The sequence below is a fragment of the Lactuca virosa genome, chromosome 1, assembly GCF_052849685.1.
Source record: "Lactuca virosa cultivar CGN04683 chromosome 1, Lactuca_virosa_CGN04683_v6, whole genome shotgun sequence".
NCBI lineage: Eukaryota > Viridiplantae > Streptophyta > Magnoliopsida > Asterales > Asteraceae > Lactuca > Lactuca virosa.
In genome coordinates, this window is record NC_136426.1 from 266394887 (window position 1) to 266466975 (window position 72089).

General features: G+C 35.9%; 1 long non-coding RNA gene across 2 annotated transcripts; it reads right to left on the reverse strand.

The window, feature by feature from the left end:
* Positions 1–29929: 29929 nt before the first annotated feature.
* Positions 29930–31462, reverse strand: LOC145109299 (uncharacterized). Of its 2 annotated transcripts, none has more exons than XR_013708908.1 (4): positions 31286–31462; positions 30921–31034; positions 30247–30603; positions 29930–30176 (listed from the first exon to the last, which is right to left on the reverse strand). It is a non-coding gene; the product is annotated as an uncharacterized LOC145109299 (long non-coding RNA). The 2 variants fall into 2 exon arrangements; XR_013708897.1 differs by having other exon boundaries at positions 30247–30587; positions 31286–31453.
* Positions 31463–72089: the final 40627 nt, after the last annotated feature.

Here is a 72089-nt window from a genome sequence, read left to right on the forward strand (position 1 = left end):
CTTAAGTGTATTCACGGCCCAATTTGACATAAAAGAATGGATTTATGGCGTATTAGGGTTAATTGGATTAGTTATGGCCCAATAAGGTCCATTAGGGTTAAATCAATTATTCTAAGTCCAAATGGTCCAAAATGTTATAGGTTTATGAATTGGGTCCATTTAGAATCCAAATAGGGTTTCCAAGCCCAATATAGTTGAATTGAATGCTTATTGGTCCATTAGGCCCAATAAGGAAATCCTAGTCCATAAAGAACTTGAACTTGGATCTCAAGAGTTTTCAACCCTTAATTGAACATAGAACATGTATTTAAATGGGCATTGATTGATATTCACTTAGAGTACATGCTTTACAATGGTTGAATGATTTCATAAGAATAGAATTTTCCTAGCTAAAATGCTAGGCTCAGAGTGTAAACCCTAATTGTCTTGTGTTTCACTATTTAAGGAACATGATGGCCTCATTTCTAGCCTCCAACTCCCCTCAAACCCTAAATCTCGTTTCCATAGCTTGAGTGAGCATTTGTGGCTTATTGAGTGTTCTTGTGGAGTTCTTTTGTGAAGAATGAGCCTTAAAGGAAGAAGAGTTGGTGTTCAAGCTTTTGGATCTGAGTTTCTCTATGGTGGTGCATCATCCAGAGGTATCAAGCTCGAAGCTTTCTCATTGTTTGATTAGTTCATGTTTTGGTCCATTTTTAGGGTTTTATGTCCCAAGCTTGAAGCTTTATGTGTTTGATGAAGTCCAGAGCATAATACATGTCCTTTTAGGTGTTTTTAGACGTTTGGATTCATAAAAATGATATCTTGGTCGTCAAGATCTCTCCATTCATGAGATATGTGGACCTTTGTGAGTAAAGGAATAGAGTTTATGAGTTTTAGACTTGTGCAGCCATGCTAAGGCTTAAAGTCACCAACTTTATGGAATAATGGACCTTAATCAGCTCAAATCTGTAGTAGTAGCAATTGTCTTAACGGATTAAGACCAAAAAAGTGAAAAGAGGAAGTCTGGGACGTACGTCGTACGTACCCCAGTTACGCACAGCGTAGCGCTGAGTGTCACAACTGGCATTTTTGCTAGGAAATTCGATTCTCGTGAAAACATCATCTATTTTAAAACTTGTACTCTAAGTGTATATCATATCCTATGCTCAATCAAAATCATTCATTTGAAATCAAAACACACTCAAGAGGTTCAATACCTAATACAATACACCTCATATGTTCTACTAAGGGCTGAAAACCCTAAAAATCCTGGTTCAAGATTATTATGGACTAGGATTCTCTTATTGAGCCTAATGGACCAATAAACTTTCAACTTGACTATTTGGGCTCTAATTGGACCCAAAATCATGAAACTAGATTATTTTGGGCCATGTGGGCCTAAAATAATTCATTTTATTTCTAATAGGCCTTGTTGGGCCATAAATGATCCCAATTGCCCTAATAGGCCGTAAAGCCCTAATTGGGCTTCATAGATTCAAACAAGTCAAGAGAAGGCCCAAATTTCTTCATAGCCCAATTATTGGCCCAAACAAAAAAAAATAAGAGGATTAAACTTGCATGTGTCACCTCAATATTCCATGGTGGTCATCCATGCACAATAACCACCATATAACAACACAAGTTTCATGTATCTAGACAAAATCCCTAATCTCTTCTCTCCACTCTCTCTACTTACGGCCTAAAGCCACTCCCCCACCATCATACTTCTTCATTTTCAACACATTATACTCTCTAAATTTTCCAAAGAAAGCCTCTCAACTTCCTCTCTAAAAATCGTGTGTACATGTGTGTATGTCCAAGAATCCTTCCACAAGATCACATCTAGGTAAGTTGTTATCACATCCAAAAAAATGATTTGTTTCCATTTCATGAAAGGATTCTCACCCATAAACACTTTATTTCACGTTCTAACTTCCTAGAAACATTCAAGTTTCGAAAACTCTCCCTAAGAAGCACTCAAGATCCGAAATCAACACCATCTACTCTCTTCCTTCACCAAAAACCGAAACAAAAAAGCAAGGTGAGTTCATACCCGCTATTTTCGATTTTTACTTCGTTTTGGGGGAGAATACAAGTTGATTTATGTAGATCTATGTGTATATGCATGAATATGTGTGTTTTCATGACTTATTTGTTAATTATGTGCTATATACTTCATAAATCTAAAAATATGTTAAGAATGTTAAGTTTATCATTTAGATCTACATGAAAACCTTGAGAAAAGTATGTGTTATCACATATAATACATGTAAACTAGTACATCTGGGATTTATACACTTAAAATAGCAAAAATGAGTGTTGTGTTCAAACATCTATAAACTAAACTCAAAATTCAGCCCTTGACAAAAAAGTTTTGGTCCAATCTCGAACTATTTTGACCACCTAAATGATAATATGTTTCAAAACTGTTTTACATGCAAACAGCTCAATTTTATACCTTTAAAATGACTACTCTCACGTTTTCATACAATTTTTGTACAATTGTTGGCGAATTTTACAAAACTGCCTATCAGATTTGAAATAATTTTGGACCAGCCTGTGAAGGTGAGCAATTTCACACTTGTTACAGGCCATTAAAAATTATGAGAAAAATTGTGAACAAAGTAGACAAAATTTCCAAACTTCCAGAATTTAATGATCCAAATTTCGACTTACGATTATTTTTCTACAAATTTTCCAACAACTAGGTCAGAAAGGCCAAAAACCAGAAAAATGTGTGTTTTCACAAAAATCAAGCCAAAAATGATATTTTTGACAAAAATGGGTTTAAAATGTTATTTTTACCACAAACTAGTCATAAACACAAGTTTTGAACAAAATGGGGACTAAAGTGTTATTTTTACAAAATTGGGCCTTAATTGTAAATTTCTAGGTTATTGGGCCAAGAACGCCATTTTTACAAAAAAAAGTGGGCCTTTTATGCTATTTTAGTGAATACTTGAACCAAAACCAACAATAAACTAACAATCGGATTAATTTTTGATTATTTCTAGGTTATTGAGCCTTAGTGGCCCATTTATATGTTGGATAGGTTTTGTATACTATTTGCGTGCTATTTGGGCCTATAAATACCTTACATGTGAAATGGGCCTTAGTTGTCCTTTTACATACATTTTGGGCCCATGTTATATGAATCTCATTCCTATTAGGTCTTTAAATGACTCACATGTTTAGCGATGCCCTAGTGGCTCACTTACATGGTTCGTTGGTCCTGGAATGAGTTTTATACGTTTATCTTCGCGTAAATTCAATTAAGGATCTAGTGAGTTTTTGTCGGTTGACACCTATTAAGTGTTCGATCGTAGCCTGTAGTTATAATCAGAGCCTCTTTGAGGGAGAGCGGGGTTTTGTGTATAGATCTATACGGGGATGACACCTCACACCTGAGCTGTTCGCTACAGTTAGACTACATCAGTCTAGGGTGACTATATCATTATTCTATTTTTCAGTCGGCGTTCACAAACGCCAAGACAGGTGAAATTGTCATTATTTAGTATGGTTATGACGACTCACTTAGAGGAATTAACGTTATGAAGTTTGCGGAAGACTATTTTCTTTTATGTTGGATTACTAGGAAACTTACTCACACTGGTACCCCACCTCGGTGTTGGTATGGCAGCATTATCTATTTTCTTTTATGATTGGATTACTCGGTAACTTACTCACACTGGTACCCCACCTCGATGTTGGTACGGCAGCATTAACTATTCTTCTTTTACGGGCAACATCGGGTTGTCCAGGGACATTCTATATACATTCTCTTCAATCACTTTTGACATTATATTAAACAATAACACACATGCATTAATACAAGATCGGACATAAACATACCAAACTATTTTAAGAAAATACATGATTTTCTTGTGATTACAAAGTTATACAAATCATTTTTTTTCAAATATACTTATGAACTCACCAACATTATGTATGTTGAAGTTTTCAAAATAACTTGTATTCTCAGGGACTCGTTAAGTAGAAGAATCAACAAAAATAGGGGATTTTGTTTTGTGCACTGTCAAACATCATACATTGAATGTTTTGGTCATGTTATTTAAAAGATTGTACTTTATGTAAACAATGGCAGTTGTATTATATTATGCATGGTAATGATGATGTTATGTTTCATTTATATTCACTGTAATGATATTTCAAGATGAAGTCACGCACAAGCCCCCGGACGTTTTCGTCGTCTGGTTCGGGGGTGTGACACATTGGTATCAGAGCATTGTTTATAGTGAACTGGCATATCTGACCATACAAGATATGCAACTATAAATACAATGGGACTAAACTACTCTGAACATAATAATTAAAATACATACTTATGTGTGCATTTTAGAGTAATAACTCAACAAAAACAGTAAAAGTCTTTGGAGGATTTGAACATCGCTATTAAACTCGGGCTGTTATGTAGTCGTATTGGGGGTGAATGTAGCATGATCAACTACATTCATTCAAAATACGACCAACATGTGGTCGGGAGTAATTGTGATGGACAATGAATCAAAAACTTACCATTTAATTATCCAAAGAGCTTATAGAACCAAACCTAAACAAAATTAAAATACTATAGGAGTATTTGGTGTGCTATTTGTTTCTAGTATTTATACCCCCTTCGTGCAATACACTATAGACGGGCATCATTAGCCAGGAAACCCCTATCTCCCTAGTCAGGGAAAAGCAGGGTGGCTCGACCCAGAGGAAGACCCAGAAGGAGACTCAAAGGAAGAACCAGAGGAGAAACATGAAGTAGAACTTACATATTAACCCGCCGAGCCAGTAGTGAACCTCAAAGAGGAGGAGCTCGAGGTAAATGACGATGATGCCTCGGATGCAGAATCCGAAGTCATCAATCCTCCATACATGGCCAGAGTACTGACTTATCGTATGGGCCCCGGTGGCCCCACGCCTCATAGGCACTCGATATTGGAGCTAGATTCGCCAGCAGGGGATACGACCGCCCTACGGCATGACCCGAGATCTTTTCGATCTTAGTCATGGAGGACCAGCTGATCAGGCTTTCCAGTCATGGTCCGACGCACCCGAGACATTAGCAACCTAGCTCAGGACACCCCAAATCAAACGGACCAAATGCGGACTGCTGTAGAGGGAGATGAGAGACAAACACAGGAAGCAATTGGAGACTTCCAAGCAAGTTAGTCAGTTTGGGAGGCAAGACTACGAGACACCGACCGACAAGTTGCTCATCTCCTGGGTGCATCTACTTCATCAGCACCACCACCAGACACTTTCCGCCACAATTAGGATCAACCTTTTCTTTTTCCCCCTACTAACCGATATGACTCTCTTTCGTGTACTAAGATGGTACTTACCAATGAAACAATTGTGTGTTATCTTTATTTCATGTTATTGCATAAATTCAATTATATGCACAACCGAACCCTCGAAACCGCTAGATACTTAAGGATCTCGAAACCAAAAACAACCAATATACTCTAAGAATAGACGTAACGATCATGCCAATTTTGCGATTACCTACTACCGTAAATACATCATAGGGATGTAGATGGAAACAACGAGAATCATACGACAAGACGCGAAATTTATAGAGTACAACCAGGAATGATGATCATTACTTACGATCTGGCTTAACATCATGCATCAGGAAAAATGTCATCCCACAGAAATAACAAGCACGCCCGCGAGACACCGCTCCTGCAGATGGACTCTGCTACATTCCAAGCTGCTGTAACAGCGGCAGTAACCGCTGCTATGGCACAACTCAATGCAAACAACACCAATGGAGGTGGAAATAGCATCTACAACTCCAGCCGAAGGAACGAGCACGGGAACCAACAAGTGACAGCTTATCAAGGCACTCCAAACCCCAAGCTTAAGAGCAGGAAGCGAAAGTCTGGAAGTAAGAGAAAGGGATAGCCCACTCAAGGGTTCTCAAAGAAGCAACATGTTGTTGCTGTCCATGCGACCATGACCCCTACTACATCAACACCAGCGAGATCATATGTTGGAAGCCTTCCAAAATGCAACTAGTGCAATTTCCATCATAAGGGAGCCTGCCGGGAGCCGTATTGTAAGAAATGCAACCGAAAGAGTCACACACCAAATATTGTAGAACTTATCCACGACAGAATCGTCAGCCAAACAAAAACAACAACAATCGCAACAACCTTAACAACAACACCAATGATGAGACCAGTTACACCTGCTATGGGTGTGGAGGAACCGGTCACTTCAGGCGCAATTGCCCCAAGGCTAACAATCAAGGAGCAGAAGGATCAGGAAGGGTCCTGACCTTGGGTCAAGGCGAAGCAGTCCAAGACCCGACAGTTGTTACTGGTACGTTCCCACTTAACAACTCTTTTCCGTGTATCTTACTCGATAGTGGAGCTGAGCGAAGCTTCGTTAGTAACAAATTCGAGCACTTACTAAAATAACAACCCCAGAAGCTAAACGAAGCCTTCACGGTGGAGATGGCTAATGGGAAAAACCGAATCAACCTAGGATATTTATGTAGGATACACCTTAACACTAAACAACCATTCATTTCAAATAAATTTAATGCCAGTAAATATTAGGAGTTTTGATGTGATAATCGGCATAGTTGGGTTAAGCCCCCACCATGCTGATACTATGTGTCGCGAGAAGGCCGTTTGCCTTCACCTCCCCAATCACGAAACTCTAATAATCTATGGTGATAAACCAGGCGCCAATCATCGTCTTATCTCGTGCATTAAGGCACAGAAGTGCCTGCACAAGAAGAACTACGTTTTCCTCGCTCACTTTGTGGACAAGACCAAGGAAGAAGTAAGCATACAAGGTATTCCAGTAGCATGCGATTTTCTGGATGTATTTCCCGAAGAACTTACGAGAATACCCCAGAGAGACAGGTCGAAATTCGGAATCGACCTCATACCGGGAGCCACATCATTTGCAAATTCACCCTACAGGTTAACTTCCGCCGAAATTCAGAAGTTATCCAGTCAAACTAAGAGAACGGTTGAGAAAAGGATTCATCAGACCAAGCTTCTCACCCTAGGGAGCTCAGGTCTTGTTCGTCAAGAAGACGGATCCTTCAGAATGAGTATTGATTTTAGGGAATTGAATAAGCTCCCTATCAAAAACCGATACCCACTCCCTCGGATTGACAACCTATTTGGCCAGCTCCAAGGAGCTAGTTACTTCTCTAAAATAGATCTAAGAACCGGTTATCATCAGCTTCAAGTCCGAGAAGAGGACATTCCAAAAACTGTTGTTCGAACTCGATTCGGCCATTTCAAATTTGTTGTGATATCCTTCGGTCTAACGAATGCTCCCACGGTATTCATGGACCCTACGAACCGAGTTTTCCCAACCATTCCTAGTCAGCCTTTTCATTAATTTCATCAATAACATACTCGTCTGCTCACGAAGCAAGAACAAAACATTGTCAACACCTACGACCGACCTTGGGAAGCATCAAAGTCGGAGAATATTGCGGAGGAAGCACTGCGTGGATCGAGATAACGGAATTACTTAAAGATTTTGACAGTCACTTCGGAAGGCTATGGGAATACAACTAGTCATGAGCATTGCTTACCACCCTCAAACCAATAGCCCAAGCGAACGGACCATTTAACCACTCGAAGTCATGCTCCAAGTCTGGGTGTTTGAATTCAGCAAGCCATGGGATACCCAATTTCCCTTGATTGAATATCCATACAATAACGGCTATCGCACGAGCATCAAGGTTACCCCTTTCGAGGCTCTTTATGGTCATAAATGCAGATCACTCGCCAGTACTCTCACGGGAGCAGAAACCATTCGTAAAACGACAGAGAAGATAATCCAAAATCAGAACTCGACTTCAAGCATCACGAGACAGACAAAAGAGTTATGTTGACAAACGACGAAAACCTCTGGAATTCCAAGTCGAAGGATGGGTACTATTGAAAGTCTTTCCCTAGAAAGGAATGATTCGCTTTAGGAAACGGAAAACTGAACCCGCGATACATCGGACCGTTCGAGATTCTTGCCCGAGATTGGTCCAATGGCTTATAGGCTGCAACTACCTGCCGAACTCAGCAACGTACACCCCGTGTTCAGCGTCTCGAATCTGAAAAAGTGCCTATCGGGCAAAACTCTTATCATTCCTTTAAAAGAGATCGAAATAAACTAGGATCTCCTGCTCGTCGAAGAACCAGTCGAGATAGTGGATAGGGAAGTGAAGCGTACAAAGCATAGTCGTATTCCAATTGTGAAGGTTTGATGGAACGCAAAGCGTGGACCGGAACTCACATGGGAACGCGAAGACCAGATGAAGCAGAAGTACCCTCACCTACTCTCTCATTCATGATCCTACCTTTCGAAAGAATTTCGGGACGAAATTCCTTCTAACGGGGGGATGATGTCACAACTAACATTTTTGCTAGGAAATTCTATTCTCGTGAAAACATCATCTATTTTAAAACTTGTACTCTAAGTGTATATCATATCCTATGCTCAATCAAAATAATTCATTTGAAATCAAAACACACTCAAGAGGTTCAAGACCTAATACAATACACCTCATATGTTCAACTAAGGGCTGAAAACCCTAAAAATCCTGGTTCAAGATTATTATGGACTAGGATTCTCTTATTGGGCCTAATGGACCAATAAACTTTCAATTTGACTATTTGGGCTCTAATTGGACCCAAAATCATGAAACTAGATTATTTTGGGCCATGTGGGCCTAAAATAATTCATTTTATCTCTAATAGGCCTTGGTGGGAAATAAATCATCCCAATTGCCCTAATGGGCCGTAAAGCCTTCTAAATGGGCTTCATAGATTCGAACAAGTCAAGAGAAGGCCCAAATTTCTTCAATCCCTTCTTCATAGCCCAATTATTAGCCCAAACAAAAAAAAAGAAAATAAGAGGATTAAACTTGCATGTGCCACCTCAATATTGCATGGTGGTCATCCATGCACAATAACCACCATATAACAACACAAGTTTCATGTATCTAGACAAAATCCCTAATCTCTTCTCTCCCCGCTCTCTACTTACGGCCTAAAGCCACTCCCCACCATCATACGTCTTCATTTTCAACACATTATACTCTCTAAATTTTCCAAAGAAAGCCTCTCAACTTCCTCTCTAAAAATCGTGTGTACATGTGTGTATGTCCAAGAATCCTTCCACAAGATCACCTCTGGGATTCTCACCCATAAACACTTTATTTCATGCAAGGATTCTCACCCATAAACACTTTATTTCATGCTCTAACTTCCTAGAAACATTCAAGTTTCGAAAACTCTCCCTAAGAAGCACTCAAGATCCGAAATCAACACCATCTACTCTCTTCCTTCACCAAAAACCGAAACAGCAAAGCATGGTGAGTTAGTACCCCCTATTTTCGATTTTTACTTGGTTTTGGGGGAGAATACAAGTTGCTTTATGTAGATCTATGTGTATATGCATGAATATGTGTGTTTTCATGAATTATTTGTTGATTATGTGCTATATACTTCATAAATCTAAAAATATGTTAAGAATATTAAGTTTATCACTTGGATCTACATGAAAACCTTGAGAAAAGTATGTGTTATCACATATAATACATGTAAACTAGTAGATCTGGGATTTATACACTTAAAATAGCAAAAATGAGTGTTGTCTTCAAAGATCTATAAACTAAACTCAAAATTCAGCCCTTGACAGAAACGTTTTGGTCCAATCTCGAACTGTTTTGACCACCTAAATGATAATATTTTTCAAAACAGTTTTACATGCAAACAGCTCAAGTTTATACCTTTAATATGACTACTCTCACGTTTTCATACAAATTTTCTACAATTTTTGGCAAATTTTACAAAACTGCCTATCAGATTTGAAATAATTTCGGACCAGCCTGTGAAGGTAAGCAATTTCACACCTGTTACAGGCCATTAAAAATTATGAGAAACATTGTGAACAAAGTAGACAAATTTTCCAAACTTCCAGAATTTACTGATCCAAATTTCGACTTACGATTATTTTTCTACAAATTTTCCAACAACTAGGCCAGAAAGGCCAAAAACCAGAAAAAATTGTGTTTTCACAAAAATCAAGCCAAAAATGATATTTTTGACAAAAATGGGTTTAAAATGTTATTTTTTCCACAAACTAGTCATAAACACAAGTTTTGAACAAAATGGGGACTAAAGTGTTATTTTTACAAAATTGGGTCTTAATTGTAAATTTCTAGGTTATTGGGCCAAGAACGTCATTTTTACAAAAAGTGGGTCTTTTATGCTATTTTAGTGAATACTTGAACCAAAACCAACAATAAACTAACAAACAGATTAACTTTTGATCATTTCTAGGTTATTGGGCCTTAGTGGCCCATTTATATGTTTGATAGGTTTTGCATACTATTTGCGTGCTATTTAGGCCTATAAATACCTTACATGTGAAATGGGCCTTAGTTGTCCTTTTACATATATTTTCGGCCCATGTTATATGAATCTCATTCCTATTAGGCCTTTAAATGACTCACATGTTTAGTGATGCCCTAGTGGCTTACTTACATGGTTCGTTGGGCCTGGAATGAGTTTTATACGTTTATCTTCGCGTAAATTCGATTAAGGATCTAGTGAGTTTTTATTGGTTGACACCTATTAAGTGTTCGATCGTAGCCTGTAGTTATAATCAGAGTCTCTTTGAGGGAGAGCGGGGTTTTGTGTATAGATCTATACGGGGATGACACCTCACACCTGAGCTGTTCGCTACAGTTAGACTACATCAGTCTAGGGTGACTATAACCTAAGACAGGTGAAATTGTCATTATTTAGTATGGTTATGATGGCTCACTTAGAGGAATTAACGTTATGAAGTTTGCGGAAGTCTATTTTCTTTTATGTTGGATTACTAGGAAACTTACTCACACTGGTACCCCACCTCGGTGTTGGTACAGCAGCATTATCTATTTTCTTTTACGATTGGATTACTCGGTAACTTACTCACACTGGTACTCCACCTCGGTGTTGGTACAGCAGCATTAACTATTCTTCTTTTACGGGCAACATCGGGTTGTTCGGGGACACTCTATATACATTCTTTTCAATCACTTTTGACATTCTATTAAACAATAACACACATGCATTAATACAAGATCAGACATAAACATATCAAACTTTTTTAAGAAAATACAGGATTTTCTTGTGATTACAAAGTTATACAAATCATTTTTTTTCAAATATACTTATGAACTCACCAACATTATACATGTTGACGTTTTCAAAATAACTTGTATTCTCAGGGACTCGTTAAGCAGAAGAATCAACAAGAATAGGGGATTTTGTTTTGTGTACTGTCAAACATCATACATTGAATGTTTTGGTCATGTTATTTAAAAGATTGTACTTGATGTAAACAATGGCAGTTGTATTATATTATACATGGTAATGATGATGTTATGTTTCATTTATATTCACTGTAATGATATTTCAAGATGAAGTCACGCACAAGCCCCCGGACGTTTCCGCCGTCTGGTTCGGGGGTGTGACACTGAGTCCACCCCGATACCTGCATGGCCAGTTGTACGCCCAGCGTACGCGCTGGGTGTTGACTTCCGTTGACTTTTAGGGTTTTGTTCAAGTTGTGGACTTTGTAGGCCATGGACGGGTAAAATGGTCTTTTGCAGCAAGAGGAAAAGACGGGAGACAAAACAAATTTTACGTTTATGTTTTATGTTTTTTTAGGATGATGATTGAGGCATATAAATATGAGAATGGAAGAGAGATTCTAGGAGTTTTTATAGATAGAATAATTTTTAATTACCTTAATATCCCTTTATTATTTATAATTTAAACCAAATGAATTAAATCCTCGTTAATAAATAAAAATGATTTTGCCATTTGTCGTCTTCTAATGCTTTATGATACATGGTTTTTTTCTTATTATTTTCATTTTTTTTCACATGTTATTTTATGGTTTTTCCATTTTATTAAATTTTACATAATATTTAAATGTAATAATAAATATATATTAATTTCATTAATGAACTTTTCTTATAATTTCAAAATTACTAAATTAAAGTCTCATTATTTTTCTTTGTTTATTTATGTAAATTATTTGTTTAAATTAAAAAAAAACTTTTTAATTTTAATAATTGAATATTTTTTTCACTTTTCTTATAAATTCAAACTTTTGAAATATTTAGAATTTCATATTTTATTTTTCTTTGAAATAATTTCATGTAATACATGGATCACACACTTAGTTTATTAATAAGTATGAAATTGTAATTTAATTATAATATTAGATTTACAATAATAAATGTTTAAAAGTATTATGGTGTTCTCAACATTTATAGTGTTCTCTCTCTCTCTCTCTCTCTCTCTCTATATATATATATATATATATATATATATATATATATATATATATATATATATATATATATATATATATATATATATATATATATAGGCTTAGGTTATTTTGTTTCTACTAACTATTGTGTGTCAGAATGTACAGATCTAAACCACCGGATGGAATAGAATCAAAGGTCATGATCTGAGAGTGTATGATATTATAATAGGGTAACATGCACCATATAATCACACAATTTTCAACATAAGGGTATTTTGGTCAACTTACCTATATTAAAAACGGAAATTTCCATAATTTAAGGGATAATTAATTCCTTTATTTTTAAAAATCTGAATATTTTAAATTAATTCAAATTTGAAAATCCGATGTTATTCTGTCAAAATGACAGAATGCCAACCATAAACTAGTAAATATATTTTCGGTTTTATTCTTGTAGAATACATTTCCAATGCAGTTATATTTGGTAATTGACCTGATTTAAGAATAAGATATTATTCATATACATCCAACTTGGGTCTATGATTTTATTCTTAATATACATCCGAAATTATACATATTCTAACAGAATATCATCAAAAATGAATAAAATTCTTAAAAAATAGCATTCTTGAATATACAATTATTGAACAAATACACTTGATCATCTTCAATGGTCCATATAATCAAGTTGATCTTCACATATATACTTCTTGTTGAACTCGATTCCAAATATTTCTCTTGTATGATCAATATTGAATTCCTTCTCCATGCAATTTTGAAAGAATAAGATACATTACTCGTTAGTATTACCAGTTAAACAAATATACTTGTTGTTAACAAACATTCTCAAAGACATTTTAACAGAATGCATTTATATAAATAAATTCTAACATAATACATTACAGAATACACTTAAATCATAGTCTTTTGTTCTATATGCATAAACATTCTAAAGCATTTATAAATATATTCTGTCAGAATTACTAGCAACACATGTTTTATGTAATATTTATATTCTCATAGAATGAATATGTGTTTGCATTCTGATATGAAAAAAAATAAAGAATAAAATTCGAATTCATTCTTAGAGAACAATCATTGTAAAAGAATAAAATTAAAGCTTCCCTACCTTTTTTGGTTGTCTAGGTCTGATCAATTTGTAGGATTACATGTGAAGAATATTTCCCTTCTTCATTCTGAAAGAATAGTAGCCTTCTTCAAACTAAAGCCCTCTTTATTCTAAAAGAATATCGCCCTCATTCTGAAAGAATTTACAGGTTAACATTCATTTGGTAAAGCAAACAAGTTATATTACTGTAGGTGAAAATCAAAAATTATAAAGTTTGAAACCATTTAAAGTTAAAGTTTGTAAACCTTTAAGTATTACTCAATTAACTAAAATATTAAAAAAAGAAAAAAAAAAGAAGAGAGCATGGAAGGGATTTGCTGCCATATCAGCCAAGCTGATGATGATATTCACATGCAAACAAACAATAAATCATCACAAATCAAGGAATGTGAATGGAATGGAATGGAATGGAGTCAGTCATTACCTTGAAGGTGCAGTAACATAATAAGCAAGACAACCAACTGGAACAGATTGACCAGAGTATTCAGACTCCTTCCATTTTCCCAACATATTAATCAAGAAATTCCCACTGTACTTTCTGTGCAACAACTGAAAAGGAACAACAACAACAATATAAGTAATTATTCAATTCAACAGGTAAAGAAATAAAGAGTAGATAAAAGTTTAATACCTGAGAGATGAAATAAAGGTTGGAAAAAAGTGCAGACTGCAGAATAATAGGCATGTTGGAAGTGTAAAACAGCTTAATGGGGGTAAGACCCTTGTTGCCCACGAGCATTCTTAGATCTCACAGGTAAAACAACACGGAACCCTTGAAAGTATATAACAATCAAGAAAATCAACACAGTAGCAAGCAGATTAGTCACATTAGGCAGATTTTGCCTATAAAAAGCTTCACATAATGCTCGAACTTTATCAGATCTAGTGATTAGAAGATGAAAAAATGCAATCACTACTCCTTCAAATTCAACACCATGTCCACTGTTAATTGTTGTAGGGCTGAATGCTTTCCAGATAATGCTTTCACAGATATTGGTAGCTATGAACAATGAAATCCCAGACCCTAAATCGTATCCCTTTTGAAGAGGTTCATCCAAACAAATCACAATAATCCCAGCAAAACATAACTGAATGATTATAAGAATGGCATTTCCAACACCAAGTTGACCAACACTTCCATACATTCTTGGTAGAACACAGGAATCGAAACATGCATATTGCTTAAGCAACGATCTACACGAAGTAAGCATAAAGATATCTTATAAAGAGGTGATCTAGAAGAAGAATGAAAGAGATGCTGTTGGCAGCCACGACGGTAACCGATTCGCACAGAGGGAGGACCCAGGTAGAATGCATCGATACCCGTTTATGAAACCCGGATTCAAAACACGAATCTTGATTCTTTGTTGGTGGTTGGTATGACTACTGATCTTATTGATATTGTTGTTGTTGAAGATTGAACAGATAAAAATGATTGAGACCACACGCTTAGAAGAAGTAGAAGCGGAACCCTAGATTGCAGGGGGGGATTCGATTTGGAAGAGACAATTGTGGAAGAGATAAGAAGAAAAAATATGGTATTACCTTCCTTTGAAGGTGTCCTCTTCGATGTTGTTTTTAATCGATCTACAGGGGTGGTGGGAAGTGGTGAAATCGATTTAGGGCTTATCTTTGCTTCTTGCGTGATATAAGGAATTGTTGTTGATCTACCATAATTAACTATGCAAAGATTACTATAAAACCCTTAAATGATTTATTTTTTCCTAATTTCTTATTGGTGCATTCATGCACACAATAGTTGCTAGAAACATTTGAACCTACCTATATATATATATATATATATATATATATATATATATATATATATATATATATATATATATATAATAGAATGTTTGATTTTGTATTACATAAACAATCTTGTTTAATTTTTGTTTATCTATGTAATATCACTACTAGAAAAAGGATAATGTAATACGGTTGAAATTATGAATATAGTACGTACATAGAGGGTGTATTAGTAGAGGGGTGTATTAGATTACATGCCTAATAGAGTATGGCTATTTAACCATACTTTATATGTATCCTATCTACTTTCTAGGGCCATCACATACAATCATCTAATACGCCATATATATATACATCTAATACAACAATACACAATCGTACTTGATGTCTCACATCCCCCATTCCTTCCTTTCCACCATTCATGCCCACCCATTCTACCATTCATGCCCATTCTGGCTTTGCATTCCATTCCTTCCTTTCCACCATTCATGCCTATTCTGGCTTTGCATTCCATCCATACCAAAATAATAACAATGAGAGATAGAGAGAGAGAGATGTGTCACATGCCCCACTTTCTGCTTCATCCCCATCATCTCTTTAGATGCTTCAAGTTTTTCGTTCTAGGAAAATTTTCTGCCACCAAAAAATAGTTAAAATTGCAGTATATTTCTGAGGGCTAAATGCTAAAAATAGCAACATACTTTCATTTCTTTTCATTACAACATTGTGCTTTTAACTTTTTATCTTATTAAGGCATGTTACTATATATTATCTTTCAAAGATCTACCTAAATATAGAACTATACTTGGATTTTTTTTCTTATTAGGGAAATACTTTCTACCAGATAATGCACGCAAGATCATTGTGAACACTTCATGAATAAGTTCATGTTGATTTCAAGGATAAATTTGAAAATTTAGCATACTTAATACCATCATGAAGCTTAAGTATGAAGTACATTTTACCTTATATGATGATTCTAATTTGTCTTTGTATTTTGTAGAATACAAGTCTTCATTCATCATTAAAGTACTCTCGACCATATAATCAGTTTCAAACTGATACAACAAAAATAAAGAGAGCATCATATGTGGGACCCGGATTGTGAGGGGGTAATGTGAAAAGTAGTGAAGAAATGGTACATGCATTACAATATATCGGTACATTGTTGGACCTTTACAGATAGGAGGGTCCAGAGCGACAACCACAAACGTGTGAGGTTGGTTAGACTGCATCAGAAAAGAGGGTAATATAGTCATTTTATTTTGTAAGTGAGTAAAACCAATGACAAAAATATATCAGGACTTAAAACAACTCTTTGCCATGTGTAAAGGAGAACAAACAAAAACCTTAGTCAAGACAAAAACATGGACTAGGCTGTTGTATTGAATTTTGAAATCAGTGGCTTGTCCTTTAAGCCTTAAAAAGGAAAGGTTAAGTTCAACATTGTATCGACCCCTGTAATACAAAGATACTCTCATTATAGTGCTTGATAAACAAGATAAAAAAACCAATTATGACACTTGACACATGGAATAGAGGCAATACCTTGGTGTAAGAATCGTAATGATTTCAGTGACAACAACTTCTTCACATCCAGTCCCATCATCTGCCATGGACATTATTTTATCTCGGAAAATCTTATAAAATGTAACAAAGAATTTATAAAATATATAAAATGGAACTCCAAATGTAGCAATTAACAAACTAACAAAACCAACTAAAATCACATTGTTAATGAGGCATCCATTGCATTAATGAGGAAGCCAAAATATAAATTGAATCAACTATGTCATCTTGTTGTCATTCATGTCTGTAATCCAAAGTAATAACTGGTGTCAATGATTTCTATTGGAATGTTCTTTTGAAAGAAAAAGAAAAAGAAAGCATCAAGATTCACCAAAATATGAACAAATTGCAAATACTGTTTCAAGTTGACATGGAATTACCAACCTCAAGAGCCCATCCAATGTAGGTAACAGTGTTAACATGTTTGTTCATATCAAGATCAGATCACTTCGCACTAGTACAAAAATGACCTACAGTCACACTTTTCAAAAAACGGCCTGTCACACATTTTATTAAAAATATGGCGAAAGGTCACTAAAAAAATTTAGACACTATTTTTGATACATTTAAATTAGTTTGTGTGGCCATTGTATAGATAATCAAAACTTTAACCACATCTAATTATACAAAATGTGACAATTATTAGCCACACTTGAACATTGTGGGCATATGTCATTATCAACCACATTTACAGATTAACATTATGATACTTTTTTTATAAGAGACAATAGATAAATATATGGTGACATGAGGAAATTGTATATGTTTCTATATCATGGTGCCTATTTAGACACATGAAATCCAATGTAGCTAACAGGTGATACATATGGCCACATTAAATATCTGTGTGTCCATGTGGTGGCGTTTATTAGTGACTTAGCAAAAGCAAGAAAACAAGTTACTTTAAGTGGTTTATGGTTATGTGCCTTTTATTATGTGGGTCAAAAGAATTAATTATTATTTAAAAATTATAATGTGCATGTACATCCAATACGCACACATATACATTTTCAACTAATATATTGATATTTTTATTTTGAAGAAATAGATATTAAGATTAAATTTTATATTAAGTTTAGGATAATTCTAAATTTCTTATATATATTCGAAATTTAAAAATTTTCAAAACTTAAAAAATGAAGTAAATCAAAAAATTCAAAATTCAATATTTCGTGAATATTGAAAACCTCGTCCCATCTGCTCACGTTCCTAATTCCTATTACTCGAACACGTTTTCAACAGCTAGGGTTCATGTTTTTGGGGTTCATGCTTTCGTCATTCTCTCATGAGGTCTTTGATTCTTCTCTGCTCTCCACCACTGCTCCGACATATCGTCCATTAGCCCTTATCGTCGCCGATCCCAAATAGAAAGCTTATTTTTCGGTGATTGTATTAGACGAGAATGTGTAGGAACACAAACTTATGTCTTCCGAGACGGTTCACCCTACAGAAGATCTAAATACTAGTAACGATCCATTTTATCTCCTCTATTCCGATAATTGGAACAAATTTAAATCCTCATTGATGAGAATTATGGTTGATGGAGTATAGTTATGTTGATCCCACTTTCAGTCAAGAACAAGATTGAATTAATTGATGGTACTTTGCCTAAACAGTGTCCAGATGTCGCTACCGCCTATCAAGTAAGTATGATATTAGATTATGTTTTTTTGGAATGGTTTTTATCAGTAGTTCATTATTTATTTAGGATTTTAATTTTACCCATAATGAAGTCTAACTTGGGTGTAGTGTTGGTTTTTGATTCCGATTTTATGGAGTTGTTGTTGAAGATTCACCACATACAAAACTACAACCGGTAAATGCACATTGTGGATCTCATTTTACCCAGGACTGGGCCATTTTGCCCCTGGATGCTATTCTGTCTTATTGGGACTTTAAATATGCTGTCAGACCTAAGTTTAATTAGTTGTAGATCTTCATCATTGTTAAAGTGTTTGTTTAGAGGCTTGATTAGTTAAGGCTTCTTATATTATTTGTTGATAAGTTATGTAATGGTCAGTCTTTTTGTAGCAGTGTATGTCTAAATTTAAAGAATAGTCTTCATAAAACAAAAATATATTGTTGTAAGTATTTAGCGGTGACTTATTAATATATTTTGTGCTTTGTCACATAAATCATCAACAATAATAATATGTTGATAATATTATGGTGATGTGCATTTTATTATGTGTGTCAAAAAGTGATGAATTGGCATTGAAAAAAAAAACAAATATTGTGAGTTTAACAAACATTTGGTTATGGTTACAATTATTATGTATATCTATAAGTAAATCTAGTTATAGAAGAAGTATAATGCATAGTCAGTATAATTATAGTTTGGTCATTGAATGTGTGACTATAATTATGTAATGGTCATTCTTTTTATACTAGTGTATGTCTAAATTTAAAGAATAATCTTAACCAAAATACCCTTTGTTGACTAGTCCACCATTTGACTTATATAAAGCCATTGACTCCCACCCAAACCGCATAATTATTAGACTTTGGGACAACTTTTGAAAAAAAAATGTCATGATTTTCGTTTGAAGATTGTTGGAATTACCTACACCAAATGAGTTTTGGTTATAAATCAGTTTGACTTTTAAGACCTATTTTGGTCATATAACAGTTGGAGTGATGTAAACATGTACAAAACAAATAGTTAAAGTTGCATCTGAATGGCTCTGTTAAGTTGACCAAAATACCCTCTAAAAGGGGACATAAATTTTTAGTACAGTCTGTACCAATTTCTACATCTAGAACCCCAAAAAAGTAAAAGACCATATTGCCCTTTTGTAGTAAATTTGTCCAAGTTTTCTGATTATATTCCATTTTAGAGCTGAAAATCCAAACCAAATCAGTTTCCCATAAAGAATACCAACAATAGCATTCAACTTTGAAATGCCCCTTTTTGACTTCTGGTCACACAATTCAAAGGAAACAATGAAAATTTGAATGACTAAGTAGATAACTTGTATTAAATATGAATTTGCAGCAATGTGCTGGAATCACTAAAAGTATGATATTATTTATTTCCTTTATTAGAGCATCCTATTTTCATTTAAAGTCAAACATATACAATCATATACACACTCAAAGACACATAGAAACAATGGCCTCATCTCCTCCCTTCTCTCGGACCATCTCCGTTTCTGTTGCCTGGACGCACACACAAAGGGAAGGTTCATGGGCAAGAAATCATAACACTAATATCTTAGTACACACACATATCTTTGTGTATGTGTGTGTATATATATATATATATATATATATATATATATATATATATATATATATATATATACACACACACACATTGTATACCTTTATCATGTGGTTCAAGGCGAATATGGCGTGGATTGAATATACAAGCAACAAGTTTAGTATTCATATTCCTAGTACTTTTTCTTTTTTCTTGTTCTACCATATTCTTTTTTCACAAGTTTTGTAGGCACATGATCCTGCTTCAACTGCAAATCGAGAAAACATACATTGGATCTGAAATCTTATAACCAGGGAACAAACCATATTATTTAAAATATAAAATTTCTTACAAGTACCATTAGGTTTGTTTTCGGATTTGGACACTTTTGGTTCCAGGTGGATATTAGGTTACAGTTTGAGAATGGAAGAAATAAAAATAGCATGACTGGATTCATACCAAATGTTAACTGGCATCACGATTTAAATGAAACTTTGAAGAAATTAGGTAACTATAAGAGATTAAGATTTAAGAGGCTGAGTGATAGAGTGAGACAGAGATGAGACAATGAGGTCTGGAGTTCCAACTTTGCATTTTGATAGAGAGTGAAAGTCAATCAAGTTATAATTCGAGATAGAAACATAATGTAATTTGATAATTCCTATTTTCTAACCGTAAGTGGAAATTGAAACTAAGAGATAGGAGAATCTTTAACTAGTAAGAGTTACCTTTGTAATTTGGGGATTCCAATTGATTGGTTTGGGCTTAGTTATTAGGGTTTAACGATATCGGCATGACATCATAATTCAAAGAAGCGCCTCTCAGACTATTAGGGGGAACCAAAAGGTTTTGACATCTAGGAATAGTGAAGCTCCAACGATGAACCAACAAAGGACGTAGGCCAACGGTGCGCAGAAAGCTTTGAGGGTGTGGCGATAACGAACAAGGGATAGGGCTCTGACTCACATGTTTGAGAGTGATGTTTTACTTTGGCGTGGGAATAGGAGAGTAAAAGACAATTCATGGGCCAACTTAGTTAAATAGGAGCAAAACCCAAATATTTTACTTGGAAGTTGGAGGGTACCCAAAAATTTATATTTGGAGCCTATATTTTGTAATTTAGGCAAACCAAAAAATTTTGTATATGTAGGATAAAATTGGGAAGGAAAAAAGTAAGTTTTTCTTTGATACATTTAGTTAAGACTAATTATAGAAAAAACACTATATTTTTTCAAAAGTTTGGTTTAACAATTAATTTTTAATAAGTTTTGGAAAAGCCACCAATTTTTGGTAAAATGTTTCTACGCGGCCACTATTACCTATTAGAGCCAGTTTTAATAAAAAAACACTATATTTTTCCGAAAGTTTGTTTAACTACAACTTTATGGGTGTTTTTAGCACAAGTTCCTATCAACTTAATCGATGTATTTCAATCGAACGGGCCCATATCAACCCCGAGTTCTTGGCCATTGTCACAACTAGCATTTTAGCTATGAAATTCTATTCTCATGTAATCATTCAACTATTTTAAAGCATGCACTCTAAGTAAATATCAGTCGATGCTCATTCAAATACATCTATCATGTTTAACAAAGAGTTTGAAACTCTAAATATTCCGGATTAAGTCTATTATGGTCTAGGACATTCTTATTGCGCCTAATGGACCAATAAGTATCCAAGTTGACTATTTTGGCCCTAGAAAACCCTAAACGGGCTCTAAATGGACCCACATTCATAAAACTCAACATTTTGGACCATTTGGGCCTAGAATGATTCATTCTAACCCTTAATGGGCCTTATTGGACCATAATTGAAGCAATTAACCCTCATGGACCATAAAACTCATTCTTTTATGCCATTTGGGCCGTGAACTACCCTAAAGGCCCAATGCGCCGAAAATTTTTCTCTATGGGCCTCATGATTTCGAACAAGCCAAGAGATTGAGCCCAATGCTATTTTCTTTCACTTCATTTGGCCCATTTTCAGCCCATGTGTGTGTAAAAAAAAGAGAAAATGGATAATTAATTAAACCATGCCACCTCATTTTTGTTTAGAGGATAACTAGGCATTTATTCATCATGTAACCAAGCACTCTCATGTTTCCATGCACTCCTCTCTCCTCTCTCTTATTCTCTCGGCCGTGAGCAAGGAACACACACATAAACAATACCAAAACTCTCTCTAAATACACATTCAAGAAACACCTCTCCCCTTTCATCATGAAATTCGAGAATTAGAAGCATTCTAAGGAGGTTTTTCATCCAAAAATCACTCCAAGTTACATTCAAGTGGTAAGATCTCATAAATCTAAGTAACATATTTTCTTTCTACATTCATTCACTCCTCTTACCACCTTAAATTCGTGATGATGCTCCCTAGAACTCATCAAAATTCGAAGGTCCCTTCAAGGAGCTAACTAGAGCCAAAAATCACACCATCTTCTTCCATTGTTTCATCAAAACCGATCCATCACCCCAAGGTTAGTTCATACCCCCTTGTTTTCAGTTTTTACATGATTTTTGGGGGAGAATACAAGTAAAATGTGTAGATCTATGTGTTTTATGCATGTCATGTGTGATTTCTTGAATTATGTTGTGAATATGTGTTAGAACTTGACAAATCTCGAAATCCTTGACAAGAATGAGTAAAATTCATAAACTAAGACATTTTATACATCATACTACAAAGATAAAAGTATATTGCATGTCTAAAGGTGTAAAAACAAAACAAAACTTGTGTAGTAAGATCATTTTGTCAAATAAACAAAAGATTGGGCCATTTATGTCATTTTCGGTTTTATGAGGATCAAAAAGAATGTATTTGTATAAAACTGAATTTTGTGATAATCACACTTTTTAAAGGACCAAAGATGTAAATTTTAGCCTTTTGGGCTTAGAAGTTTGGGCCTTACGGTTTTGGGCCCAATTTGCGAAAAAATGAGACTTTTAGGATTAAAAGTGTTATTTGATCAAAAGTTGAGGCAAAAATGTAAATAAACCGAAATCAGGGTTAAAAATAACATTTATTTCTAAATTGGGCTAAAACTGCAAAGTTTTTGGAATTTGGGCCAAAAATGTAAAATTCACGAAAAATGGGTCAAGAATGTAATTTTCTGCAAAAATGGGCTGAAAATGCCAATACATGTATTTTTGGGTCAAATCTGTCAATTATTAAACATTTGGGACGAAAATATAGAACTTTTATAAATTAATGGGCTAAAATGTTATTTTTAACTAAAATAGTCCAAAAATGACATTTTTGTGAAATAAGCCTTTAAATGTCTCAAATTAGTTTTTAAGAGGTTTAAAGCGCAAGTTTTATTGAAAATAAGTTCAAATTATAGAATTATGACATAACAAACTATATTATAACGAACAAACGGAATACAACAATGGTGCGATTATTGGGCCTAGTATTTGCTATACATGATTATTGGGCCTTCATGATCCAATTACATGTTTATTGGGCCCAATGTATTCATCACATGTCTATTGGGCCTAAGTGACCCAATTACATGCTAAATGGGCCTAATTTAGCATTTACATGTTATTGGGCCTTCGTGGCCCATTTACATGCTAATTTAGCCTGGAAATAACTTACACGACTAATGGGCCATAGTTGCCTTTTCTTCATGTTTGTTGGGCCTTGTCTTACCATTTCAACATTATCTAATGATCGAACTTCTAAATACATTTAACATTATACAAATTCATGTGAATACTAATGGGATTTAGTGAGACGTATCGGTTGACACCACTGAGTGTATGGCCGTAACTTTAGTTATAATCAGAGTCTCCTGGAGGGAGAGTGAGAGTTTGTGTATAGATCTATACGGGGGTGACTCCCCCACACTTGTGTTGTTCGCTACAGTTAGACTAGGCCAGTCTAAGGTGACAAAACCTTGAACGAAAATCCAACATTTGGAAAAATGCCAAGACAGGCAAATCAGTCACTATCATGTATGGTTATAACGACTCATATAGAGATCCATTTTCTTTAAGACATTACGGGAAATTAAAAACTCGTAAGTCATATTGATACAAAACATTTCTATAGTGCAAGGACCGTGACATTTTTATAAATCAGAAAATATCGGATTTTCTGGGGAAATACTATTATTCAAATACTACTTACATACAACAGAAAGAATACAAAGAAATTCGAACTGCATTTCTATATGTTACTACTATGAAATACAGACATGCATTTATACTCGATTTTCAGATCATTTTTCAGACGTTTTACAGAAAATATCGGATTTTCTGGGTTTACAAAAGATACAAAGACTTTTATTCAAACATGCTTATGAGCTCACCAACATTATATATGTTGACCGTTTTCAAAATAACTTGTATTCTCAGGTAATCGTTAAGCTGAAGAATCGTCGACAGTATTTTGGGATTTCTTTTATGCATATGTCAATTATCGTACAATTTATGTCTTCGGATTATGTAATGTAAAACAATGTACTTGATGTGAACAATGCCAGTTGTTGTATGTAATGTTGGTGACGATTGTGTTATGTTTCATGTATATTCATTGTGATGATATTTCAGTTTATAGTCACACGAGCCCCCGGACGTTTCCGCCGTCTGGTTCGGGGGTGTGACAGCCATGCCATGGTCGCTACTAGACAAAACAAACGCAAATGTAACGCGTAACCACGTCACGAAAGCGTAACCATTGTGTTGTGTTTCCTCTGGCAGAATACAACTCCAAAAAGGGCTTAATCCCTACAGATCATGCCTTGGCTCTTCAGATCTGAATCATTCCAATTAGAGGTGGCAATGGGTCGACCTGGGTTGGGTTCGGGTTCAACCCATTTAATAATTGGGTTGAAAATTCGAACCCATCTCAACCTGTTTATTTAAATGGGTTGATATTTCCAACCCAACCCAATCTTTTAGATAAATGGGTTGTCACCGGGTTGACCTGTTTATGTAGTTCCTGACCCAACTTATTAAATAAATGGGTTAAACTTGGGTTAACCCATTTAAAATCAATTAAATAAATTATATAATTAAATATTATACCAATTAAATTATAAAACGTAAATAAAACCTCATAATTATGACAAAAGCACAATCCTAATTCATAAATACAAATAAATTGTTCAAATAACATTAAAAATGTTTAGTTTCATTGTGATTTTGGAGAGTAACCAATATTATCGGTGCTAAAAAATGATGAAAATTAGGATTACATTTTATTAAACATAGATAATAATAATGCAACATTATAATTTACAATTTTAATACTTTCATTAATACATGATAATATTTAAATAATATTAAATTAAATATATATATTAAAGTTAAATGGGTTGACGGGTTGAAAATAGGTTGATAATTTTTACCCAACGCAACCTATTTAATTAAATGAGTTAGACGGGTTGACCCAATTTAAGTTAAATGGGTTGAATATCTCAACCCAACCCGCTAATTTTGGGTTGGGTTCGGGTTGGGTTGGTGGGTTGGGTCGATTTTTGCCAGCTCTAATTCCAATGACCCAATGGATAAAGTTTCTAAATTTATCCACCCTAAGGGCTTAATAACTCTAAATCTCAAACCCTAAATCCATTAAGTTCATAAAAGGTCATAACTTGTACATGGACTCAAAAGAACCCATGCATGGCTCAATTTCCCCCACAATAAATGTCAAGAAGCATAAAACAACACAAAAAGCTATGAACTTCAAAAAAAAAAACTCCAAGAAAAATAAGGGCTTGGGAAAAAATGATCAAAAGTTTATCCAAAACTTAGATCCTTAAGATAAAGACATAAAGATGAAAGCTTTATATTTCGAAATAAGAAACATTCTTTGGATGTTACCTTATGAGTTATTAGTTATGATTTAGAGCTTAGTGCATATGACTTACATATCAAGGATTATGCTTACGACTTAGGCTTATGGGTTAGGGATTATAGATTATGACTTATGGCTTAGGGCGTATGCCTTAGAGTTTAAAGCTTAGGGCATAAGGCTTAGGGCTAAGGGCTTAAGGCTTAGAGATAAGTGCTTATGTCTTATGGCTTATGTTATATGTCTTATGTCTTATGAATTATAACTTACGGCTTATGGTTAATGGTTATGGATTAAGGATTAGGCGGATGATTTATAACTTATAGCTTAATTCTTAAGGCTTACGACTTAGGGCTTAAGGCTCATTCCTAGAAGCCCACACCGATTCCCACCATAGCCCACTTCCACATCACCAACCTCCACACCTCACACCCACCCACCCACATACCCAACTCTACCCCCACCCATACCCATAACACCCACCTTGCCTCGTATCTATAACTACACTCCCATGCTCACATACCCTCACCCTATATAATCTACACCACCCCCACCTACTAACATACATACCCTTATACATACACCCATACCTACCTGCCTATTCCCACAAGCCCATACCTTCACCGAACCAACCCTACCTTTAACAAACCTACACTTCCACATCATACACCCATACACCCTATAACTTATGGCTTAGGTCTTACGGATTAGGGTTCATGGTCTATAACTTATCACTTATGGTCGTTGACTTAGGTCTTAATGCTTATGACGTAGGCCCTAAACACTAAACATTTAAACCATACAGCCTAAGCCCTAAAACATATATATATATATATATATATATATATATATATATATATATATATATATATATATACCATACAAATTAATTATTATTTAAAAATTATAATGTGCATGTACATCCAATACGCACACATATACATTTTCAACTAATATATTGATATTTTTATTTTGAAGAAATAGATTATTAAGATTAAATTTTATATTAAGTTTAGGATAATTCTTAATTTCTTATATATATTCGAAATTTAAAAATTTTCAAAACTTAAAAAATGAAGTAAATCAAAAAATTCAAAACTGAATATTTCGTGAATATTGAAAACCTCGTCCCATCCGCTCATGTTCCTAATTCCTATTACCCGAACACGTTTTCAACAGCTAGGGTTCATGTTTTTGGGGTTCATGATTTCGTCGTTCTCTCATGAGGTCTTTGATTCTTCTCCGCTCTCCACCACGGCTCTGCCATATTGTCCATTAGCCCTTATCATCGCTGATCCCAAATAGAAAGCTTATTTGTCGGTGATTGTATTAGACGAGAATGTGTAGGAACACAAACTTATGTCTTCCGAGACGGTTCACCCTACAAAAGATCTAAATACTGGTAACGATCCATTTTATCTCCTTTATTCCGATAATTGGAACAAATTTAAATCCTCACTGATGAGAATTATGGTTGATGGAGTATAGTTATGTTGATCCCACTTTCAGTCAAGAACAATATTGAATTAACTGATGGTACTTTGCCTAAACAGTGTCCAGATGTCACTACCGCCTATCAAGTAAGTATGATATTAGATTATGTTTTTTTGGAATGGTTTTTATCAGTAGTTCATTATTTATTTAGGATTTTAATTTTACCCATAACTTGGGTGTAGTGTTGGTTTTTTATTCCAATTTTCTAGAGTTGTTGTTGAAGATTCACCACATACAAAACTACAACCGGTAAATGCACATTGTGGATTTCATTTTACCCAGGACTAGGCCATTTTGCCCCTGGATGATATTCTGTCTTATTGGGACTTTAAATATGCTGTCAAGCCTAAGTTTAATTAGTTGTGGATCTTCATCATTGTTAAAGTGTTTGTTTAGAGGCTTGATTAGTTAAGGCTTCTTATATTATTTGTTGACAACTTTGAATTCCCACAACTTAAGTCACCCTTCTCTTATACTTTGTTTTAACAGATCAAATCATAATTGCAGGAGATCATTCAACTTTATCTACAGGAATTATAAGTAAGTTGCTCTTCTCCTCATGAGCGGTAAAGAAAGTATCTTTTTAGATTTTGATCTCCAATATTTATCAAGTTGATTTAATTTTTGGCAGTATTATATAATTGATGTATTTGCATTTTTGTAGAAGTGTTTGTGAGTAAAAGGTGGCTATTTTATGTTTCGTGTATGAGATTGAAGGTATGGTTTGTCCAAAAATTTCAAGGTTATTCTTGCATTCGACAATCGATCTCTAGAAAATTTTAAGAATGTCTCCAAGAACAATGAGTATGTTGTGAATGGCTTAATGCAAGAAATATCAACTAACTTTGATTTATTTATGTATTAATTATTACATTATTTGCTATGTTTTATATAGGTTGTGTATATTTTTTCCTACAAAGTAGGGGCATTATATAGCCTCTTTGCCGAGGGCATGGTAGACCTACAGACTGGCCCTGCTCGTTCTGATATTTGACATCTTCTCCCAAATTAGCCTTTATCATGAACATAATGTCCGATGATTTATCTACTGCACTCTGGTAACGATATAATGAATGTCGATGTTTCAAGTATTTTAATTCAACAATTTTCATATTTATATTTGTAGGAAAGATAATTCTTTCATGAAGTTCCTCAACAAGGTGACTGCTATAAAGTGTCCATTGATGAAATGGTAAAAAAAAAGATTCATTTATACCCATGAAATTAAAGAAATAAAAACATTTGAGTAGGCATATAAAATTTTTGTCTCATTGCTAAAATAACTTGTGAAACATTCAAAGGTTTGTTTATTTCTGTTAACTTGCATGTGCATTACACTTTTTTTTTCTTTCATAAACTATTCTATTAAGTTTTTTATTTACTCAAGTTTGTTTCAATGTTGTTGGTATAGGTACCAAATATGAAATCACCTCAAGACAATGAACTTTAAAACTCAAAGAAGCGCAAAACAACTTTTATATTGAGTGATAGCCTTGTCAAGAAGACAAGGAACAATACCAACAAAATGAAAGTGTAGTTATATCTATTTTTTGGTGTATGATTGTTATTGCTTTCTTTACAACTTTTTATTAGTATAAGTTTTTTTTTTTGATATTTTAATTAGGAATCTTATGTATGGATTTGCATTTCAATTATTAATAATATCGATTTCTTTTTCTCGTTTCATCTATATTGTGTGTGTTGACAGAACACTAATGGCTACAGTTTAAATTACTTTCTATGATTGTAATACAAACAATAGTCACAATCAACAATGTTTTCGTGTCTAAATGATAAAATATGATATACTAATAACCACTTTTTATTGTAATAATTGGAATCTTGGTCATACTTGCAACGACTTTGTTTCTATAAATCAGTTACAATTATTTTGTAATTGATTCTTTATGTCAAAATGATATAAAATAATCATAGTTACAATGTTTTATATGTCTGAATGATAACATCGGTCATGAAAAATAATACAAATATGATCGTAAACTAATATTAAATCCGTAATTTTAATAAAATGTGTCTTTATAATACTTATGATCTTGTTTCACTTAATTGTGTGTCTCTATACAATATGCAATAGTCACCAAAATTGCTTCTTTTTGTGACTAATTATTATCAAATCGCCACTTATGAAATGAATTACATGTGACCATTTAACGAACATGGTCATGTGCACCGTAATTACATGTCTACAAAAGATATCCAATAGTCTTAATAAACTTTAAACTATGTGACTATTTATTAGTAAAATGCCATACTGAAACAACATGCATGTCGCAAGTTGGTGATATATAGTCACTACAATTACTAAATAAATGTGTCTAATGAAAGTTTAACGCCACAATATTGGATAAAATGATTGATTTTAGCAACAAAATTCCCTACCCAATAGCCATACTTTTATAATACGGCCATACTTTTTCATATCATATGGACACTACATTTTAAAGTGACCATAAGACCTATACGATAGCGCCACCTTCCGTCACACTTTTAGTGAAAAAATAAAATGTCACTGTAAGCATATGGTCACACTTTTATGGTGTGTCCATAGGTCATTTTTGTACTAGTGTCGGTTGTATATATATATATATATATATATATATATATATATATATATATTCACCACAAGAATAGAGCTTATAACTTACCACTAGTCCTAGTCTTGAATATTCAGCAGGATCTTTAAGTTTTGTTATTTTCTTCAGACTATTACTGTTCTCTACAAGAAATGCTAATATGGAGTGGAAGCAAAACTCAAAACTGTAACAACATTATTATAGTTGTTAACTGAAATAATATAAAAAATGAAGGCGGCTATACGTGAGTGTCCTGGGGCAAAAAACTAAGTACTCTTCTTTGACATCATCAATGACTTTTTGCATTCTTCTAGTATCCTCATTCATCATCACCCATTTCCTGCAGACTTAATCATTTAGCTAAAAGAACGAAGGAGGTAGAGAAGAAAATAAATTTAAAAAACATACACCTTGTAGCCCTTCCAATGATCTCACCATTGGAATAATCTTTGAGAATCCAATCACTCCTAATCCCTATTCTTCCATAGTTCCATCACCTTGAACCCAAGTCTCAATTTCAATCACATCATGCCATACAACGTAAAGAAAACTTCAAATGAAAAGAAAGTGATAATAATAAGGTGAAAGTTAAGATGAAAGAGTTTGGTGATAGATTTACCAAGCAGGGTATCTGTATACTTCAATATGCTTTCGTAACGAAACCCATATGAGATGCAGTTTCGTCATAGTAGTTGTGGTGGCAAATCCATTAGTAGAAAACCCAACTCTGAGCATGATTACCTCCAATCTCCTAAAAAGTAATAGAACTTTGCAGGAAAGGCTAACTTTAAACTAAACATGTACAAAGAAGAGGGAAACAACAGTGTCTACATATCATATTAATAGTCATGTTTAGAGAGCAAGTTTGCATGGATGCTAAAACATAATCACCTTTAAATGTAAAGATGGACAACAATGGAAGGATTTGAGAATAATAAACTACTAAACAATCATATATTTGCAAAATTAACTTGAAAAATCATCAAGGTTTGTTGATTGCACTAGAAATGGTCACCTCAACCTAATTGAATCAGAAAACAAAAAGGGAAATAAAAAGAACATGAACAATCGTCAGAAAAATTACCTCTTTAGAAGATATTGTTCTTTTATAATTGATATACTCCATCGCTTAATTTGAATTTTAAAGGCTTCTTAAATCCATGCGGTTGATCATGATTGAATAGGTAAGGATCAAATTCTGAATTTAGGTAAAATAATATGAATTATCTCAATCAGGCATTACAACAAACACTTTATGTGCAATTTTCAAACCACAATTTTTTTTTTTGACAAAATAGGAGAGAAATGAAAGAATATAGTCATATCGGAGAACGATTCACAATACAGATTTGGAAAGGAGATGAAATAGTAGAAAATCTCAAAAAAAAAAAAAAAAATCGATAGAGGAACAAATTGAAAAGGAGATGAAATATCCAGGAACATTCGTACATTCTTGACAAAACTAGCAAGTGAATCGGAGGAGTCGTCCTTGGACCGAAGATGATGATAGTGGCGTGGTCATGGTGAGGAGATGATGAGTGAACGCTGAGAGAAGTGTTGAAGTCGTGAAAATGAAAACATGAGTGTTCTGGTGGTAAAATAAATAAATAAATAAAAAGTAGAGCACACTTGGCGCTCATTTATTTCATAAAAAGGCAGGCGGACAAAAAAAATATAAAATCATATTAGAGTACGGTCACAATACAAAACCGTACTCTATCATGTGTATCGTATTTGCGGTTTTTTATTAGAAAATGCATTTATTTGGAATTCTGAAATTTGAAGCAAGTATGTCGAGCTTTTTTTATGCATAAAGCATCATTGTTTTGAAGCTATGATTTTGAGGCAACACACAAAAAACCATTATATTTTTATGAGACAATTTACGTAAATGTTCTCAAATGTATTTAAAGCTTATCAAGATCAATTAATCACCATATTTTCAATTATAAAATCTCCACTTTCTTGCTTCAATCTATATCTTCGTTTGATGTGACTCCATTCAAGATTATCATATTGTTTAAGTTTCTTAGTTTTATTGTTAGTTAGATCCATTCTCCTCTTGGAAAGAATTTAAGAGTACTAGATAGGCCAACTTTGTACAAGGTTTCTAAGAGCATTTAAAAGTCTTAAACTATTGGTTTTAGTAGATCAACCATGGGTGGTGTAACCGGTGGAGACGAATAGGGCTATCGATCGATGTGGATTAAGCTTTCAGTACCGTTGAATCCAGTAAATACTTGTGTTCAATCATCTATATCTCATATACTTTTACTATTTTGCATTTTACATATTTTTAGGTCTTTTTTAATTGTTGCTTGAAAGTATTTTTTTTTATTCTTGAACCAATGTTGTATTTTTATTTTATAAATTAAAGTATTTGAATTTATCCTTATAAATTTTGTTTGGAGGGTTCAAAACTTTTTGAAATTGTTTAAAATTGACATTAGCATCTTACCTTCCTTAGATAAACTTATAGTTGCTATATGATTGTTAAAGAAACGTACTTACTTGAAGTTCCATTGCATCTTCAATTCCCTCGATGATTGTTTCCATTGTAGGGCGTTCCCCTAAGGTTAAGCTTATACATCGCCATGCAAGTTCTTTAAAAGCAAAAAAAGAACTGTCATTAATTTGATCTTTTATATCGTGATCAATTAATTTCTCGAGACCCTTCATATAGTAGCGTCGGACCAGCCTTATAAGGGGTTTTGGTCCATAAGCTAGCATTCCAGTCAACATTTCATATAACACGACACCAAATGAATACACGTCAGACTATTGAGGGCATTGGTTTCTCGATAAAGGGGATCCAGATAAAAATTGGTACCCGCAACTTTTGTATAGTATTGGGTATCTTTCTGGTTTTTGTTGCCTCCTTTTGACAAACCAAAATCACAAATTTTGGCTTCAAGATTTTCATCTAATAATATATTTCTGCTTTTCAAGTCTCGGTGTATTACCATGTTGTCCTTCCCTAAACCCGAGTGAAGGTAGTCAAGTCCTTTTGCTGCCCCTAACAAATGTGAAGGTGTTGTGACCATGTCAGGCGACTCTTCTTACTCGGGTCTTTGAGATGATGATCAAGGCTCCCATTGACTGCGTATTCAGAAACGATAATCATTTGATCGTCTTCATCACAGTAACCCACGAAAGGGATGATGTTTTGATGGTGAAAGCAAGAAAGCAACTTAACCTCATTACTAAACTCCAACTTTCCTTGGTGACCTTTTGGATCAAGGCATTGATGGCAACTATGCAATTTCCCCAACATTCGGAGATTCGTGCTTTGTAGACTTTACCATATCCACCATCTCCAATAGGAGTTTGTTGACTAAAGTCTTCTATGGCCAAGTTGATCTCCTTTAGTGAAATTCGATAACTTTCAAGGTTTTGACGTTGTGGGCTTTGTGTGGCTATGGTAGATGCTACTTTGTGTTGATTCTGTGAATTTAAACAAATCAAATTATATTAGAGGCGCCATGTGAGTTGTGTCACCATGCATGGGTCCTTCAAAGTTAAACTACTATTTTAATGTCTGCTAAATATATAGAAAAAAGATTACAAAAATCATTGTTTATTATATAAAAACTTTGAAGTCAACTGAGAAAATGGATTTCCATAATTTTAGTTGTTGTTTATGAAACTGGATTCCCTTGAAATAATAAAATGATAAAACTTACTTGTATATCTTGTGCTTCCTCAATCCTCTTTATGATCCTCTTCATTGTAGGGCTATCCTCTAACTTTAAACTAATGCACCGAAACACAATCCTCATAAATATACGGAAACACAGACTATTAACTTGATCGTATATAAAAGGATCAATTAAGACGTCGAGTCCATCATCATAATGGCATCGAACCAAATTTACAAGAGTCATTTTTGGCCCATCATCAGTACCAATGCTCCTTCGATTATTAGCTTTCATCCCACTCACCATTTCTAAGAGTACGACACCAAATGAATACACGTCAGATTTTGTATTGGTGAGGTCACTTTCATAGTAAATAGGATCTATGTAGTATGAGGTACGTTCAACACGGTCATAGGCATCTGGCTGATTTTGGTTTACTAATATTGACAAAGCAAAATCACTAAATTTTGCTTTGTAATCATCGTCTAAAAGTATATTTGAACACTTTATGTCTCTATGAATTACTCTATTGTCCTCCTCAAGACCTGAATGAAGTTACTCGAGTCCTCTTGCTGCCCCTATGCAGATCTTCAGACGTTGTGCCCATGTTAGGTGATGCCTCTAATCGGGTTTGGGCCCATGGAGATGTTGATCAACGCTTCCATTCATAGCATAATCATAAACTATAATATTTTCTTTATCTTCATCACAATAACCAATGAAACCAATGATGTTTTTCATGGTGGAAATTGGAAACCATCCTAAGCTCATTGTGGAACTCGTCCTCTGCACGCTCACTTTTCTTATTAAGGTTTGACCAGAGTTATCCTCTGTAGACCTCACCAGATCCATCACCTCCAATATATCTTTCCTCCCTAAAGTTTTGAGTGGCCAAAAGAATCTCCTCCAGTGGAATTGTAAAGCTTTCAAGAGTTTGATGTTGGTGGCATAATGATTTTAGAAGCTCCGGGATTCTGAAATATAGACAGAATTGAGTTCGCTTAAATATATTAGTTACAACAATTGACATAAAACCGCATGGTCATGACAAAACTGTAAAATTGTTGCATGACCAAATAAACTATTTTGTTACTTGTTGAGGCTTGTGTGATGTAAGTTTTCTTTCACTGAAAGTCTATAGAATATGTAGCAGGATTAAGGTAAGGGTGTATGTTAGCTTTGTTCTAAAAAGACCAACAAAGAAAATTGGATAAGACAGAGGCATCATAAATAAATTGAAATTAAAGGCCTTATAAAGATATGGTAAAAAGAACGCTTATTTTGCCTTCTGAATTATCTATTTTACAAGGGCAAGGTTCATGCACCATGTTGACTGTTAGATGAGATCAAAAGACAATCGTTCTTTTGGAATAAAAAAATAGGGGGTAAGAAATACAACTGAATTGGGCTAACTGGTGTGTGTTTTCATTCGCGGTCCACTAAAGATGGGGTGCTTGGGTGGGGGTGGTTAAAACTGGGGAATTAGAATCTTTTTGGTGTTGTTGGTGTTATGTTTTCTTGCAGATGTGTTGTAGTTTGGTGTGTGTTTTCCTTTGGTTGGGTAGACACAATTTAGGAACTATCTGGTTGAAAACATGTTATTTTGGGCTTCGGGGTGGGAGGGTGGCAACTTGGTGGTGTGAGTGTGTTTGTTCTCTGCTTATACTGTGTAACATCCTATTTACTAAATAAATAAATGGATAAAATTAATAAACGAATAATAGCCCTAAATTCATAATAAGTTACCAGTGTTATTCATAAGGAGCTAAATGACATAATTTCTGGAAATTGGGATCTTTATTGTAATATTTGGACTTGAATTCTAATAAATTGTGGGAAGCAAGGGCTAAAGAGTAAAATGGGGATGTAGATGGTAATGATTAAAGAAGGAAGGGATGATTATGTCATAATTGAGATTTTGGGGGTTAAAAAGTAATTTCCGGATTGGTTTTGCAAAGGATTCTGAAAGTTGAGGGTTGTTTGGTAAACTACGGATCTAAGTTGAAAGGAATTCAGGGGGGGAAGGGCTCGAAGTGTAATTATGGCTAAAGGTTTGAATGTGGACGAGATTTATAACCCGTCATTCAGGTAACCTTAAACGTACTTCAACATCAGTCGCCACCATCCTTATACCTCCCTTCACCTCCAGCCGCCACCCTCATTTCTACGATTTCCGGCGCCGCCACCACTGCTGTTGAGGTCGTAAACCACCGAAGCCAACCACCGTGACCATCCTACTGCTGGGAACGTAGCAAGCAGCCGGGAGACCCACGGGAGACCGAAGGCGGAGCAAGGAGCGTCAATGTTTGGGCCATGAATGACCGGGGATGCTGTCGTCGCTGCGCCACAACGGTTGAAGACGAAACCACCGCTAACGCCGACGGTTAGCGCTTCCGTCGCCTGTTGTTCCGCCGTTGTCGTCCTCCGATCGATGCTACCGCCAGGTGGGTGGTTGCGTCCATTTTTTTTGCATGTGTAGTCGAGTGCTGCTGTCGTTAATCGTGTATATATGTGTTCTTCTGTTGGCCGGAAAGCATGGAAAACCACCATGGTGGTTGTCGCCACCTTTTTCTTTTCTGTCGTCACCAGCCACCGTGAGGGGTGGCTATGTGTTTTTATGTGTATGAGAGTGTATTTTATGGGTCTTTATAGGTATGATGTTGTATATGCGATTTTTGGTCGGAAAACTCACCACCACCACCACCGTGAGGTGGTAGCTGTCCCCTTCTGCCGCCACCAGTCGCCGTCTTGGGTGGCGGTGTGTATTTGTATGTGATTGGGTTGCTTTTTGGGATGCTTAGACATGATTTGGACTAGAACCATAACCACCACCACGAGGTAGTGGCAGTGAGTGGTGCCCAACCTAATGAAACGCTAGTTGACCTAATGAAACCCTAATTGATCTTAAAGCCTAACCATTTGACTAATTGGCACGCGATTGGGTTGGAAACCCTAATTAGGATTTAGAAAACCCTAATTTTGGATATGTTAGTTTTGGAGTGTCGGGACCCGCATTTTGTACCATTGGAATTGAATTACGAATTACGCCCGACCACACAGCATGATTGACCTAGTAGAATGATGGACTTAATGGATTAGGCCCGTAATGGGTTAAGTGTTTTAATTAACCATAATCAACATTTTATGTGAAAACCCTAATTATGTTTAGGCTTCAACTTGGGACTTCTGTTGGGCTTTGGTGATTGAGCTATTTATGGCCCATCCAAGAACAAGTATATGGACTAGAATATTTGGATGGTCTTCAGGGTAAGACCCATGTGAGGGGTTTGGGCCCAATTTTGGAAAATTGGGCCATAATTGGGCCTTGGTTCATTATTTGGCTTTTTGGGACTTTAGAGTGTGAATTTGGGCCTTGGTCTTGGACCAAGCTAGGATAGGGGTAAAATGGTCCTTTAACCCCAAGTGTGGATTTATGGTTATGCATTTAAACCCAAATGGTTATTTGGGTTTTGTTTTGATGTTGACAGTTCGGGGGTCTATCAGTCAGCAGCCAGAGATTTGTCAGCGGGACTTCAGCAGTGCGAGGTGAGTTTCCTCCTGTATGAACGGGTCGAAGGCACCAATGTCGGCCCATATATGTACGTTAGTATGTTCCGGACTAAGGTCTGATGACAGGGAGTACCCGATGTAGGTTTATATGTTCCATATTTCGATCCGATGCCGGGCAGTTCCCGATGTAGGTCTATATGTTTCCGGATTTAGATCCTTGCATGTGTATGCTTGATGTCTTCGTGATTCTTGCATGTGTCTGCATTGTATATTTCCGGATTTCGGTCCGATGTCTGGCGGGGCCCGATGTCGGACATTGCACGATGCCGGACGGGGCCCGATGCCGGACACTGTCCGATGCCGGGCAGGGCCCGAAGCCGGACACTGTCCGATGTCGGGCGGGGCCCGATGAAGGGGTGGGGCCCATGATATGTTTATATGAGATTATGTGATTATGTGTATGGTATGTGGTAGTTTGGGGAGACTCACTAAGCTTCATGCTTACAGTTTTCAGTTTTGGTTTCAGGTACTTCCGGTAGCAAGGGAAGAGATCGGGATGATTGCATTGCACACACCATGATACTTTAGCCTGGGATGTTCACTCTGATATATTTGACAAATGTTTTGATATGAGATACTATTACTTATGTTTTGATGAGACGATTTTGATAACTATGGTTTTATTTAATATTTAAAAATGAAATTTTTGGTCATGATTTTTTGGAATGTTACAAGTTGGTATCAGAGCCTTGGTTTAAGGGATTCGGGTATACTTTCGGGTGTGTCTGAACTCAAATTGAGGACTTGGTATGAAATTTTTCAAAAGAAAATCATTAAAAAAATAGATTTCCAAAAATAGAAAAGGGTGTGGTGCACGCATTCAGCCGAGCTCAAGTAAGTTCTTCCAAATTACCCATACATGTTTGTTATGATATGATATGATTATGAGAACTTCATGCTAGATGAGGGCTAAGGATATAGGAAGGATGCCTTGTATGCCTGTTGTATGTGTATGAGAACTGCATGCTTGATTAGGGCTAAGGATCTAGGTAGGATGCCTTATATGCCTACTGTATGTCCTTATTGAACTGCATGCTAGTACTGATTAGTCAGTGATATGATGGCCTGATTAAGACATGCTTGGTTTTGGTTACTCAATGCTCGAATGTTGCTTGCTTTGTGCTTTTAGGAGTTCTAGTTATCTTTAATTAAATAGTAAACGGATACGTTAAGTTACATATTACGAGGACTAAATAATTTCAGAATGTTAGGTTTAGCCCTATTTCGCAGCTCTCGTCTGAGTCTAACCGTTGTAGGGAGTGAACTCTCATTCGAAGAATTATCTGGTCTTAGTAATATGTAATGGTATTCACGAGCTAGTTAGGGAAAGGTAGCAGGGACTTCTTATGTAGCTGATGGCGGAGTGTGGGACTGAGATTATCCTAGGGCAAGCCTAGGATGAGATTAGCGCGGAAAGTAGTAGTAGTGAAAGGGACTTGGTGGAGTAAAGGCAGTTCTTGAGGAAAGTACAGATAGATGTGGAAGGTAGTATGGGCCCGTACTACTGAAAGCAGAGGATCCGTATTCGATTCAAGGAAGGCTGAGATGAACCCATGGAACTTGTAGTGTGTGTGATCCCTCAATTTATGATGAATATTCTGATGATTGTTACGGTATATTGTCGAGTATGGTGACGCTACATGGTAGACCAGATGGTAGTTCTGGTGTCGGCAAGGGATCAAGCTCAGACTCTAGAGTCGGTCAGCTTGATGGTCAGATGAAGGAGTTCACCTCATCTGATATTACATGCAGTATCATTGACCAGACTCCTGTGATCTTCAGTATGGTCAAGGAGGGCATTTTGGAGATTTGTGATGAGAGGCTGGGTGCATTCCGCACCGGAATGGCGGCCATGATGGGGGCGCGCACGTTGACGTTTCTGGAGTTCAGAGCCTATGGAGCTCCAGATTATCATGGGGCTAAGGACCCCATTGCTAGCAGCAGATGGTTGGCAGATGTCGCCAACGCTTTTCGTACCAGCCATGTCCCGAGAGGGACAAGGTCCGACTTGCTTCCTGCCACCTGAAAGACAGGGCACATGATTGATGGGAAGAGGTTGGTAGTGAGTTGGGTGATGATGTGGTTGATGTTATGTCATGGAATGACTTTTCGACCAGATTCCGGGCGGAGTTGGCCCAGGCGATTGAGGCGTAGCAGTTGGCGCGAGAGTTTCTGGATCTCTGTCAGACTATTGAGACTATGGCAGAGATCACATCCAAGTTTCGAGAGAGGGCTTATTTGGTACCACAATATGCAGCAGATGAGGAAATGAAGAAGGTAAGGTATCATGACATACTGAGGAATGATATTAGGGAGATCGTAAGTATCTCGGGGTGCGAGACCCGAAATGATATCATTTCTAGAGCTCGAGAACAGGATATTGATTTGGATCACATTGGGAAGAGGGGACCAGATCAGGTGCATATATCAGAGGATCTCGGGAAGAGACCCAAGATTCCAGATAAGCTTTTGAAAGGCCAGCAGGGTCGGATTCAGTGCAGCACTTGTGGGAAACTGCACGATTGAGTTTTTCGTTCCAACGGTTTGGGTAAGGGTATCTTTGGGTTTGCTTCCCTACTTGTGTTGGGCTATATCTTCAAGCGATGTCATATGCTATTCGCATGCCGTGAATTATTAGTGGTTAGCGAAAGGTCATTTCCCTATTTGTGGGTTGGGAGTGTTCAATATTATCTTGGTGTATGGTCGAGATCGGTTCAAGAGTATTATGTGGAAGGTCTGGGGTCAGGGTTCCGCAGTATGGTTATTCAACATCGTCAGGATTCGGTGGTGTTAGTAACTGTTATTGATTTTATGATGGAAGCGCTAAGGGAAGTGGCTCGTTTCTGAGGTATTGGTGGGAGCATCTGTCTTTTGGTCTTCAAGATTCGAGTGTGGTATCATTTCAAGCATCTGGAGTTATCATTATTACTGGGAATCAGAAAATGTTCATCTAGCCTTCAGAGGTTGTATGGTCTTTTATGTTCAACTAGTAATGGATCGCCATCAGTAGATCAATCATTAGAAGGTAGGAAGGATCGGAAATCCTTCCATTTCTCGTATGCCATGGAGACTCAGGCGAATCAAAGTGGGGAAGAACCGATCAGGTACCCAGGACAGAAGAAAGCATGAAATTGGGATGAGCTCGTATCCCCATCATGAAAGGAAAAGTTGGCCCGAGTGGTTGCCTGTATGGAGGACGACGTGAATTGGAAGTTCCGGAAACTTCCCGACTTTGGGACCACATCTGATTGATGTGTAGCAGACTATGGTGTGACAACCGTCAAAATTCGAGTCGGTTCTAGATTTGACTAGACTTAGTTGCACATATAGGCACAACACATATTAGACTTAGTAACTAGAAGCTAAGTTATAACCTAGTAGAAACTTGGAAACAGATAGAAACAATGGATGGTGTGCTTAGATTTCACATTGATATGTGAATTCTACTACTACTTAAGTGTAGTGACTATCCATATTTGGGTCACTCTTTGACTCGAACACCATTTCATGAATCATATACACACATCATGCACTTGACCTAGAAGTAGAAATTAGGTCAAAGTCTTATAGAAACTTAAGTCAAAGTTGTAGACTAGGACTAGTATACTTGATTCCTCAATTTCGCTTGAATCTCGGAGTCACTACATAGAATGCCAATAAACCGATAAAAATAAATTACAAACATTACTTATAACTATAAAAGAGTTATAATACCATAAGATAATTTAAAGTCTCAAATATTCTATTTATTTTGATATTCAAAGTTTATTAAACTCCAAAACCCTAAAAGCCATAAAAACTCATATTTATAAACTTTAACCTTAAAAATTTCTATAAAAATAATTATGAAACTTATAATATTATCTTATAATAATAAAAATTATGAGAATGCACTTAAGAAAAATAAAATTTAAGTCATTAGTATTTAACCTTATTTTCTATGCAAAAAAAAATCAAGGTTTTGTGAATGAAAATTAAAATAAGATGCATATTTTATTAAAACTTGATAATTTTATAAAATAAAGTTATAATTTTATAAAATTTAAGAGAGGGAGACCCTCTCTCCACTCCAAAGTCGGACTCCCTCCTCCCAAGATGTCTCTCCTCTTCCCCAAAACTCAATCAATTCACTCACTTATTCACTCTACCACTCCATCTTCTCTCTCACTCTACCCCTCATTCTCTCTCACACTCTTCATCACCACCACTCCATTTCTCTCTTCATTTCTCTATACCCACGAAATTTTCCAGAGAATAAGTCCAAGAACACACCTCAAACTCGAAATCTTCATCATCTAGAGGTGTTCATTAAGGTAGAACACGATTTCCTTTCATTTTCCTCCATGTTTTCAAGGTTTTTCTTGCATTTCCTTCTTCTTCTACACCTTTCTCTTAGAAAATTTGTGTGAATATTCATTCACTTCAGTTTTGATGATGATGGTGGTAGATTTTCACCAAAAACATCTTGCATGTTACAAAATGGTGAAGATCCATGACCTAAACCTAAGTCAAAACCATGGAAATGCACTTTTCTATATGTTTTGGTGGAAAAACACCACATGCACCCTATGTTTTCTATCAAAAAAGATTTTTGAACATTTCAAACTCATGAATGATCTTCAAACCAACATGCATGTGATGAGCTTCAAGCTTATATGCTAGATCATCAAAGTATGTTGTTAAAAGCTTTCAAATATGTTCATGAAGGATTTATTTCCAAATAAATATCTAAAACTCCTTTTCTGACCAAATCCGATTTTTCCCAGATTCCCATCAACAAAATAAGATGCTCTGTAAATTTCCAGAAAATAATTCATTTTTCTCGAATTATTATAATTATTGCAACAAAATAGGTCAATAAATCATATAAAATACTTTCTGAGGTCTATAAATCCTAGGAAAATTCGTGGATGACCCTTATGGTGAATAATGACCCCTCATAAAATTTCATCGATTTTTGTTACTGTTTGATGTGTCTTTTGATTTTCTTTTTGTGTGGTTCCAATAAATCACAAAACCACTTTAGATAGTGTGAAAATGCCATCTAACAATTTTCGCACCTCTTACCAGAGGTGGAAGACTCAGAAAAATAATTTCACGATTTTTCATTATACATTTCTATTTTCCCCCAATTTTTGTAATTATAATGGCCTAAAAATAGAAAAAATAGTTCTGATCATCTAAAATTCATGACAAATTACCAGAACCTCTTTTTGTACATTAGGAGCCTACATAAAATTTTTGATGATTTTTCTCTTCTGTATACTATTTTTCTCCTATTTTCTAAGGTTAAATACACTTAAATACACTTAAATACACTTAAATACCCAAAATCGGATTTCAGTATATAAAAACCACATTTAGTATTTTTCCCAGATTATTTATTCTGAAAATGAAGTGTACAAAAATTTTGGTAATTTACTTTAACTGTTTAATAATTATTCTCCAATTAATGATTATTTAAGAGGATAAAACAAAGAAAAATAGAAAGACTAATTGAAAAATATCTTTTATATTTTTCACAGCTTCTAAATGTATAATAAAAGTGTTACAAAAATTTTGGGCAATTTTGGAAACTGATTTCTATTTTTCATGAATTTGTATCTATTTAGAGAATTAAATATATGAAAAATGGTTATACATATTCATACTCCATGAAAATTTATCTAGAAGTCTTTTAGTACATTTAGAACCAAAATCTGAAGTTTGGTAATTTTTATTAACTGTTTAGTATTTTTCAAGATTTTATGGTTATTCAAGAAACTAAAATCGTGAAAAATAGTCAGACAAATCAAAAATTCAAGAAAATTTATCTTGTGGTCTTTCACTTCAATTAAAACTAAAATGCAAACTTTGGGAAATTTTAGAACTAAATTAATTTAGTTTTTGAATATTTAATCATTGGAACACCTCTTAAATTGTTAAATATTAGCATTTCAATAATGGGAAATTTCCACTTAAATTGTTATATAACAATTGATTCATTGAAATTTAATTTTCACAGAAAAATGTTTGTAACTTATCAATATTAAATTTTGACACAATATTGTCATAATTCTATTGTAGTAGTAAGTATACTAGTGTTAGATTTCGATTAGAGACTCACTAGCAAATATCATTATTGTAGGAATCGATAGTGGTACAAGTGGAACTTAGCTCAAGGCATCATTTGCATCATCTCAATGCATATTGTGAGTATTCACGCACTCCCCTATTTTCAGTTTTTATGTTTTGGGGTGGAAAAGCATGTCCCGAAAAACTATTATTTGAATGTTGTATTTAAATTGATTTGTATCAAACATGATTGCTATTTTATTGCTATGTCTCTCTATGTATGTCTATGCAACACGGAACATGAGAACTTATCGTACTAAGGCCCTTCCCTTATCTCTAACCATTAACTCTTTGAGCCAATGGTCATTATGGATAGCGCTATTAGGAATTGACAACTCCTCACTCGCCCTATTGCTGGAGTGCATGATACCATATTCATCTATGGAACGATAAGCATAGATCTTGATAGGGCTTCAGTCATAGGTTTGGTTGAGACTCATTGTTTGCTCATACACATACAAACTCATTTCTCGTTATAGCAATAAACTTGTTTATTAATTATAGCAATGAACTTTGTTTCTCATTACGACAATGAACTTTTATTACTGAAAACTTATATACATGTTTTAGCAATGAAATTGTTTGTTCCTTGTAGCAACGAAATTGATTGCTCATTTTAGCAATGAAACTTGTTTACTCGTTTGAGTAACGAACTTTATCTTCCATGAGAATATGAATGTTGCATCTTATTTTGGCAACATACTTTATCTCTCATGATGACAAAGAACTTTGTTTTTACAAACTTATTTACTCATTTTAACAATATACTTTTATTTATTGGAAACTTTTATCAAAACTTTGATTTCAATTCATGGAACCAATATTATTTTGTATATCTGTGAGTACTCACCAACTATTTTTATAGTTGACGCTCGTTTTACATGCTTTTTCAGGAATCATCGAGTAAGTGGCACTTAGGGACACTTCACCTTTAGGAGCATTCGCATGTGTTGTATTTCAATTTACATTGTAATTTCTTTTAAAAGTTGTTCAAACCCATTGTGAATTTGTAATGATTTTTAATATTATGGTTGGTGTTGTCTTTTAACTTTTGCGATGAAACCCTTTGTACTGCCACGCCCTGTGTTTCCGCTTTAGCGGGGTGTGACAGGAAATGGTATCAGAGCCGAAGGTTATAGAGAATACCGGTTTTCCTTTGGAGAACCACAGCTATAGCCAAAAAAAATTTCTAAACGTTTTTAAAATACTGAACATACTACTGGTATAACTAATTCGAGTACACATTAATGGACTTTAATTAAGTATAGCCTGGCCAACTATGCTTAATTAAGGAAAGTTAATGTGAGGCTGGAAACGGTTATTGTAGAATTATGTTCAAAACAATTTTCAACTTAAACTTTTGAAAAACAATATTTCGGTGTGTGTACGGGCATTGCATATTATATGCATTCATCTAGATACACTTAGAAACTAAGTGCACTTTTATAACAATGCCTGTATTTAGAAATATTATTGTTCCTTATCAAGTGCTAGGTTAACCACTTATGTTATATCACTAGCCACTCTAGGAGCAATGCACATAGTACTACGAATGGGTATTCCTCAGTAGCTATTGACTTTAGATGTAAGGTTAGTAGCTAGATATACACTAGTAATAATCATAAGTCGAAACCTATACCAATTATTCCTCAATACCTCTTCATCGTCTTCGTACTAGAGTTACAACTAGGAAAACGTTCCGATACCGACACGGGTGAATATTGGAGCATCGCGTAAGGAGGTAGATGAGTCGTTTCTAAGTAGCCACTTGGATATCATTGGAAAACATTCCCAATTCGACTCACGAGGAGACACGGAGGTTTAACGCATACGTGAGACCTTATTACTACGCTACGATTTAGCTCTACGTTGTTTCCACCTTGAGCTTAAAACTTAACATAGGATGTCCCTTTGACCTCTATAAAAGGTCGTAAACTGTATTGACACCATAAAACGTTTTTCAAACAATTTTTCTTGTCTTTTATCTTGGGGGAAAAGACATCGGCACTCGCCTTGTACTCACCTTAGTATTTAGGTACGATCGGCTACACTAACATACTTATTCCTTATTTCTTAATCTTCCATCAAAAAGTTATTTCGTTTCATCGGTTTTATTTTATCATCGATAAAATACTTTATAACCACTTTATACAACTTACTAGACCTTTCCTAACAATTTACGTCATATACTCGCTAAAAATCTTTTGACAACTTGCTTTAATTTAACACTTTTCTTCAAAACTCAATTTAACCAATATTTGTTTTGACATTGCTATTTCAATTTCATTTCAATCCATTTCAATGGATAGATGTGCTTTTAAGGGCATATAAACCATTTTAAACCTTGCTTACCATTTTGACACGTTTTCGAAAAACTTAGAAACAATTTCTTTTATAAAAGTGTTTAGACTCTATGCTATAAAACTTAAACATATGACATTGAAGTTCATATTACGTGTAAAAGCTTCACTGTGTCTTTCAAACCACTTTTGTTTTGGTTGAGCACTTCCTCATTTAGGCATTATGCTTTACTTAAATGTGTTTTCTTGAAACCCAACATGATATTTTTACAACTTTCTAATCCAAATGTGTTTACAAGACATCACTGGTTCCTACATTTAAAAACACACCTTATTTGTTTATTTCATTTCAAATTAGTTTTATAATTTGTGTTTATAAAACTTACAACATTGCAAAACTTAGTGTTCACTTTTAAACTTTCAGTGACGTACTTTTGACAATGCACAATTATTCATCTAAATATGTTAAGTCTTTACCTTATCCGTTTTAACCATTGTTGGACCCCAGTCAAAAGATCAAAACTGTCAAATTTTCAATTACGAGTTTTAGTGTTTCTTCTTTTTCACAAATGGAGTTTAACTTAATAGATAACTCGTGGATTTTTAGCAAAACTTAGAAAACACTTTAGAACTTCTACATTTCTATTTAGTCATCAATATACATCAAATATTGAAGTTTGAAATATATCTCAACGTGGTTTTAAATCTACCTATAGGTATTGTTCTTATAATTTTAACAATAACAATCATTGTCGCTGCTACCTTCCTTTTTCTTTCCCACAAACTTTATTTCTCGCTCTCCTTCTGATTTTAGATCTCGCACACCATAATATTAACATAATACATTGTCTAACTTTGTTTCTGTCTATTTTGCTTCTCGTGGTATCATGTTCGTATACATAAAGACTAGAAGTCTACCCTTTCGTTTTGAGCGATTAATACGTGTATAGTCATGAGACATACTTTAATTTTAGTCAACTTTGATATATTCAATTACGCCTTTTACCATATACATCTTGTTTTTATTTTGAAATCTACTATAAACAAGTGATCCTTATTTACATTTACTCTTTCGTTCTAAATTCAAAAACTTGATATAAAATGCAATCTTCATTGTATTTTTCCTTATAAGTAATACACAAGATGAATACATTTATGCTTATAATTTTTCTATATCTGAAAAATATAAGTGAAGGATATGTATCCTTATGTTTCTTCTTTTCTTTAAATACATCAAAAGTTTTGAATTTTACGATTATCTATTCTCTAAATGATTGTTTTGTAGAAACACTAAACTATGAATGCACTATTTTCAAAGATTGACATTTTTACACCTTTCTTAAAATAGTATTTTACTTTGCAATTTTCAGTGAGTTCCTAAAACTCTCAAACTTGTTTTCATAAGTATTCTGACTCCTCTTAAACTTGTATTTGTTTTGACTTAGACAATTAGTCAATTTTACAAAAAGCGTAATGTCAATATTTCTAAAAAAAAAAAATCCCTTAATAACGACTTAAACATTTAACTTTAATTAATCTTTATATTATTTTACTACTTCGTTTGATCGCCACACATGTATTTTCATTATCTTGGAATTATTACACATTTTGATAACAGTAAGATTTCTATCACTTCTAAACACTTAAAATGCTATCTACACAATGTGATTTAAAATATCATAAACTTTCACCGCCTTCATTAGAAACAATGACTCTCTAATTATATATATTCTTCGAGTATAGTTCCATTATTGTAAGAGTAACCGTAGTAGTAATTATAGCATCGGAGATCCTCAATCATTTCGTAACTTATTTTGTAGACGACACTTAAAAAGCCTTTACATTCGAGAGGTACCAAAACTTCGTTGCCTACCCTTAGTACGTATCTTTAGGAACTTACCCTTGATCATTTATTTTCATTCGTGCTACCCCTTCTTATTTCAAAATATATATTTTCCAGATGTAGTAGCCAACCCGGAAGTGAACAAATTGTTCCTAATCTCTTCTTTATTAAGCGGTGAAGTTACACTTAGTGCAAATTTAGAATGCAACTTAAAGATCAATGCGGATTTAATGCTCAGTGCAGTTGGTGCATCATCGAAACTTATACCGCTCTCTTAATTCAGATAATATCTAACTAGATAATCTTTTCAACTAGGTCGCCATGGTCGGATCATGATTTCCATGATCCTAATTTCTTGCAATCTAGACTGTAGAACTCGAATTAAGGAAACATTACTTTGATTATAGCTAAAGAATTGGGCTCTTCCCTTGAGGAATTAACCCAAAATAATCAAAGAGCTCTTCAAGTCACCATCCCCCCAATTATACAATTGTATTCGGCTGAGTTCTAATAGAATGTGTCACGAATTGAATTTCGGGACGAAATTCTTTCAACCGGGGGAGACTGTGACAACCGTCAAAATTCGAGTCGGTTCTAGATTTGACTAGACTTAGTTGCACATATAGGCACAACACATATTAGACTTAGTAACTAGAAGCTAAGTTATAACCTAGTAGAAACTTGGAAACAGATAGAAACAATGGATGGTGTGCTTAGATTTCACATTGATATGTGAATTCTACTACTACTTAAGTGTAGTGACTATCCATATTTGGGTCACTCTTTGACTCGAACACCATTTCATGAATCATATACACACATCATGCACTTGACCTAGAAGTAGAAATTAGGTCAAAGTCTCATAGAAACTTAAGTCAAAGTTGTAGACTAGGACTAGTATACTTGATTCCTCAATTTCGCTTGAATCTCGGAGTCACTACATAGAATGCCAATAAACCGATAAAAATAAATTACAAACATTATTTATAACTATAAAAGAGTTATAATACCATAAGATAATTTAAAGTCTCAAATATTCTATTTATTTTGATATTCAAAGTTTATTAAACTCCAAAACCCTAAAAGCCATAAAAACTCATATTTATAAACTTTAACCTTAAAAATTTCTATAAAAATAATTATGAAACTTATAATATTATCTTATAATAATAAAAATTATGAGAATGCATTTAAGAAAAATAAAATTTAAGTCATTAGTATTTAACCTTATTTTCTATGCAAAAAAAAAAAATCAAGGTTTTGTGAATGAAAATTAAAATAAGATGCATATTTTATTAAAACTTGATAATTTTATAAAATAAAGTTATAATTTTATAAAATTTAAGAGAGGGAGACCCTCTCTCCACTCCAAAGTCGGACTCCCTCCTCCCAAGATGTCTCTCCTCTTCCCCAAAACTCAATCAATTCACTCACTTATTCACTCTACCACTCCATCTTCTCTCTCACTCTACCCCTCATTCTCTCTCACACTCTTCATCACCACCACTCCATTTCTCTCTTCATTTCTCTATACCCACGAAATTTTCCAGAGAATAAGTCCAAGAACACACCTTAAACTCGAAATCTTCATCATCTAGAGGTGTTCATTAAGGTAGAACACGATTTCCTTTCATTTTCCTCCATGTTTTCAAGGTTTTTCTTGCATTTCCTTCTTCTTCTACACCTTTCTCTTAGAAAATTTGTGTGAATATTCATTCACTTCAGTTTTGATGATGATGGTGGTAGATTTTCACCAAAAACATCTTGCATGTTACAAAATGGTGAAGATCCATGACCTAAACCTAAGTCAAAACCATGGAAATGCACTTTTCTATATGTTTTGGTGGAAAAACACCACATGCACCCTATGTTTTCTATCAAAAAAGATTTTTGAACATTTCAAACTCATGAATGATCTTCAAACCAACATGCATGTGATGATCTTCAAGCTTATATGCTAGATCATCAAAGTATGTTGTTAAAAGCTTTCAAATATGTTCATGAAGGATTTATTTCCAAATAAATATCTAAAACTCCTTTTCTGACCAAATCCGATTTTTCCCAGATTCCCATCAACAAAATAAGATGCTCTGTAAATTTCCAGAAAATAATTCATTTTTCTCGAATTATTATAATTATTGCAACAAAATAGGTCAATAAATCATATAAAATACTTTCTGAGGTCTATAAATGCTAGGAAAATTCGTGGATGACCCTTATGGTGAATAATGACCCCTCATAAAATTTCATCGACTTTTGTTACTGTTTGATGTGTCTTTTGATTTTCTTTTTGTGTGGTTCCAATAAATCACAAAACCACTTTAGATAGTGTGAAAATGCCATCTAACAATTTTCGCACCTCTTACCAGAGGTGGAAGACTCAGAAAAATAATTTCACGATTTTTCATTATACATTTCTATTTTCCCCCAATTTTTGTAATTATAATGGCCTAAAAATAGAAAAAATATTTCTGATCATCTAAAGTTCATGACAAATTACCAGAACCTCTTTTTGTACATTAGGAGCCTACATAAAATTTTTGATGATTTTTCTCTTCTGTATACTATTTTTCTCCTATTTTCTAAGGTTAAATACACTTAAATACACTTAAATACACTTAAATACCCAAAATCGGATTTCAGTATATAAAAACCACATTTAGTATTTTTCCCAGATTATTTATTCTGAAAATGAAGTGTACAAAAATTTTGGTAATTTACTTTAACTGTTTAATAATTATTCTCCAATTAATGATTATTTAAGAGGATAAAACAAAGAAAAATAGAAAGACTAATTGAAAAATATCTTTTATATTTTTCACAGCTTCTAAATGTATAATAAAAGTGTTACAAAAATTTTGGGCAATTTTGGAAACTGATTTCTATTTTTCATGAATTTGTATCTATTTAGAGAATTAAATATATGAAAAATGGTTATACATATTCATACTCCATGAAAATTTATCTAGAAGTCTTTTAGTACATTTAGAACCAAAATCTGAAGTTTGGTAATTTTTATTAACTGTTTAGTATTTTTCAAGATTTTATGGTTATTCAAGAAACTAAAATCGTGAAAAATAGTCAGACAAATCAAAAATTCAAGAAAATTTATCTTGAGGTCTTTCACTTCAATTAAAACTAAAATGCAAACTTTGGGAAATTTTAGAACTAAATTAATTTAGTTTTTGAATATTTAATCATTGGAACACCTCATAAATTGTTAAATATTAGCATTTCAATAATGGGAAATTTCCACTTAAATTGTTATATAACAATTGATTCATTGAAATTTAATTTTCACAGAAAAATGTTTGTAACTTATCAATATTAAATTTTGACACAATATTGTCATAATTCTATTGTAGTAGTAAGTATACTAGTGTTAGATTTCGATTAGAGACTCACTAGCAAATATCATTATTGTAGGAATCGATAGTGGTACAAGTGGAACTTAGCTCAAGGCATCATTTGCATCATCTCAATGCATATTGTGAGTATTCACGCACTCCCCTATTTTCAGTTTTTATGTTTTGGGGTGGAAAAGCATGTCCCGAAAAACTATTATTTGAATGTTGTATTTAAATTGATTTGTATCAAACATGATTGCTATTTTATTGCTATGTCTCTCTATGTATGTCTATGCAACACGGAACATGAGAACTTATCGTACTAAGGCCCTTCCCTTATCTCTAACCATTAACTCTTTGAGCCAATGGTCATTATGGATAGCGCTATTAGGAATTGACAACTCCTCACTCGCCCTATTGCTGGAGTGCATGATACCATATTCATCTATGGAACGATAAGCATAGATCTTGATAGGGCTTCAGTCATAGGTTTGGTTGAGACTCATTGTTTGCTCATACACATACAAACTCGTTTCTCGTTATAGCAATAAACTTGTTTATTAATTATAGCAATGAACTTTGTTTCTCATTACAACAACGAACTTTTATTACTGAAAACTTATATACATGTTTTAGCAATGAAATTGTTTGCTCCTTGTAGCAACGAAATTGATTGCTCATTTTAGCAATGAAACTTGTTTACTCGTTTGAGTAACGAACTTTATCTTCCATGAGAATATGAATGTTGCATCTTATTTTGGCAACATACTTTATCTCTCATGATGACAAAGAACTTTGTTTTTACAAACTTATTTACTCATTTTAACAATATACTTTTATTTATTGGAAACTTTTATCAAAACTTTGATTTCAATTCATGGAACCAATATTATTTTGTATATCTGTGAGTACTCACCAACTATTTTTATAGTTGACGCTCGTTTTACATGCTTTTTCAGGAATCATCGAGTAAGTGGCACTTAGGGACACTTCACCTTTAGGAGCATTCGCATGTGTTGTATTTCAATTTACATTGTAATTTCTTTTAAAAGTTGTTCAAACCCATTGTGAATTTGTAATGATTTTTAATACTATGGTTGGTGTTGTCTTTTAACTTTTGCGATGAAACCCTTTGTACTGCCACGCCCTGTGTTTCCGCTTTAGCGGGGTGTGACATATGGGGAACCAGGTTGAGGATCCCAGTCAGGACATGAGTTCAATGTGGGATGTTAGACCGTGTGTGTGCTCGATTTTGGGTGTGTTCGGTTTGGTAATCAGCGATAAGACCATGGTCAACGATTGAGTTAGTATGGGAAGTGATGTAAGACGGCGGGATAGCAGTATCATTCACCAACAGCCAGATAGCATGGAAGGTGTTGTAAGACTGCGGGATAGTCGTAGCATCCACCAGCGGCTATATAGCATGGGGAATGTGGTAAGACTGCGGGGTGGCCCGTAGCATTAGTCAGCAGACAGTGTAGAAGTGTTGTAAGACTGCAGTGTAGCCCGTAGCATTCACTAGTTGGCAGATAGAGTATAATCGTTGTAAGACTATGGGGTGCCCCGTAGCATTCGTTAGTTAGCCGTTTGTATAGTGGTATAGTAAGACTGCGGGGTTGGCCCGTAGCATTCTCTAGTGGTTAGTTAGTATGGGAGTGTTGTAAGACTGCGGGGTCACCCGTAGCATTCACCGTTCCTATTCGACAATGAGAATGTGACAGATCGGTGATTCACTCACGGATTCCTTCAGATTATTTAGGCCAGGGCGGGTCAGCCGTACGGATGTGAGCAGGCCGCAGTATGATGGGATTCTGGAAACGGTAGGTTGTTGGAGACCAGGTGTGATGTAAGACTACGGTGGTTCTAGTAGCATTCACTTTTCGTATTAGATACGATGGCGACAGGTAGTCGGACTGTTATGATCGGGAATATTAGAAGGAATAATGGAGCCATGAGTGGCGATATGGTTAGGGAAGATTTCGATAGCCGAAGTTCTCTTCAAAAGTCGCATGGGGCGACTGTGAGGTTGCTCTTGGCTCAGTAATCGGGCAGGAATTCAGTATTCCAGATAAGTTGGGGACCAGGGAGGTCTCGGTTACCTTTGGAAAGCAGATAGGAGGCAGCATGATGTTACAGGCAGTAGTAGTGATTTGGGGATTCGTGTGTGTGGAGTAGATTGATGATCGAAAGTACTAAGTCACTTGTAGCGGGATTAAATAATCTCAGAGTAATTGATTTGACCCTGTTGCGCAGCTCTCGTTTGAGTCTAACCGTTGTGGGGATGGACCATCTACTCGAAGGATTATCTGAGCCTTCTGTTAAGTGTAAGTTTTCTGCAGGGACATTTGGTTCGTGATACTGTTTTCTAGTGGGAATCTCAAGTTATCGGAAGCTGAGTAGTCAGTTGGGAGATAAGTGTATTGGGTTCAACAATAATGACTCAATATGGGCGGTCTGTCAGGGAGTCAGACCACCTCGAGACATCGGATTTCAAATTGAGTAAATGTGATCATGTTGCAAGGAATTTGTTCATCTTTGGGTTTTAGAGCCCTGCAAGGGTTTGTTTTGGATTTTGGTTGCTTTGGAATGGCTGGAGTATGTATGAGGTTATGGCTGTGTTGCTCAAGTTGTTTTGCATGTCGGGAATGGTAATGAATGATTTCGAGGACGAAATCAAAATTAAGTGGGGGAGAGTTGTAACATCCCGTTTATTCAATAAATAAATGGATAAAATTAACAAACGAACAGTAGCCCTAAATAAGTAATAAGTTACCGGTGTTAGTCATAAGGAGCTAAATGACATAATTTCTGGAAATTGGGAACTTTATTGTAATATTTGGACTTGAATTGTCATAAATTGTGGGAAGCAAGGGCTAAAGAGTAAAATGGGGATGTAGAAGGTAATGATTAAAGAAGTAAGGGCTGAATATGTCATAATTGAGATTTGGGGGTTAAAAGGTAATTTCCGGATTGGTTTTGCAAAGAATTCTGAAAGCTGAGGGCTGTTTGGTAAATTATGGAACTAAATTGAAAGGAATTGAGAGGGAGGGGCTGGAAGTGTAATTATGGCTAAAGGTTTGAATGTGGACGGGGTTTATAACCCATCATTCCCGTAACACTGACCCTACATCAACATCAGCTGCCACCATCCTTATACCTCCCTTCACCTCCGGCTGCCACCCTCATTTCTACGATTTCCGGTGCCGCCACCACTGCTGTTAAGGTCGCAAACCTCCTACTTCCGGGAATGTAGCAAGCAGCCGGGAAACCCACGGGAGACCGAAGGCGGAGCAAGGAGCGTCGGTGTGTGGGTCGTGAACGACCGGGGATGCTGTCGCCGCTGCGCCACAACTGTTGAAAACGAAGCTGCCGCTAACGCCGGTGGTTAGCACTGTCGTTGCCTGCTGTTCCACCGCTGTCGTTCTTCGATCGCTGTGCGCCGCCAGTTGGGTGGTTGCGTCCGTTTTTTGGCATGTGTAGTCGAGTGCTGCTGTCGCTAATCGTGTGTGTGTTTTTTTGTGTGTATGAGAGTGTATTTTATGGGTCGTTATGGGTATGATGTTGTATATGCTATTTTTGGCCAGAAAACTCACCATCAACACCACCGAGAGGTGGTGATTGCCTCCTTCTGCCGCCACCAGCCGCAGTGTTGGGTGGCGGTGTGCATTTGTATATGATTGGGTTGCTTCTTGGGATGCTTAGACATGATTTGGACCTATGGTCAATCATACAACTGTAATGGGTCATCCCCATGATCTTTCATATAAATGTACAGGGATGGAAAGTAAAGTTAACACAATACAAACCCAAGTCCACTAGACCCCATCATGTGTCCGGGCCGTCCTTCGAACCCCAAAGCCTTAATCGGTCATGTACAGGAAGAGGGTCCCTTACACAACCCTCGACCTAAGCCTTGAAATTAACTCTACCCGGTGACGAAGCCAATGCTTCTAGTCTTCCCGACCAGATAACCTTAAATCATCGACATCTTCTGCTTTGGTCATAGTTGACTGATGAGCAACATTTCTCGCACGGGCTTCATTCTTGACAAACATCCAGACATGCTACCCTTAAGCCTTGAATGAGAGCTTCAATATGACAAAGAACCTAAATTCTTCTGATCGAGTAAGCAATTTTCCCCCATTTGGAATTAGCTAGACTACGATGCCTTCCTGCCTATCCAAAATTCTAAGTAAAACCAATGACTTCACTACTTGGTCCTTCCCACCATACCATTATAAAAGCATGTAGGCTCTAAACATTCAAACAAAACCCAAGAGTGCCAACTTATATAAGTAATCCCATAATCAGAAAAACAATTTGAACATAATATCCAACTAGAATAGGACCAAAGTCGATTAAAACAATACCATTTAACATATCATCCCTGATTACAACCGAAATAACTAAAATGTAACAACAAGATATTGATAACATTAATAACGCGTCATATGATAGAGATAAAGAACCGATAACTCAAACCTCGACCCTTGGGATTCCAGCTATACCATGTCGTCCAACCGGTAGTTGCCAAGCCAAATGTGTCGCATCCATGACCACACCATCTGCTATCGTACGACAATCGGCCTTAACATGTCCTGGATGACTATAGAAGAGATATACTCTCCACTACCTCTGCCTACAGTTTTGGTTGTAGTGATCCCCTTGACCGCATCTGAAGCATCTAGAAATTAGCATACGACAACTACCCCAATGAGTCTGACTACACCTACTGCAAAATAACGACCCTATCAGTCATCTTGGCCTTCTTACATACTACTGATGACGTGGGAATTTGAAACTGCTTCCTCTTCCGTTCTTTGGGTCTCTAACTCCAGCACTATTTCCCTGGCCACCTCCACCAAACCCGAAAGAGTCTTGTGACTCGAGATACTCACGTGCTGCCGGATCTCCATCCTCAACATATCAAAGGAAGCAAGTCATCCTCATCTCTTCTGTAGCTACATATTAAGGGAAAAACAATGCGCTCTCCCTGAACTTGGTGGTGATCTCAACCGTTGAATTTGTAGTATGCTCAGGTTCCAAAAACTATTATGCCAACTGCTAAACCTCAATTGCCGACAAAAACTTCCTCTTGAATCTGATGACAAAATCCTCCCATGACATGGACTCGACCGTATCTAGTTCGAGGACATGAACAACCTCACACCACTAATCTGTAGCTCTGTTTCATAGAATACATGTCGTAAATCTGACCTTGGCCTCTGCCGAGCAGAAATTAGCAAGAAAGGCACTCTCCACATCAACAATCCAATGCATACTAATGATCGGCTCCTTACTGCCAAAGAAAAGATGAGCCCCACAAGCTTCAAACTCCTTGAAGGTGATTCCATGATCCCATGGCTAACAACCCTCTAACTCGGCTCGTGGAATCCTAAGGAGTTGTCAACCACTACGATTAACTCTTCCCTGATGGTGTTGACGAATCTAGAAAAATCCTCTCTCATGAACCTCAAAATCTCTGTAGCTATGTTGTTATTGACATCCTCCTCACTTAGATATGAACCATCAACATGAAAAGTCACCATCCTGAATCTGAAGGATAACGAAAACACATCAAGCAATGCATAATTTGAACCCACACTATGCATACCCACCTATAGCTTCCTATAATTCTTGAGACACTTCCTTGACCCAAGTACAGATCTTATGATTTCAGTAGTATGGGCCCAATACTACCTTCCATACATATCCATACCCGTCCCAAGGACTACTCCAAGACTTCCAAGTCACTTCGCATCACTCTTCTAAAATCCTCATCTGCATGCATACGTCTAGCCGTATGTATAATACCACACTTCCTAGACTCTCTTTTTAAGACTCACCCTCCAATCGGCCGCTGAAGAAACTTCTACCAATATCACTTAACTATCTTACGAATACAATTACATGTAACAAAGACTAACCAGTCCTTCGAAAAAAAGATCCTGTACTATGGCGATTGTACTCAGACAAGAGCCGCGCAATAGGGCCAAACCAACATTCTAGAACTACTTAATATTTATGGAATGTAACTTAATGTATTCACTTAATAGTTAACTAATATTGATATAGGTCTCACAACACATACTGCAATAGGAAAATAGAGCATACGAGGAATTCATAGCACAAACATGTAATCATATGGGTGTCTTGGGAATCACTTACTTCTTGAGCTTCTGTAACATCCCGATTTCCAGGTATGGGATTTATTCCATTAACCATGTTTTTTCTTTGGAACTCTGCGTGTTTGCAATCTCCACCACGACGTGTTGAAGGACTTTTGGGCCGCATATTTTTATGGACCAACGCGGCGTGTTGGTGAGGGAAACTCGGTGTGTTGGCAGCTGGATGAGAAACCCTAAATTGTAAGGTTTTGCACCCTATATAATTCCCTTAAGTCCCTAGGAATGATCTTTTATCAGCCTCCAAACCACCCATATCGGCCTTGTGAACCGTAATCATCCTTCCCTCTCATTTCTGAGCTAGTATGGTATTTTGGAGTAAAAGAAGAAGAAAGTTGGAAGAAGGAAGTAAGGATTTTTATTCCTCTATGTAGCTAGATCTTTAGTTTGGCAATTTGCTGGACCTTTGTAAGTGTCCAAGATCCGATTTTTATTCCTCTATGTAGCCAGATCTTGATTTTTGTCCCTTTTTCTCCTTATTATTGGATGTTGCATTGGATGGATCTCATAAAGTTTGCAACTTTATGATTCTCCAGGTCAAAGTGCCCTTGTAGTGGCTTGGATCTGGTATTTAGCCAAGTTTTGATGCCATGCAAGCAGTTTAGGTCATACTTCCCTTTTTTGACCCATTTTGGGTTCAAGACATGCATTGGACATGCATATTTATAAAGCACCAACCTTTGGGTTGATTTTGATGCCAGAACCTCTTCTAGAAATGTTGGGTTTTATATCTCAAGGATTTTATGCTTATTGGTTAAGCCCTTGTATCTTCAAGCTTGGTGGATGGGTTTTGAACACATTGGAGTAGCCCCAATGGATAAAGCTGGAAACTTTATCCTTTTTGATAACATTTGAGTTTAGATCTGAGTCTTGGAGTCCCTGGAATCGTAGGAACAGCTGAATGTATTAAGCTCAGGAAAACACGACGTGTTTGCAAGCCAACTCGGCGTGTTGGCTGGGGTTTTCCCAACCATCTGATTGCTATAGGAACACGACGTGTTTATTAATGGACATGGCGTGTTGGGTCAACATGGACTGTTGACCTTGCCCATTGACTTTGAGTTTGACCATGGTTGACCAAGTTTGACTTTATGGGGTATTTTGGGAATATTTGGGTTTTGATGGAATTCACATGGTGGTGGTAAGCATTTGAGTCGGGAGCTGAGATTCGGAGTCAGACCCTCTAGGTTCTGTGCTTCTTGTGAGGTGAGTCTTCCTCACTATACATTCGGGTCGAAGGCACCAAGGCCGACCCATTGGTTAGATAACCTAATATTGTATGCTGAGTATGAAGTTGATATGCATGCTAGTTGGATATGCTAGTTTGGTAGATCTGTAGGACTACCTGTGATATTGCCTGTTATTTAAATATGATATTATCTGTTATATATCGACCTATGGTGTGGGTTGGGTTGAGGTTGTACTGGTCCTTGTTGTAGCCAACAAACCCTGGAGTATACCAGATATGAGCTGAGGGCCAGGAAGGGCACGCCAGACTAAAATGAGGGCTCATGAGCATTCCAGATACGAGTTGAGGGCCGGGTAGGGCATGCCAAACTCGTACTTAAGGACATGGAGCAAGGCAGACATAAACTGTGGGCCCAGGGGGCAGGCCAGACTTATGTTGTGGGCTTAGGGGTAATCAAGTTTGTTAGTTGTGGACCCATTGCATTCTGTTATTATGTTTGTGCTGTTTGCTATGTATTGGTATTTTGGGGGAAGTCACTAAGCTTTGGGCTTACAATCTTAGATTATGTTTCAGGTACTTCAGAGGATCGCGGGAAGGCGAAGGCATGATTGTACACCTCCTCATGTTTTTTCTCATGATTTTGGGATTACTCTGATATTGAACTCATTTTGAAAACTATTTGTAAACAATGGTGATTTTTGAATTTATTTAAAAGTTTAAAATTTTCAAGAATTTTATGGATGTTATAGCTTAGTCCAACTGTATGCATCACATCCTCCAATATTTATAAAACCTTATTTGAAAATCATTTTCTTCCAAAAACTTGTTTAGAAAATCTTTCGGTTCTCAGTTTGAGTTCAGACACATCGTAAGGTGCACCCGAATCCCTCTAACCAAGGCTCTAATACCAGCTTGTAACGTCCCAAAATTTCAAAGAGATTTGTCTTTATAGAAATAAATTAACCAAATAAACCTTTTCTTCAAAAACCATTCAGTAAAATTTGTTCTATTGAAACCATACATTATCAGAGTTAAAATTACAAAACCACGGAAACGAAGATCTTCGATGTGTGTGTACAGGCCCGTTGAGCTCTTCACTCGAAGGACCTACAAAATGTTTAATCCACAACTGTAAGCATAAAGCTTAGATATTTTCCCATTATACCACATATTGCATCGTGCGTTCAATGTATCCACACAAAGTGTTCGACTCTAGGGCCGACCAGCCAAATATCTTATTCACATAAGCATACATAACAATCATACATTAATAATGGGTTTACTCCAACACCGGGTGAATGCTATGGGCCACTTCATAGTCTTCCCTTGCATTTCTCAGGGCCAAATCTCGGTCTTCCTGAAAACTGTCAAGGGCCAGATCATGGTCTTCCATACAGTTGTTAGGGGCCAGATCCTGCTCTTGCATATAATTTCTAGGGGCCGGATTCTGGTCTTGCGTACCTTTCATAAAGTCATTTGTAGTCAGGAATCAGATAGAAAATTGATAGCTTGATTGTTTTATATATTTTAGTATTTTTTTAGTTTTTAGTATTTTTAATATTCTTTTTGCATTAAATCGTTAGATTTATTATTTTGGATATTTTTACTCGTTTGAGCTATTGTTGTGTAGATTAATACGAGCAAGATGGTATTTTGGAGCATCATTAAAGCCACATCGAATTCCTTGCAACCACGATTGAAGTCTTGTAGCCAAATCTAGGAGCGAAAATAACAAAAAAGCGATATAAATAAAATTTGAAGCATTGTGCGACCTTTTTTAAGCGATCAAACAGAGGGGAAAATGTTGTCCGATTTAGCTGAAAATTTACAGACGTCTTCCCAACTTGTTGAGATTCGATCTCACTGAAACTAAGTGGATTCCGAACCATTTTGATATGGTTTTTGGACTCGTGAACATAAGCACAGTAGGCTCTCTAACAACCCATTTGGCAGCCCAACTAATTTATATGGCAGCCCATTATCTTTTTTAATCCATCACCCCATGTTTAAATTTATTTTAGCCCACTTTGGCTTATTGTGTAGCTGGAAAACACAACAAATGGAGGGCACAAAATAGAAGCATTGCAATTTCATTCACACTGGCAGTAGTAACAAGGAGTGACGACTCTCTTCTTGGGGTCGGATTCCTTTTTTCTTTCTATCAATATTTTTGGGACATTAATATATCTTTCATGATATTATTATTGTAATGATTTTATTTAGATTAGATTAGGTTAAGTTTTGTATTAATACTTTGATTATGGATGAAGTTTTTAGAGAAATAAGAAGTAACATGTAACATCCGATTTCGAGAAGCTTCCTATTTCATAAATTATGAGCATTAAATGGATCAATTTAAGGCCTGGAATTTAAAGAGTTTGGGTTCTAGACCCAATTGGGTGGGGATTATATAGGTTGTGTGATCCAAGATTTCAGTTTGTGCTTTGGAGTCTAAGGGTATAATGGTAAAAGTGATTCTTCAGACCTTTTCTTGAATTAAGGATTCTAGTTCAGAAAGTTTTATGTGAAAGGAGATTAGATGGGATTGTAAGACTTTTCATTTCCTTTCTGAGCATATAAAGAACACCGCAAAAAGAGGTGGGACGAATAAGTTATGGTTATTCGAAGTTAGAAGGAGAATGATTTTTGGCATGTACGCTAGACGTACATGGCATGTACGATGTGCGTAGTTGGCTTAAGCTGATCGCGATGATTCTATCTAGTACACTTGGCATACATGGAGTACTCTGGGCGTATGCATGGCAGGGACAAACCCTAATTTTTTGGTCTTGTACCCTATTTAAACGCCTTAACCTTTTGGAAACCCTTCTTATCTTCAGCCTTCATCATCCAAAGTAGTTCCTTAGAAATCCTAGCCCCATTGTGAGATTCTTGAACCCTTTGAGTGATTTGGAGTGTTCCTGGTGCATATTGGAGTAGAAGGAGCTCATGGAGAAGTGTTGGTTGTCTCGGAGCTTATAGATCCAAACCTTGTTCATCTTGATCTTTCTTCTCAAGTGTGAGAATCCATGGTAGCAACAACAGCTCAAGTGTGTGATTTTTTGACATTGTATTGAGGTAAGTCTCCTCACTATACTTGTAGGTCAAAGGCACCAATACCAGACCTCTAGAATGTGTGATGTAGAATGCTAGCGGTCTTTGTGACTCTTGCATTGTATGTTGGGTTGGGCCCATGAGAATACATGTAGGGCTAGGCCCATAGCATGTTGGGCTAGGCCCATTGTATGACAGGCTAGGACGTAAGTGTATGTTGGGCTAGACCCATTTGTTAGGAAGGGCTAGGACCATTGTTACGGGCTAGGCCCAATGTGCGGGCTAGGCCGAATGATATGTATGGTATGTGGTACTTTGGGGAACTCACTAAGCTTTGTGCATACAGTTTTTTGTCTATGGTTTCAGGTACTTCCAGTTCAAAAGGGAAGGGTCCGACATGACTGCACAACATTCCGTAGAGTTTTGGTTCACAATAGCTATTATGACTTTTACTCTGATGTTTAAATATTATTATTCACCTTGAATGTTTTTCGGAACAAATTTTTGTAGGGATTAATGTTTTAAAAATGAAAATTTTTCCATGAATTTTTTTAGGATGATACAAGTTGGTATCAGATCCTTGGTTTGATGGATTCGGGCACACTCTTGGGAGTGTCTGAACTCAAACTGAGGAATTGGTAATCTTTTCGAAATAAAATAAGTTTTCTAAAAAGATTTTTATAAAGAGAAAGGGGATGTGATGCGTGTAATCAACCGAGCTCAAGTAATTGATTCCCAAAATACCCATACATGTTGATATGTTGTAAGATATGAATACTTGCATGCTAAGATAAGGCTAAGGATACCTTCAGGAATTGCATGATAGTTTGGGCTGATATGTGACGCCTTGTAGCCTAGGAGCAATTGGATGTTATGTTAGATTTGGAACCAATATTGGCAGGAGTGATTGCTAAGTGTATGCTTTAAAAATTGTATACGAGTATGGTCATATAGCCCTAGAATGATTGATTTAGGCATATTTTATGTTCCTAATCTTGATATGGTCCTAGGGTAGAGTCATTCATTCGACAGTCTATTTGATCCCATATTGTGTATAATTTACATGCATAAGGAAACCAGCAGAGAGAGTGGAAGTTCCGAACATGGTAGCAGTAAGTGAGTTTAGTATTCCCTTTGATTAAATAGTGGCGTGCAGTGTTACTACACAAATGTTGCTTTCTTTGTGCTTTGTGGGACTCTTATTGACGTGATTTAACTATTAAGAGAATGCGTTAAGTTACATGATACAATGGTTGAATAATCTCAGTGTGATTGATTTGGCCCTGTTGTGCAGCTCTCGTCTGAGTCTAACCATTGTAGGGTTGAGACTTTTAGTCAAAGGATAATCTGAGACTTGTTGCATGTAATTGTATTCATGAAGTAGTTAACTGAAATTAGTAGGATTTCTTCAGAAACTGATGGCAGGGTGAGGTTGAGAACCTAGGAGAGCCTAGGAAGTTTTTTAGTGGGTATGGATGCGTTGTTTAGCGAGTATTTTGAGTACCAGTTTGAGATGGTGACTTAGAAGATTCGGGATAATTCTTGAGCAAAGGTATGGAAAGGTGTGGAAGATAGTATTGGTCATGTACTATTGAAAGCATAGGATCCATATTCGAATCAAGGAAGGTCACGGTGATTCTAGTAAGCCTGTAGGATGCGGAATTTTATAGGTACGATTTGATTATTGTATGGTTGCTTCTTAGAATGGTGATGAGCACTCATGGAGAAGGATTTGGTTCAAGCTCAGGTGTTGGCACTAACCTAATGGATGAGCAGATGCGGGAATTCATTTCATTATAGATCAGCTGCTGTATTTTGGTTCATCGATGTGTTTTCACTACAATCAGGTAGGCCACAAGAAGGCCGATTATCCGAGGTTCATGGGTGGATCTGTAAGTGCACATGTGCTAGTTATATTGCGAGCATGTTTCCTTTTGTTTTCCTCGCACCTTATTATTTGTGTGTGTGTGTGTGTGTGTATATATATATATATATATATATATATATATATATATATATATATATATATATATATATATATGCCTTTGGATCATGCATTTGTATGTGTAAGACATTATCTTTGGGTTAGTTCCACTGTAATTGTATGATTAATATTATCGAGGGTTGTCATATTTCATTTTCCATATCAAGGGTCATGAGTGGAGCACATCTTGCCGAGCTGGATTAGGTTGTCAGCTATCTTTTGTGCAGGCATTTGATGGGAGTAGACTAGGGGTCCTACTCGAAGGATCAACAATTGGATCGATGGGTTAGTTCAATATAATGGGTTAGAGGAGTTTGCAGTGTAAGTTCATTTGGTTGCCAAAATTCACGATAGTTGTGGTGTGTAAGGGATTGGCCAGAACGCGAGTGCAAGGGAGTCGCTGCCAAATTAATTTTCCAGGATTGTGAGGGTGGTCCTCGCATCAGAAGCTTTGAGGAAAAGATCTCATGGAAGTTGGTTGTCCCCTTCTAGGACAACGAAGTCAGAGTGCGGAGGTGCTTGTGTCGCTTAAGACGGATGTCAACCGATTGTTGATAGGCTCTTTGATCAAATCGTTGCTGCCAATATGGTAAGATTCGTAATGAGTGGGTGATTATTTTAGTCACATGGGTAAGCTAGGATTGTTAAAGGAATTCAAATTGTATATGTTGAAGATATTTAAGTGCATCTATGTTTCGGCAAGTGGGTTGTTGGGTTAATGATTTGTCCGTTCTGGTAAAGGGGTTTATCATTCGTTGTATATAGTGAGGTTGCCAGGGTGCAGTTAAATCCAAGTGGGGGAGAACCGTTCGGATTTTTGGGAATAGTTTCAGGTGTGGAACAAGGAGGAGTTCCACACCCTAATCAAATGGAGAGCTAGTTCAAGTGGCAATTCGGTCTGAAGCTTGCACAAGTATAGGGATTCAAAACCTTTTGAAAAATGGGTGGCGCATCAGTCGACGCATGGCAGTTATGTGATTAGACTCAGGTTGAGGGTTGTGCTAGAGCCTCTCTGTATGTTCTTGTCTGATAAAGGCTTTGTGGTTCGAAGCATTACCCGAACACCTGATTGGGGTTTAGTCGGATACGGGTACGACGCATGATTGATTATGGTTTGGTTTGGTAGATGGAGGGCAAGACCATGGGCGGGGCCCATGGCTGTTACGGGAGTGTTATAAGTCTATGGTATAGCCGTAGCATTCACAAGATTGTTAGTGTTGGAAAAGGTGTCTAAGCCAATAACTATAATTGGTATGTACTTGACCCGATAGTAGCATGGTCCATTTGGGTTGCATTCAGCAAAGCAATATGTTAGGAATGATATTTGAGTAAGAGGTTATTTATGATTTATTAATATATTATAAGTATAATATATTAATTGAGGAATCATATTATTTAATTAGTATTGATCAAGAATTAATTTAAGAATTAATTTAGTGATCAAGAGAGACTAATTAAAATGATACATATGAGTTGGGCTAAAGATCCATGGTTTGATTTGTGATGGGCTTATAGATTAATTCATGAAGTATTTATCCAAATCAAATGGATGGTTCATGGGCTAATATGTAAGGATTAGGGTTACATATGACCCTTGATATTCTACACACACACACACACATATATATATATATATATATATATATATATATATATATATATATATATATATATATATATATATATATATATATATATGTATGTATATATATATATATATATATATATATATATATATATATATATATATATATATATATATATATATATATGTATGTATCTCTAGGTCCAAAATTGTTTACCACTTGTATTTGAAGAGTAGAATCCGATTTCTAGTCTCCATAACCTCTCTATATTCATCCTAAATTGTTCTTGGTGTTTTGTGATTCCATTTGAGGCATCACACTTGGGGTGCTAAGCTTTCTTGAGGCCAGGTAATTCAAGCTACTACACAAGGTAATATTGTAACTAGTTTTTATAATTCAAATATCACCTTGCATGCTAGTTTAGGCTTCATGCTTTGGAAAAAGTTTATTGCATGTATAATTAGAGAAAACTAAGATCCAAAGCATTAGGGTTGTATGTGCACCATAGGAATGTTAGAGTACATAATACCCAATAGTGGTATCGGAGACAGGTTGCTTTCTATTGTATTGATGCAACTGTGTAATTTTCAAAGTGGAAAAAAAAATGCAAAACTGGATTCTGGCAGGCCTACTCGACGAGTCCATGTATGAACTCGACGAGTAGGTGCCTTATGATGATGAACTAGTCGAGTTCATCAGTGCACTCGACGAGTTGGACTGTCTGTGAGCAGAATTTTCGAGTTTTTGGCATGTTTTGGATTAGTAACATTACCACAAACTGTTTTGATTCATAAAATTAGATTTTAATGACATGGTAATGTTAATCCCCATCCAATAACATTATGTTTGTCAAATTCTAACTACTTGATTTTTGGTAAATACTAGTTATTTGTAAAATTTGAAGTTATCATGTAACATGAACATATTAGGTCAAGTTGGTAAACACTCATCCTTATTTATGAAACCATTAACTAATGTAAATTAAAGAAGTCTAAGATTCTTGGAAGGTTTCATAACTTATACATAAGTTTGGAATTGGAAAGGTCTCATTCATGGAACATAAAAGTTCATAAGTTATGAATTTCAAAAGTCTTGACAAGTTATAAAACTTGCCCTCAAGTTTTGGAACATGAAAAGTTACATCAATGAAACTTTAATTCCAAACCCTATAGTTTTAAAAGTTTAAAATTCAACCCTTATACTATTATAATATTAAAGTTTAATGCTTATATATATGTATAAAACAAGTCAGTCCTACCGTTAGTATGCCTCTTTCACGTAGCCGGTTTATAAGGGGGTATAATGTTACTGCCTATAAAATGGTGGTTTAATGGGTGTCCACTCTCACCCACCGCTTCCTTGACTGGTGGAGGGTTGTTAGTCGAACGGGTAGGATAGGACACTAATTTTCATTAATAAGTATAATGATAATTATAAAGTAACTAAACTTTTACAAATTCCCAATCTTAGTTACTTTAGGAAAAATGTGAAAATGGTGCTATCCATGAAATTACACTTTGCACCTTGTTAAGTTGTTAGTGGAGCATGTGTGGTTAACCGACACACTAATTTGGGACTGACAATGTGTGGCAAAGGGTAGCTTGGTGTTAATCATGGATCAATGGAGTGTGTGTGGTTAACCGACACATTGATTAGGTGATTTGTAACATCGAGAGTACCAATCTGATTTGCATGGTTATTCACACCTTTTGTGATCCTCAGTATCCCAGTCACAAACTTGAAGGGCATAATCGAGATTTAAACATGCCATTGAAAAGTTCAATGAATCTCAAAAGAATCTAGGAATTTCAATCCAATTAAAACTTAATAATCAATTTTTTTTCATGGTGGAAATTGGTAAATCGTTATTTACCTACCTTCAAATATTTTGCAATTGGATTACGGCATCCCTCTTCTGAATTGTAAAATATTGTGTTGGGTCCTAGCCTTAATATCTCATTTTGGTTGTTATTTTAAGGATCATTATCTACTCTAAACTTTGTGTTTCTTTTCAGATGTCTAATTCAAACAATGCTTCCAACCCAATCCCTTCCGACTCTTTCTCCCTCATGATTGGATTTGAAAGATAAGGCAATTCGTTATGAGGACAAAGAATATGTCCTTCATAAAGAGCTTAAGGAGATCAATGAATCCATTGCTACTCCCGAACAGATTGCTGAGTACAAAAGTCATGAGAGGGACGTGACCAAAGTGTCATGTATAATGATCACAACCATGACTGCTGAGCTCCAAAAGTCATATGAGGACTTTTGTCCTTATGAAATGCACCAGGACTTGATGGAAAGGTACCATCAAAGTGCTCAGCAGGAGAGGTATGAGATCATTGCCTCCATGATCACGACCAAAATGAAGGATGGAGAGTCCATCACGGCCTACTTGCAAAAGATGCAAAGGTTTGTGGACCGCTTGCTGAAATTGAATGTTAACTTAGATGAAGAGTTGGCCATAGATATTATTATACACTAGTTGCCTCCTTGTTATGATTAGTTTCGTATGACCTATCATATGAACAAGGAGGAGGTGACTCTAAGCAAGCTTCAAGGTCTCTTGAGAACTGCTGAAAGCAGTTTAAAAGGCAAATCTGTTGTACCTACTCCTACTGTAACTGCCCCTGTCTTGGAAATTGGACATGGAAAGGGAAAGAAGAGGAAGACTCCTTCCAAGAGTCATAAGGGAAAGTCCAATGTTGGATCCTCTTCCAGTGGAACCAAAGTTGGTTCTGTCACACCCTCTTCCAATCCAAAGGAAGCCAAGTGCTTCCATTGTCATGAAAAAGAGCACTGGAGACGAAGCTGCCCGAAATACTTGCAGGACATAAAGGGTGGGAAGATCAAACTCTCCTTTGTAGGTATTTATACTATTCTATCTAATAACTCATCACATGCTAATTCTTGGGTCCTCGATACAGGATGTGGCTTACACATTTGTTCTGATTTGTAGGGACTAAAAAGAAGTAGGGATGTAGAGCACGGGAAGTTGAACTTAATCATGGGGAATAGGGGAAAGTCGCCTGTCACCAAGATTGGAGTTTATTCTTTATTACTTAGTAATGGTTTAAAATTAGATTTGAATAATTGTTACCAAGTAATTCAAGCTACTACACAAGGTAATATTGTAACTAGTTTTTATGATTCAAATATCACCTTGCATGCTAGTTTAGGCTTCATGCTTTGGAAAAAGTTTATTGCATGTATAATTAGAGAAAACTAAGATCCAAAGCATTAGGGTTGTATGTGCACCATAGGAATGTTAGAGTACATAATACCCAATAGTGGTATCGGAGACAGGTTGCTTTCTATTGTATTGATGCAACTGCGTAATTTTCAAAGTGGAAAAAAAAAATGCAAAACTGGATTCTGGCAGGCCTACTCGACGAGTCCATGTATGAACTCGACGAGTAGGTGCCTTATGATGATGAACTAGTCGAGTTCATCAGTGCACTCGACGAGTTGGACTGTCTGTGAGCAGAATTTTCGAGTTTTTGGCATGTTTTGGATTAGTAACATTACCACAAACTGTTTTGATTCATAAAATTAGATTTTAATGACATGGTAATGTTAATCCCCATCCAATAACATGATGTTTGTCAAATTCTAAGATAGCTACTTGATTTTTGGTAAATACTAGTTATTTGTAAAATTTGAAGTTATCATGTAACATGAACATATTAGGTCAAGTTGGTAAACACTCATCCTTATTTATGAAACCATTAACTAATGTATATTAAAGAAGTCTAAGATTCTTGGAAGGTTTCATAACTTATACATAAGTTTGGAATTGGAAAGGTCTCATTCATGGAACATAAAAGTTCATAAGTTATGAATTTCAAAAGTCTTGACAAGTTATAAAACTTGCCCTCAAGTTTTGGAACATGAAAAGTTACATCAATGAAACTTTAATTCCAAACCCTATAGTTTTAAAAGTTTAAAATTCAACCCTTATACTATTATAATATTAAAGTTTAATGCTTATATATATGTATAAAACAAGTCAGTCCTACCGTTAGTATGCCTCTTTCACGTAGCCGGTTTATAAGGGGGTATAAGGTTACTGCCTATAAAATTGTGGTTTAATGGGTGTCCACTCTCACCCACCGCTTCCTTGACTGGTGGAGGGTTGTTAGTCGAACGGGTAGGATAGGACACTAATTTTCATTAATAAGTATAATGATAATTATAAAGTAACTAAACTTTTACAAATTCCCAATCTTAGTTACTTTAGGAAAAATGTGAAAATGGTGCTATCCATGAAATTACATTTTGCACCTTGTTAAGTTGTTAGTGGAGCATGTGTGGTTAACCGACACACTAATTTGGGACTGACAATGTGTGGCAAAGGGTAGCTTGGTGTTAATCATGGATCAATGGAGTGTGTGTGGTTAACCGACACATTGATTAGGTGATTTGTAACATCGAGAGTACCAATCTGATTTGCATGGTTATTCACACCTTTTGTGATCCTCAGTATCCCAGTCACAAACTTGAAGGGCATAATCGAGATTTAAACATGCCATTGAAAAGTTCAATGAATCTCAAAAGAATCTAGGAATTTCAATCCAATTAAAACTTAATAATCAATTTTTTTTCATGGTGGAAATTGGTAAATCGTTATTTACCTACCTTCAAATATTTTGCAATTGGATTACGGCATCCCTCTTCCGAATTGTAAAATATTGTGTTGGGTCCTAGCCTTAATATCTCATTTTGGTTGTTATTTTAAGGATCATTATCTACTCTAAACTTTGTGTTTCTTTTCAGATGTCTAATTCAAACAATGCTTCCAACCCAATCCCTTCCGGCTCTTTCTCCCTCATGATTGGATTTGAAAGATAAGGCAATTCGTTATGAGGACAAAGAATATGTCCTTCATAAAGAGCTTAAGGAGATCAATGAATCCATTGCTACTCCCGAACAGATTGCTGAGTACAAAAGTCATGAGAGGGACGTGACCAAAGTGTCATGTATAATGATCACAACCATGACTGCTGAGCTCCAAAAGTCATATGAGGACTTTTGTCCTTATGAAATGCACCAGGACTTGATGGAAAGGTACCATCAAAGTGCTCAGCAGGAGAGGTATGAGATCATTGCCTCCATGATCACGACCAAAATGAAGGATGGAGAGTCCATCACGGCCTACTTGCAAAAGATGCAAAGGTTTGTGGACCGCTTGCTGAAATTGAATGTTAACTTAGATGAAGAGTTGGCCATAGATATTATTATACACTAGTTGCCTCCTTGTTATGATTAGTTTCGTATGACCTATCATATGAACAAGGAGGAGGTGACTCTAAGCAAGCTTCAAGGTCTCTTGAGAACTGCTGAAAGCAGTTTAAAAGGCAAATCTGTTGTACCTACTCCTACTGTAACTGCCCCTGTCTTGGAAATTGGACATGGAAAGGGAAAGAAGAGGAAGACTCCTTCCAAGAGTCATAAGGGAAAGTCCAATGTTGGATCCTCTTCCAGTGGAACCAAAGTTGGTTCTGTCACACCCTCTTCCAATCCAAAGGAAGCCAAGTGCTTCCATTGTCATGAAAAAGAGCACTGGAGACGAAGCTGCCCGAAATACTTGCAGGACATAAAGGGTGGGAAGATCAAACTCTCCTTTGTAGGTATTTATACTATTCTATCTAATAACTCATCACATGCTAATTCTTGGGTCCTCGATACAGGATGTGGCTTACACATTTGTTCTGATTTGTAGGGACTAAAAAGAAGTAGGGATGTAGAGCACGGGAAGTTGAACTTAATCATGGGGAATAGGGGAAAGTCGCCTGTCACCAAGATTGGAGTTTATTCTTTATTACTTAGTAATGGTTTAAAATTAGATTTGAATAATTGTTGCTACTCGTCTGATATGGCGAGGAATATTATTTCCTTTCACAGTTTGTATGAACAAGGTTTTACCTGTTCTTTTAATAATGAAATTGGTAGTATTATTTCTTATTACAATAGTGTATTTTATTTTGAAGCATTACCTTGCAATGACATATATGAAACTGTGATGGTTGTAGATAACTTAGGAAATAATGTATTGCATATTGATTCTTCCAATGATTTGGATTAAGAATGCTTATGGCATTGTCGTCTTTGACATGTTAATAAGAAGTACATAGCCCAACTCCAAAAGGATGGAGTCTTGGAGTCATTTGACTTAAAGTCGGATGAAACTTGTGAATCTTGTTTACTTGGAAATATGACAAAGTCACTCTTCACTGGCACTTGTACAAGGGGTGAGGGTCTGTTGGATCTCACACACACAGATGTATGTGGACCCTTCAGAACTGCCACAAGGGATGCTAACCGATTCTATGTGACTTTTACTGATGATTACAACAGATATGGCTATGTCACTTAATCAAGCATAAATCAAAAACCTTTGAAAAGTTCAAAGAGTTTAAGCAAGAAGTGGAGAATCAAATTTCGTAGGAAGATAAAGATGCTTCAATCTGATCGTAGAGGAGAGTATCTTAGTATCGAGTTCCATGACTATCTTAAGGAATGTGGAATTGTTTCACAATTCACGCCGCCTAGGATACCACAGCTTAATGGTGTAGTTGAGAGGTGCAATCGAACCTTGCTAGACATGGTTTTTTCTATAATGAGTCGAGCTTCGTTACCTATCTCATTCTGGGGGTATGCCTTAGAGACTGCCGCCCATATCCTTAATCTAGTCACAACTAAGAAGGTTTCCAAAACACCTCACGAGATGTGGACAGGGAAGGTTCCCTTGTTGGCACACATCAAAGTTTGGCGTTGCGAGGCTTTTGTGAGAAAATAAACTCATGACAAGCTCGAACCTCGTAGTGAGTGATGTATTCTCATCGGCTATCCACATAAATCCTTTGTATATCTCTTCTATAGACCGAGTGACAATGTTGTATTCGTTGCGAGGAGAGGATTCTTTCGCGAGAGAGAACTCATATTCCAAGGGGACAGTGGGAGGCAAATTGATCTTGAAGAGCTTCAAGAGTTAAGTGATGAAGGAACCTCAAACACTAGTACTAAACCCGAGGAGAAAAATCTTGTTGAACCAATTGACGAGTCCTTACCTCTGAGGCGTTCCGGTAGAGTTAGGCAGGCACCTGAGTTTTATGGTTTCCATATTACTTCTGAAGGTGTACATTTATCAGTGATAGCACACTGGTAAATTTGGATGAACCTAATAACTACAAGGAAGCCAGGGCAGACCGCGAGTCTGCTAAATGGAAAGAGGCAATGGACAACGAGATTCAGTCCATGTATGACAATCAAGTTTGGAACTTGGTTGACAATGTACCGGGTCGTAAGACAGTCGGGTGTAAATGGATCTTCAAGAAGAAGACCGAAATGGATGGGAAAGTACATACTTATAAGGTGCGTTTGGTTGCGAAGGGCTTTACTAAAACTCCTATAGTTAACTATGATGAGACCTTTTCACCAG